Source organism: Sceloporus occidentalis, unplaced genomic scaffold, assembly GCF_023333645.1.
Source record: "Sceloporus occidentalis isolate IW3139 unplaced genomic scaffold, rSceOcc1.0.p SCAF_2, whole genome shotgun sequence".
In the NCBI taxonomy this organism is placed as follows: domain Eukaryota; kingdom Metazoa; phylum Chordata; class Lepidosauria; order Squamata; family Phrynosomatidae; genus Sceloporus; species Sceloporus occidentalis.
The window spans coordinates 25897428-25969516 of NW_028316982.1; the positions used below are offsets into that span (position 1 = coordinate 25897428).

The 72089-nt window shown below is 40.3% G+C and overlaps 1 protein-coding gene and 1 long non-coding RNA gene across 12 annotated transcripts in view; one reads left to right on the plus strand and one right to left on the minus strand.

The window, feature by feature from the left end:
- The first annotated feature begins 5390 nt into the window (after positions 1 to 5390).
- Positions 5391 to 48700, plus strand: LOC149318054 (60S ribosomal export protein NMD3-like). 5 transcript variants are annotated; one of them, XR_016279962.1, is made up of 18 exons: positions 5391 to 5436; positions 7132 to 7222; positions 8887 to 9021; positions 11635 to 11731; positions 12742 to 12822; positions 13614 to 13742; positions 14802 to 14892; positions 15946 to 16024; positions 16967 to 17063; positions 20274 to 20419; positions 20522 to 20669; positions 21795 to 21907; positions 23226 to 23298; positions 26929 to 27035; positions 28199 to 28269; positions 30541 to 30684; positions 46746 to 46886; positions 48296 to 48700. XR_016279962.1 is itself a non-coding variant. In XM_089508916.1 (17 exons), the coding sequence occupies exons 2-16, from the start codon at positions 7179 to 7181 to the stop codon at positions 30672 to 30674; spliced, it is 1545 nt and encodes a 514-aa protein (XP_089365042.1). In that variant the 5' UTR covers positions 5391 to 5436; positions 7132 to 7178; the 3' UTR covers positions 30675 to 30684; positions 48296 to 48700. The 5 variants fall into 5 exon arrangements, 4 of the variants coding, with proteins under 4 accessions (XP_089365042.1, XP_089365043.1, XP_089365041.1 ...); XM_089508916.1 differs by lacking the exon at positions 46746 to 46886; XM_089508917.1 differs by lacking the exons at positions 20522 to 20669; positions 46746 to 46886; positions 48296 to 48700 and adding an exon at positions 18203 to 18320 and having other exon boundaries at positions 30541 to 32412.
- Positions 48701 to 68610: 19910 nt separating this feature from the next.
- The window catches only part of LOC149318055 (uncharacterized), an 8607-nt gene continuing 5128 nt past the window's right edge, over positions 68611 to 72089 (minus strand). For 5 of the 7 annotated variants that reach the window (XR_016279967.1, XR_016279964.1, XR_016279966.1 and 2 more), the window contains exons 2-3: positions 70396 to 70512; positions 68612 to 69438 (exon numbers count right to left, since the gene is read on the minus strand). This is a non-coding gene — a long non-coding RNA (uncharacterized LOC149318055). Of the gene's footprint in view, positions 69439 to 70395; positions 70513 to 72089 lie in introns of all 7 variants that reach the window. The other 2 variants (XR_016279969.1, XR_016279968.1) reach the window with 1 other exon arrangement.

Genomic DNA, 72089 nt, shown 5'->3' on the forward strand with positions numbered 1-72089 from the left:
GAACACAAGCAAAATCTGAGACTTAATCAGTCTGGATGAACTACTTAGCTACACCAATAAGCAGATGTTGAAAGCCTAGGTATATATTTCATCAACTGAAAGAAAGTAGATCACTGAATCATAGAAATGGAGAGACCAACTCCCTGTTTGATGCAAGATATCAAGATCTAGAGAATTTTCAATAAATACCTGCTGGTGCTGGGCATGGCCAGAAAATAGTCTAGAAACACTATTGGATATTTAAACAAACAAACAAACCCCAAGAGTTACATCAACCAATACAACTCCTTGATCTGAAGTCAAAGGCTTTCATGGCCGGCATCCATAGTTTTTTGTGGGTTTTGCGGGCTATGTGGCCATGTTCTAGAAGAGTTTATTCCTGACGTTTCGCCAGCATCTGTGGCTGGCATCTTCAGAGAATGGTGACCTAGAAGAGAGTAGGTGTATGTGTGTATATATATATACATACATACACACACACACACAGTGGCGCGTTACAGACGGGCCCATAGAGGCGCCGTCGTTACGCGCCTTGCCCCTCACACATAACGAGTACATCAAAATGGCGGCGCCACATACAGATGGGCGCCGCCATTTTGACGTCGCAGACGTACAGCGTCCGGACAATGTGCACCGGAAGTGGCACCACGAGTGCGCGTCTCGCGCCTTGTGGCGCCACTTCCGGGGCGCAGGAAGAAGCGCCATTTTGGCGCTTCTTTCTTGCTGCGCCCGGGAACCGCGTGGTTTGGCTGCTGCGGTTCCTGGACGCAGCAACCGGCAGCGGCGCGAGACCGCCCGTTTTGGGCAGTCTGTAACGCGCCTGTGTGACCCTGGGTAAGGAGGAGTCATTCCCATGTTAATCTGTGTATTGTTCTGTTGTTGATGGCAGGGGCTCAGGGTGGGAGGATATGCATTTGCCTTGTTTGGAGATACTCTGAGACAGATCCTGAGTTATTTCCACAAATGTCATTTATTTGGCTATCTTGACGTTATGTTCTTCATTTACTCCTCTGCCTACACAGCCTAACAATTTCAAACCTCTGGCTAGCCTCATGAGTCCAGAGGAGAGTTTAAAGAAATTACTTTGTTGGACTATCTGCCAGAATCTCCAAGGTAGTCCAAAAAGAAACATTTCTAACTTCTTGTCTAAAAGATAAGGACGGCATAAGGATGAGATAATGACAGAATAAGCGCAATGTTGTCTGATAATCTTTGCGTGATCGTGCAATAAAGACGGAAGCAATGTGCTTTGCTCCCATCCTTTTCCCTGCATCATGATCTCCAAAGTATTCATTACAGAAAAATGTTGTTGTTAAAGAAGCTGGAGGAGAAGGAAACAGAAGAAAAAGTCGAGGGAACAAGAGACACCAGCTAGCATTCCACTACATGCCAAGTGCATGGCTCACAAATGAACTGAAATAAACCACCTTTATGAAATGCACTAGGTGATCTGCATTCAGAAAATACAGGGTTTTTCTTTTTTTAAAAAGAAACGCAGTTTTCAGCAGAAACAAAAAAACCTGTCTTGCACAGTTTCCATAAAAATGTAGGAAATATGGCAAAAAGCAGAACTTTTGTAATCTAGGGGATGAGGGGGGTGATTAAGTACAAATGAGAAAACTATTCAATTTTTTGTGTCCATATAAACCTGCATGTTATTCAAAGGAAAGAAAAGTACATCTATGATATTGTCTGAAGTTCACTTCCTAGCACTTTCTTGCAACAGTCCAAACCAGGCACACAAAGCTTGCATCGACCTGTATAATTAGAACAAGAAGTCACTTTGTCATTTTATCAAGGTCATTATACCTTACCATTTGTAGTTTATATAGAATTCATCCTCTACAAATTGTTGTTTAAATCTAATGCTTTAAAGCCTAATGATTTTACACTGCATTGACTTTTAATACAGCATTAATACAGCATTCCATGAAATTTCTCTTGGTTTTTCCCCCCCTTTTCTTCTACCCGTCAGTTTTTGATTATTTTAAAAGCAATAAAGCTAGTAGAGAAATCTGGGACCAAAATACTCCATAGAGAACAACCGTTTCAAGTGCAAGGGGAATGACTCCACATTGTGCAATGGGTTTGTTTCATGTTTCATAAATTCTCACGTAAATTTTATGTCCTGGGTCACATGCCTGTCCATCTTGCTTGAAGGAACTATGTCACCTTATTTTAAAACTGAATAAAATACTTTTATTTGGTTACAAATTCAGCTCTAGAAAGCCTCTGTGGGGCACTCCCTGAAGGTGACATCCAAAGACAATAGTTAAGAAAGTGAATTACAGATTCCTCTGGAACTTCAGGGGACAAAAGGGACGTGACATTGGTCATGTAGTTTGACTATGCTGTTTCTGGTTTTCAAAATAATAATAATAATAAATTGCTGTTGAGCACAGATGAACTCAAAGAAAACTCAGATTATGACCTCAGCAGGAGGAAGGAAGACCCGAATTCTTTGCCCTTGCAGTTGTCTTGACTGGAGTTGAAGGACAGTGTTCAGACTTACCATTGGTGCCAGTAAGATCTTTCCTTCCATTGCTGACAGCAGGAGTGGATGAAAGTTCTGATTTGGACTTAAAAGGGGGGCAATGGATTAAAGCAGTCTCAAGAAACCAGGATGGATGACTAAGGAACTTTCAACCGAGCTAAGTTTGAAACGGAACATGTATAAGAAATGGGGAAATCACCAAAGAGGAATTCAAACAAATAGCTAGCATGTGTAGAGATAAGGTCAGAAAAGCTAAAGCACAGACTGAACTCAGGCTTGCTAGAGAGGTTAAGAACAACAAAAAGGGCTTTTTTGGATATGTCCGCAGCAAAAGGAAGAAGGAGGAAACGGTAGGGCCACTGCGTGGCGAAGATGGCAAAATGCTAACAGAAGACAGAGAAAAGGCAGAATTGCTCAACACTTTCTTTGCCTCAGTCTTCTCAGAAAAGGCAAAGGGAACTCAACCTGAGGATAATGGAGCAGAGGACAGAACAGGGGAACTTCAGCACAGAATAAGTAAAGGGATAGTACAGGAATACCTGGTTAATCTAAATGAATATAAGTCTCCAGGACCAGATGAACTACATCCAAGGGTATTACAAAAACTGGCAAATGTAATATTGGAGCCATTGGCAATAATCTGTGAGAACTCCTGGAGAGCAGGAGAAATCCCAGCAGACTGGAGGAGGGCAAACGTTGTCCCCATCTTCAAAAAGGGGAAAAAAGAGGATCCCAACAATTATTGTCCAGTTAGTCTGACAACAATACCAGGAAAGATTCTGGAGCAGATCATTAAAAAGAGAGTCTGTGAACATCTAGAAAGCAATGCCATAATCACAAAAAGTCAACATGGGTTTCAGAGAAACAAATCATGCCAGACAAACCTGATCTCTTTCTTTGATAAAATTACCAACTTGTTAGATGAAGAGAATGCTGTGGATATAGTATATCTTGATTTCAGTAAGACCTTTGACAAAGTTCCCCATGACATTCTTGCAAACAAGCTTGTAAAATGTGGGCTTGACAAAGTAACTGTTACATGGATTTGTAATTGATTGATTGGCCAAACCCAAAAGGTGCTCAACAATGGCCCTTTTTCATCCTGGAGAGAAGTGACCAGTGGGGTCGCACAGGGTTCTGTCCTGGGCCCAGTGCTATTCAACATCTTTATCAATGACTTGGAGGACAAAATTGGGGGCATACTTATCAAATTTGCAGATGATACCAAATTAGGAGGATTAGCTAATACTCCAGAGGACAGGATCAAGAGTCAAAATGACCTGAACAGACTAGAAAACTGGGCCATAGCTAACAAAATGAAATTCAACATGGAGAAATGTAAGGTACTGCACTTAGGGCGGAAAAAGGAAAAGCACAGATATAGGATGGAGGACACCTGGCTTAAGGAGACAACATGTGAAAGGGATCTAGGAGTCCAAGTAGACCACAAGTTGAACATGAGTCAACAGTGTGATGCGGCAGCTAACAAGGCCAATGCGATTTTAGGCTGCATCAATAGAAGTATAGTGTCTAGATCAAGAGAAGTAATAGTGCCACTCTATTCTGCTCTGGTCAGCCCCCACCTAGAATATTGTGTCCAGTTCTAGGCGCCACAATTCAAAAAGGACATTGAGAAACTGGAGCGTGTCCAAAGGAGGGTGACTAAAATGGTGAAGGGCCTGGAAACCATGTCCTATGAGGAATGTCTTAGGGAGCTGGGGATATTTAGCCTGGAGAAGAGAAGGTTAAGAGGTGATATGATAGCCCTGTTCAAATATTTGAAGGGATGTCATATTGAGGAGGGAGCTAACTTGTTCTCTGCTGCTCCAGAGACTAGGATCCAGAGCAATGGATGCAAGCTCCAGGAAAAGAGATTCCAGCTCAACATTAGGAGGAAGGTCCTGACAGTAAGGGCTGTTCGACAGTGGAATAAACTCCTTCCTCGGAGTGTAGTGGAGTCTCCCTCCTTAGAGGTCTTCAAATGGAGGCTGGATGGCCATCTGTCAGAGATGCTTTGATTGAGATTTCCTGCATGGCAGAATGGGGCTGGACTGGATGGCCCTTGTGGTCTCTTCCAACTCTACAATTCTATGATCTAACTTCAGTGTCACTGTCGTTAGTGTTGCAAAACTATATGCATTATGCATTTAATACAGATTACTGACTGTTTTGTGGATTTACTATAAACTGATCTTTTATTCACTAGAGAGAGAGAGAGAGAGAGCACTGACATATACACAATTTCATGGATGAAAAGCACTACAAACTAGGTATAATTCTGCTTTACATCTTGCACTAATGTTATGTATGTTAACTTTTCTCAGCCAAAAACATCACCTTTTGGAACATTGCTCAGCTAATTTTGCACTTGTTTAGCTTGACATTTCTAAGGCATTTTTAAGGTCTCAGCATTTTTCTTTTTCTTCCTTACTTAGGCCTTAGGATCACAGAATCCTGTTCTTCCGCATTCTCAACCTTTCTCCTCCTTCTTTCTTATGACCTCCATCCAAATCCTTCTCCCATGTGACTCCCATTCTCACTCTTCTCACCTGATCTTTTCCCAGCAGAGAAAACATATCGATAGATAGATAGATAGATGCGCATGCATATATTCACACAAACATATACACACAGGCTCTTAGCCCGCCTGGCCTATTGTAGGGGTGCCTACAATCACAAAATAAACTTCTCTGTCGGAGCAATACCAGCCAGAAACGTCGAAGTGGAGCCTTTAAATAAATTCTGTCTAACTCTCGCGAGATCTCTGGCTCCCGCGAGACCTGAAAACTCGTCCGAACTCCCAACCAAAATACAATACAGTAAAATAAATACTCGCACGCTAGTCTCGCGAGGACAGGCTCCCTCTCGCGAGATCAGGCGTTCCCCAGCTAGCCAGGTCAGAGGCGAGGCGAGGCGGACGCGTGGTGGCCGCGAGGCGGGCGGTGAGTGAGTGAGTGCTGGCGTCTTGGTCTGCTCTGGTCGCGGCTGCTGCGCCTCAGAGAGCCCCAAATGGTGGCTGCCCCTTCCTTCCTTCCTTCCTTCCTTCCTTCCTTCCTTCCTTCCTTCCTTCCGTCTCCCCTGGGGACGCCCTGCAGGAGTACACCCCCAGGAAAATAATGTCCCTCCCCAAAATGAACACCATTCGCCCTTCATAATAATTATTACAATATATATATATATATTATATATGTGTATATATATATATATATATATATACACACACACACAATATTACAAATAAGATTTCAATATATATATTGCAATAATTAATAACAGTATGATAGTTATTAATTACTAATATTAATATATAGTAGTATATAAATATATTACTACAATATATTAATAATTATTAACAATATAGTATTGTTAATATTATATATATATATATATATATTACAATATATATAAAATGCAATAATATATATGGTAATTATTAACAATATAATGTTAATAATTATTAATATTTATATGTATTACATTATATATGTATTACATACATGTGATCATTATTAAGCATTTAATATTATGCTGTTACTGACAGCCTTTAGGGCTGAAGTGGGGAACAGTGTAAGTACTCTAATAAATGTTGTTGTTATTATTATTATTATTATTATTATTATGTTGATGTTTTTCTTGCTGTTGTGTGCCTCCCAAGTCATTTCCGACTTATGGCGACACTAAGGCGACCCTATCGCTGGGGTTCCTTGACAAGATTTGTTCAGAGGAGGTTTGCCATTGCCCTTCCCCTGAGGCTGAGAGAGTGTGACTTGACCAAGGTGACCCAGTTTTCTTCCATGGCCAAGCTGGGATTTGAACCCTGCTCTCCAGAGTCATAGTCCAACACTCATGGAATCAGAGCTGGAAGAGACCTCAAGGGCCATCCAATCCAACCCCATTCTGCCATGCAGGAACTCACAATCAAAGCACCTTCAACAGATGACCGTCCTCCCTCACAGTTTGGTGGAGTCTCCTTCTTTGGAGGTCTTTAAACAGAGGCTGGATGGGGATTTGTTGGGGATGCTTTGATTGAGAGTTCCTGCATGGCAGAATGAGGTTGGACCAGATAGCCCTTAAGGTCTCTTCAAATTCTATAACTCTATTACTCATCCTGCTATATCCATATGCTAACAATGCTTTCTCCAGCAATGATATCTTCTTTTCATCAGCCAAACCAATACCTACTTTAGGGCACTAATTTTTGCTTTTAAAAAACCCTTCACATTAATTTGTAATCGTGTAATTGAAATCAGCCGCGTGTGCATTGGTTTTCCCTCACTTTTCCTTGGCACCATTTATTTAGGGGCTCAACAGGCTGCCCCTTTCCTCACCGGATCAGGGCTGTGGCAACCGCACACCGCAGCCCCGATCGGCATTTCCGCGATGCAAAAAGAAGCCGTAAAAAATGGCTCCTTTTCATGCCGCTGAAAGGGCACCTTAGCTGCAGCATCGGCTTTTCAGCACACCTTTGGCACGCTGCACCAACGGAGCACCTTGATGGCTAATAGGTCCCACCTTGTACCCATGTTGTGCTGATCCATGCTTCCATATGTCTTAAGCCCTTTGATTTGTAAGTAATGTCATCTTTATCTTTCTCAATGGCCGTAGCATCCTAATCTTTCATATTCTTTTCCTCCAAGGTGGCAGTGTATGTATTATCTAATTGGAAGTTGCATGTGGAGCAGCGATGGAATACATGAAGGAGCCTGCAACTGTCAGCCAGGGGCATATGTGAGTAACAGCTTCTTTGAGAGCCAAACCAAACATATGGATGGAGTACCTATTTAAAAGCAGCTGTTGATAAGTATTCCTACGTGTGGAAAGCTTACATTCATACAGAAAGCAAAGCTAGACATTTCCACCATTATAGATTAGTTTTCCACTATAGAGCTAACGTGTATGATATTCAGGTACATTTTCCATTTAATCATTGTTTCTATTCAACTTTTCATATGATTCTGAGCAGCATGGCATATACTCTTCTACAGAACTGGATTGGTTTCCAGTTAATTCTCCCTTCTTTGTAGCCTCACATATATTTGCAGATAGAGGGGTACTATCAAATCATCAGAATTTAGCAATGCCAGAAACAACAAACAACCCAATGGCTTAAGCATTTGCAGGCCAGAAACTGTTTTTGTAGATGAATCTACAAAGTACTTTGAAATAAAGTTTTTGAATGATAGAATAGAGCTAGCTTTCAGAGTAATAGTATCTATGCACTCAGATGTGCTAAATTCATAGCCCTCTTAGCCTTAGAAGAAAAAATAAGCATTTCCATAACAAGAGGCAGTGTCAAAAGCAGCAGCCCTTCCATCACCAGTGTCAGTAGTGGAAGAGACCACATTTTCACTGCCTAAGAAAAAAGCTGGGGAGGGGAATAAGGAGAAAGCAATGGAGACCAGTGGTGACAGCAGCAGCAGATGCTGTTGGTAGCTCATATAGGGAGGGAGACAAATAGCACTGAACATCCAATTCTCTCAGAGTAGTCACATCTCCTTTGTAGTAGTGGATGATCCACTCCACCAGTGGGGCTTTCTGCTCTGTTAGTGTTGAACAGAATCTCAGCTTAGGACATCAATATGTGTTGCTTTTGGGCAACGTGTGTTTACACACACAATGCCATCATTAACAATTCTGATTGTTTTCTAGATAGTTCTAGATAGCAGTGGTTCCCAAAATTTGGTCCTCCAGATAATAATAATAATAATAATAATAATAATACGTTTTATTTATAGACCGCTATTCCGCAATGATCATAGCGGTGTACAGTAAAAATTGCAATACAATACAATACAAAATACAAGGTGACAGTTAAAGGAGGGAGAAGTCTCATCCTTCAGGCTGTCCCTGATGTTGCTGGGTCTGCCTGATCGCTCCCTCTGAGGCCAAGATGACAGTTAAAAGAGGGAGGAGCCTCTTCCTTCAGGTTGTCCCTGATGTTGCTGGGTCTGCCTGATCGCTCCCTCTGAGATGTTTTGAACTTCAGCTCCCAGAATTCCTGAGAGTTGGCAAACAGTCAGGAATTCTGGGAGCTAAAGCCCCAAACACCTGGAGGACCAAAGTTTGGGAATCACTGTTCTAGAGCTTAACTGTGAGAGATCTTCAGATCTCTGCTTAGTCAATTCAGTAGATGATCTTCATCAAATTAATAGTTCTCAGGCTGAATGATGACAGTTACCTATCATGAACTTTGTCATTCTCCTGCAGATATTTCAGTGCTCAAGCACCAAGAAATCACAATCTGCTCACCCTACAATCCGTTGTACAAGTGGCTTGACCTGTCCTTAGTGTTGTTCCTTAGGTGCAAATCACCTCTGTTTTCTGTTTTATTTTCTCTTGAGAAAACCAGGCATTACAGTTTAAGTGTGATTTTTTTATTTCCTTTATTCTAGCCTGTGCTGCCAGTGTGGAATTGCAATCCCACCAAACCCAGCCAACATGTGTGTAGCATGTCTACGGACGCAGGTGGATATCACTGAAGGAATCCCTAAACAAGTCACTGTTCATTTCTGCAAACAGTGTGAAAGGTATAAACCATGCTCAAGATCTTAAAACATAAGAGTAATGGCACTGAGTTTAATGTTTTTTGTATGAACATCCAGATTTTCAAAAATCTACATCAGCTTTCTGCAGGTTTTCTCCTTCCAAATTGTTGCTTGTTGAAAATGTCAGAAAATTCAGCTGCCCAGACTAGCTGCATGTTTTGATTTGCTTCATCACAGATTATACTTCTAATGAAAAGAAAGGTATTAAATAAATTATGTTACATCCAGTTTCTTTGAGGATTATATAGCTGGAACAGATAGTAAACCATTTTTATGGGGGATTTGACACTTGCAAGTAAGGAAAGAAACATTGTGAATCTTGTTACATATAAAATGCTTTATTATTGTGTTATATGGTGTAGCCTCATTGATTTAGTATAGTCAGTAGACACTTGTTAGAGTCCACCAATCATTTTTGCATAAACCAAATTTCAATGAATTCAAGTTCCACAAAGTCCCCAAGCATTGTCCCCATACTGAGAGATTCAATCATTACATAATTTGCATAGTACCTGTCTGATTTAGGGATGTGCAATACAGTCAGCCTCCTTATCCATGGATTTTTTATCCACAGATTCAAGCATCCATGGCTTGAATATACTTTAAAAATATACAAATTCCTATAGGCAAACCCTGATTTTGCCTTTTTATATACGGGGCACCATTCAGCAATGGGCCCTTTCCATCTATGGAGGTTTGATTCCAGGACCAGCTGCAGATGTGAAAAAACACGGACACACAAGCCCAATATTATTCAGTGAGTGGTGAGGTCCAGGAGCACAAGCCACCATTGAATAATACAGGGCATGTGATCTTCAGGCAGTTGAATCTGTGGATTTTACTATGCATTATATTTAGTTGGACTTGAGCATCCACAGATTTTGGTATCCATGGGGGATCCTGGAACCAAACCCCAACAGATACCAAGGGCCCACTGTATACAGTGGGAACTCCATATCCATATATTTTGCATCCACAGTTTCAGCCATCGATGGCTTGAAAATATCCACACACACCCCAAAAAAATATAGAATCCAAACCTTGATTTGCCATTTTATATAAGGGGCACCACCGAATAATATGGGGCATGTGATCTGCAGGCAGTTGAATCTGTGTATCACTAGCCCACAAGTACGGTAGGCCCACTGTACTATGCCACTGAATATAATAGGACTAAAGCGTTCACTGATGTCGGTAACCACAGGAGGTCCTGGAACCAAACTCTAATGGATACCCACTGTAATTAATGTACAGTAATTTTGAAAATCTATATATTAAGCTAACTAATGAATAGAGACAGGTTTCAAGAGCTCGTATACACTTGTAGAATGTTTTGTTCAGAGTAGTTGCTGTGTTTAGATACTAAAATTAATTATTTGAAAAATACTTGTTGCCTCTGATTAGATGCCAACTTAATGTTTAGGAGTAAAGATGGTTATAGCAATTGATTATGTTCCAGTACTGGATGACCAATAAATAAAATGTGCCCAAGTGGAAAACGTTATTGAGATTCTTACTGTGAATTCCAAATTTTAAAATGGTTCACTGCTTACTTCAGTTGTGTATTTAGACAGTTGAGCTAGTCGTGACATAAATATGCATCAGATTATGACCTGTACTTTTTTTATATGCTGTATATAGTCATGTATAAGTCTAGAAATTCTGGTCAAAATATTGACCCTAAAAATCTGAGTCAACTTATCCATGGGTCAGTGTACGCAATGTACTTTAACTCTTATTTTAAAAAGGAATCATCACCTGGAGAAAGGCAAACGCATAATCTCTCCTGGAATCATTGACACACCCCCCCCCCCCCCCATTCTCTCATCCACCCAGCCTTTCTGTGAGCACAAACTTGTCTGCTGGAATTTTGTGGGTTTTTTTTGGGGGGGGCATTGTTTTGCTTTGCTTCATCCTTTAGATCCTTTGGTACATGCCTCTAAGTTATATCCTCAACTTATCCATGGGTCATGTCAGAAATCCTTAATTTTGGCCCCACAACCTGCCTTTGACTTATACATGAAGTCAAGTTATAGTCAAGTATATACAGTAAATGTTTTAATTATTTCTCACTGTAGAGCATAGAGAAGAAAACACTACATTGTGGTGTTGAATGATAAAAATTCTGGTTTCTGGGTCCAAAATATCATTAAGTGGTCTATAAAATAAACTGCAAACTTGTACTTAATTTCCTGGGAATAAGCCCTTTCAGTGCAATGGGATTTGCTATTGAGAAGAAACATGTAGGAATGTGCTGCAACGTCATACTGTTATTTTAGGAGAGCACAGTTGTGACCATCTACATATTGGATTGCCATAACCAGCATAGTTTAATAACAGGAGCAGTTGCAGTCTAACAGTGTCTGGAACACCACAATTGTCCATCCTTCCATTAAAATCAAATTATTCTAACAGCTTAAGTCCCATGATTTTGGTGGGACTAAAGTGTGTCCAATTATGTCAGGATCTATAATGGTGATGTCACATTTAATGTGTGTGTTTACAACTGTCTTTGAAAAGGCATTTGACCGTAATTCACTATTGTTTATTTGTTTGTTTGTTTGTTTGTTTTAATTTCTCCTTTTTGAATTTCAGGTATCTTCAGCCCCCAGGAACATGGGTGCAGTGTGCCTTGGAATCAAGAGAACTATTAACATTATGCCTTAAAAAGATTAAAGCTTCACTCAGTAAGGTTAGTGTTGTTCCTCTTCATTGTTATGTACCGGTTATGTAATTATACAAACTTTATACTGCCCATGAAACCTGTGACTAAATGAATAGGGATTTCTTAGTAATAGTGATTTCAACTGAGACTTTTCAGTTTGATCTTTTAATAGTGAAATCTGTAAGCCTGAAGGCAGGGAACCATCTAATTAAAAATAATAATTGTAAGATGCTCTGATAGCCTTTAAGGCTGAAGGGCGGGGTATAAATACCATAAATAAATAAACAAAATCTGTCTTACACACACACAAACTGCCATGGAGAGAAATATCTTGAAAATAAAGGGCAGTTGTTACACTTCAAGAACAGACCCATTTGCTGTGTGGCCCTGTGTTTTAGCAGTAGTAGCATGACTTCTGCTGTTTGAGACTCATGCCTTCCTTTTATGTTTCTTTCAAACTTCACAAATGCTGGGTCATGAACTGGCTGTTTGGTTTTTACTGTCTTCAAACCTTTTATCTGTTAAAGGCAAAGTACAATTTTTTTTCTAAGGACTCTTATCTGATGCCATGGGGGAGCGGGTGTCCTGGACCCAAACCCCAACAGATACCAAGATCCCACTGTATGTATTGTTTATGTGGGGAGCCATAGGAAATACATTAATTTGGAATTTATTTTTGTTTTTGACTGAGTGAGGAGTATTGCAACAACAGTCCCTAGTGGTCCATGAGATTGTTCCACAGGGTGCCTTTTTTGTAATTTTGCTGTTCATTGAAAAGCAATTTTCAGTCATGAGAAACAATTTGTAGTTCATCTAAAGAAGCTGTTCTGATTAATGTCATTCAATCTATTAATTAAATTGACTGTCACACATGATTCCTAAAAGCTTTAAAATTTTATTGAGTACAAGTTATATTTATTTCCACACTTTGTGATGATCCTGACTATAAGTTACAGAATTTAGATGCCACCCAATGTATTGTTAGCCTTAATTTCTTGACGATATACACAATAATCATGTGTGCTCTGTTTCGACAGGTACGGTTGATCGATGCAGGGTTTGTGTGGACTGAACCACACTCCAAAAGACTTAAAGTAAAATTGACTGTACAAAAAGAGGCAAGTAAATTTCAATGAATTTTTGAAATACATCCTTAGAAATGAAACATTGTAATATAATAAGCCTATAATTTGCTAAGAGAGCCAGCGTGGTGTAGTGGCTTGAATATTGGACTACAACTCTGGGGATCAGGGTTCAAATCCTGCTTGGCCATAGAACCCACTGGATAACCTTGGATAATTCACATTTTCTCAGACTTCAGAGGAAGGCAAAGGCAAACTTCCTCGGAACAAATCTTGCCTAGAAAACCACATTATATGTTTGCCTTAGGGTCACCATTGAAGACACATAGCAACAACATTTTGTGAGCTTTTGTTTCCAAATATTTAAAAACATAGTATTGATTTTGTTTACAAATATTTGAGGTATTGGTGTTTGAATTCTGTCTATGTTTTCTTAGGAGTAAGTCCCATTAAAATAAGTGATACTTACTTCCAAGACACACAAGTGCAGAGTTCAGCACATAACTTGACTAAAGATTCCAGTCCAATAAAGTGTTTACCTCTTTCCTTAATGCTAATGGTTGGATTTCATCTGTTCATTCCATTTCATTAATTCTACTTCAAAGCATAGTTGTGATGATAAAGTAAACTTTTTACTAGCTAACTAGAAAAGTTTTGAAGTATTTCTTTTAAACTAATCATTAGCTTTTTATGCTTATTCTGTTTTATGGAAATCTTTTCTAGAAGAAAAGAAACTCAAGAATATCGACCATGAGCAGTTACCGCATTGCCCATAATCAGTTTGGTAATAATAGTGGAAAACCATAATCTCACATTTACATTTCTAGGTAATGAATGGTGCAATTCTTCAGCAAGTCTTCATAGTAGAGTATATTGTTCAGTCTCAGATGTGTGATGACTGCCATCGAGTTGAAGCTAAGGACTTTTGGAAAGCAGTGGTTCAAGTTAGACAAAAGGTAAATGAGAGTGAGGTGTGGCTTGATGAAGATGATGAAAGAGAGCAAACAATGTGCACCACACAAAAGTTTATAATTAAAAAGGCAATTAACATTAGGCCAGCATTGGGCAACTGGGAATATGGAGCAGTTCCATGCAGCCACACTGATTTGTCAGTGTGCCCCAGAAGTGATGTAACATCAGTTCCAGGCATAATTTTCAGTTGGTTCCCAGCCAAAAAAATGGAGAAGCAAAACCACCAGATTTGAAAGTAGTTTCTTTGCCTTTGGGGCCATTCTCAATCAAAAAAGTCACCTGGAAACTGGCATGGAAATAAGTGTGGAAACTACCATCTGGCATTGGGAGCTACAGGCTGCATATAGCCTACCTCTGCATTAAATGTGTGGATGAACCATACTTAGGAGTACCAGCTGTGAGGTTGTCTTAGGTTTTGCTTCAGGAAGTATTAATATTGTAGATAGTCAGACAATAGTTTATTTTAAAGGCAAAAGCTATAATTTTAACTATCCAATCCTCATTTATGCATTTATTTTAAAACTGTATGATGGACTTAAGAGAGCTAGTATTGTGTAGTAGTTGAATGTTGGACTATGACTTTGGAACCTAGGGTTCAGATCCCTGCTCAGCCATTATAACCTGAGGGATGACTTTGGGCAAGTCACACTCTCTCAGTCTTGGAGGAAGGCAAAGGCAAATTGTGCTAAGAAAACCCAGTAATAGAGTTGCCATAAGTTGGAAACAAAAACAATAATTTTACATAACTTGTGCAATGCTTGTGCAGACTACAAATTATATCATTACTTTCCTGTTAATTTCATTAAGTTAAGTCTAAGCGCTGGGGTTATCATGAATGTACTGCAGTGAAACTTCTTTTGGGGTATATGTGGAAACACTCTTAGTTTTATGTGAATATCTGCTTCAGTAAATTGCAGGGTCCATGGGTTGTTTGATCTTTGAGTGAAATGGCAACCCTCCTGATCAGCTACATGTATTTTATAGGACTTTCCAGGATTATATGATCATGTTTGCATACAAATCTTTTTATTCTTACATTTTAGACTCTGCATAAAAAGACTTTCTTTTACTTGGAACAATTGATTTTGAAACATAGACTTCACCAGAACACTCTTCGTATCAAAGAGATTCACGGTGAGTAATTTTTTCCATGATCCTAGAGAAAATGATTGGTGTTATGTAAATTAGCACCATTCCTTCTAGAAGGAACCATTAACACATTGATTAGTTGTAGGACCTCCATGGGAGGAGCACCCCCTAGAGACCCCAGTCTTCCTGCCTACGCTTCTGGTAGGACGTGCTATCTCTTCAGCGAACTGCCTTTCATTCTTTACCAATCGGATCTTTATCGTCTCCCTGGACTTGTCTGACTTACTCCTCCTCTCCTTTCTTTCCGATGCCTATATGGAAAAAAGGACATTTTTGTATGTAGGTGTTTTGGTTTTGTTTCGATTTTTGATAATTGCATTCGCTGGGATCTTATAGGCTCTGCAAGTGGTGCAAATATGCTGGTGAAGGCAGCAGTAGTAGCAAGGAAAAGAAGAAGAATGCTGGATACATAGTGGTAGGAGAAGCAGCCTGCCAGATCCATATGTCTAGTTATGAATGCCTAGATCCCTTGAGTTCCATGAAGCCAGGAGAGCCTGGGAAGACTGGTTTGGATAGTCTCCTGTACCACAGAACGAGTGATTGTCCTAGCCAACCTTCTCATACTGCTGTGGCTCCATGGACCAGTGGAAGGCCAGACCTTTGGGAAACAGACACCAAGGAGTTTCTCCCCTCCTGTCACTGCCTCTGTAGGCAGGTGCAAATAAAGTAACACTACTAGTTTAACAGAGGATAATGCTAGTGTAGTGCTGCAGTAGGATCCCAGCTGTTGCGTTATGCACTATTACGTGAAACTGGAAGTGACTTTATTTTATTTATTGGATTTATACCCGCCCTTTTCAGTGGACTGATTGCTTACACCTACTTATGGGCATAATGCACCATTGGTTTATGATAAATTTTACATGGTAGAAATAATTTTTTCCAAGCACATGTATACAAAAAGGAAAAGGTTGTCATTAAAAATAGTCTGTTAAAGAAAGTATGGTATCTAGGCTTCCATAAAAGTCCAGAATGAAAGAAAGATCTCATGATGCTCCAGCATCATAAATTTTCCTAACTTCAATTCCATGCTTTCAGATGGTCTGGATTTCTACTATTCTTCAAAGCAACATGCTCAAAAGATGGTGGACTTTCTGCAGTGTACAGTACCTTGTAGGTAAGATCTCATTATTTAAAATGTAACATCCACCATATAGCTGCATAGCTATTGGAGCCACTTTAATCCTGTTGAAGCTAATAGAAGAGAGAAGTTTTCAAACCTCAGATTCCCAGTCCTCATTCATCCTTATTCTGAGGCCTCTTGTCTTTTCCACAGTTGATTGCACAAATATCATATGTAGCCTTGCAGAATCTATAATTCTATAGTGTAAGCATGGCCTATCGGCCATATATGACCTCCAGGGATGTGCCCTCTGCCATGCCTATTTCGGGCCAGGGGGAGAACAGAGGGAGATCAAAGAAGCATCTGGCTGCATTCTCATACCCAGATTCAAAATGATTACATCATCGGTTGAGGCCCACTGAGATTCTCCAGAGGTCTTAAGAGATGATGTGATAATTGTACATCTAGCTGTGGGTCCATAGCCAAATGCTTTTCCAATCTCCCTCCACTCTCCACCAGGCATAGAATGGCTGGGAAGGAGATTGCATTGACAAATGGAGTAACAAAAGCAGACATACACTCGCATAAGGTTGATATATTTCTGCATATGCCATTACCAGGATACCAGCCTTTGTGTTCTGCTGCCAGGGTCATATTCTTGTTTTTATACTGTTTGAACTATTATCAATAGTCAAGTGATCTTTAAACAGTCCTGTCTGGAAAAGAATGGGGATGGGGGAGTCCTGTAGCACCCATGTGTCTATTTTATTGTGAGCTATCACAGAATCCAGTCCACTTCTTCTGATGTATTGATGGTCAGTCAGTGTAGCTGAAGAAATGGAATGAAATCCATGAAAGCTAATGATAAAATAGGTGGGCTTATTTTAAAGGCATCAGTAGATTTTACTCCTCATCTCCTTTTTTATAATGAAACTATTATCTATTTGAAAATTACACATTTTCTTGATTGATCTGATTTGAATTTGCTTTTTTCAGATCTAAATCATCCCAGCGTTTGATTTCTCATGACATACATAGCAATACATACAATTACAAAAGCACTTTCTCTGTGGAGATAGTTCCAATATGCAAGGTATTTTGACTTTATGGGTTAAAATTTGAAGGGAAAAAATGTGACTTTCTACTATATAAAAACATTATGTCTGATCTGGGGAACCTCTCACTTACCAGGTGTTGTAGGACTCCACTTTCCATTAGAAGTATTTTGAGAAATCACTTAACATGTTTAGGGATTGATAACCAGTTAATGATTACATGTCTATGAAATCACAAAATATATTTTGAAGAATTATTTTTTAGAAATTACATAGTATTATCTTTGGGGAGAAATGTTTTGGTTTTACCTAAAGGCTTGCAAAGTTTTAAGAATTTTTTCAGATGAAGTTATAAGGATTCTTCTTGTAGTCTAGAATCTGTGGGTTAGCATTCACAAATTCAGCTGAAGAAATAAAGGCAAGCCAGACTTCTAACAAAATGTTGGAACGTTCTCCTGTTCAAAGTTTTAACTAGCTAGCTTTTTCTTTTTTCAGAATATTACAAGGTGTTGGTTCTCAAGCTCTGTTCTTCCAGATGTTTTGGACTTAAGAGGCCAGAATTCCTCACATTGGCCCAGTTGGCTGGAGCCTCTGTGAGCCGAAGTCCAAAATACCGGGAGGAGTACAAGTTGAGAACCTCTCCTATTAGGAGTAAATGATGTGAGCATGCCACTTTATTTTCTTTCACTACTAAGCACTACTATCCTTTGTGAAGTGATGTTCCTTTCAAGTCACCCATGTATGCCAAAATCACTGCTTCATTTTGGGATGTCCAGTTCCATAGAAAAAGGCACTCCATGAGTTCAATATTAGGGGGAATGTAGGATACAAATCTATTTAACTCTCTTGCAATTCCTGTAATGAGCAATCATTTTCAGAATTTTTGAGATGTGATGCTGAATTTGACCTTTTGATCACTAAAAAAGACAAGTTTATCTCTGTTCCTTCAGAACTACATTGAACATAAAGATAGCTATTCTTTCCACATGTTTGTGAATTTTTGTAAGTCTTTCATTGGATTTAAAAGTTATTGCAAAGTTTCAAAAAACCAAATAGATAGTTGCCTGGTGTTTCCTAAGCCTTGAACAAAATTTCAGTAATTTTGCTAATGAAAGATTTAGGATGGGTGTAGCAGAAACTAATAGTTATTTTTCTGGCATTTGTACTCATTGTGCAGGACAATGTTGTGTGTTTGTCTCCAAAATTGGCTCAGAGCCTTGGGAATATGAGCCAGATTTGTGTTTGCATCCGGGTAACTAGTGCTATTCATATAATTGATCCAAATACATTGCAAAGTAAGTTTTTGATTTCTTTCCCCCTTGTAAGTGTTATTAACTAGTATTGATATCAGGATATATAACATAATTGATGAATTGTATCATAGGCCCCATTCCCACTCGGCAAAAAAGTGGCTTATTTTGCTGCGATTCTGACTCGGATTCTGACTCGAATCTGACCCATTGTTCCCATTAAAAATGTGTGCAAAAAGACCCGGGTTTTTTTACCCCTGTTTTCGTTCCCATTGGTATTTTCCCTGTGGTAATTTGAAGCGGGTTATTTTGCTCCCCACTGCCATTGCCCTTCCAGGACCTCTTTTTTTAAAAAATCTGTCAATCAAGCGCTTAAGTGTTTGGCATCACAGCCAATCAGTCACTGAGGCGCTTTTCCCCTCCAGGAAAGGGAAAAGGGAGTCTCTATTCACCCCAAATCCCTTTGGGTCCCAGGCTCATCTGTGTCTTCCCATAGTTCCTCTGGGAAAGAGAGAAGAGGAGCCTCTCTTTGCCCCTAATCCCTTGGCGTCCAGCCTCTTCTGTGTCTCCCCAGACTCCCCCTTGGAAAGAGAGAAGGAGCCTCTATTGGTCCTAAACCCCTTGCATCCAAGGCTCTTCTGTGTCTCCCCAGACTCCCTTTGGGAAAGAGAGAAGAGGAGCCTCTATTCTCCTCAAATCCCTTCTTGGCGTCCAGGTTCTTCTGTGTCTTCCCATAGTTCCTCTGGGAAAGAGAGAAGAGGAGCCTCTAATCACCCCAAATCCCTTTGCCTCCCCCATTGCTCCCAGGGCTGTCTGGGGGGCGATCAAGCAGGCATGTACTGCAAAGCCCATCTGCTGCTCAGGCATTCAGGCAGAGGCAAAAAAAGGAAAAAAGAAAAAATAATAGTTAAAAATGGTGTTCAATGGGTCTCCTCATACATCGGTCTATGAATGTGGAGCAGAGGGGAGGTTGGAGGGGGAGTAATGTGTTTACTGCGTTTGGAGCTCAATGTAGTGCGATTCCCAATCCACTGGGGGAAAGGCTATGCGAACGGAAGAAAATGGTGCCGGCGATGCAGAAAGAGAACAAAGAGGGTGACACCCCCAGGCCAGCCCCTTGAGCACTGCTCGTCCCATCTCCAGGTTCCCGAATCAGACACCCTTTCGTTCCCATTCATTTGCCCCGAATCAGACTCCGGAGGCACAGGAAAATTCGCTAAGAAGCCACTATTTTTTTAAACCAGTTTATCGACCTAAAATTCAGATTTTTCAGGATAATTCTATTCAGATTCGAATTCCAATGGGAATGCTATCGGAGCAATGTGGGTTGAATGCACGCTCAAGTGGAAACGATGCACCCATGATTTGCATCCTGATCCGCTTTATAGGCCAGTGGGAATAGGGCCCAAATGTAAAATATTTGAGCTAATCCAGTTGCTAGTCCTAACTAGCGTAAAACCATTGAATCACTTACTGAATGGCAGGTCAATACTTATGAAAATTACATTGATATAGTAGGGCCACTCTAGTTGGGCCTTGCAGCTGTGTTCAGGCCTCTGAAATAAACTGTAACCTCTTTAGTAAAAACACTGTCTAATGATTTTACCAAGTTTGCATATGTACTGTACACGGTTTTAAACAGCATTAATTTATTTTTGTTGTTATATTGTTTGATATATTTTAGACTGTTTAAATTATCTTTAAAAAATTTAAATAGTTTTAAATCGTTTAAATTGATTTTATTATACTCTGTATGCCACTTTTGATATTGAGCTATATAGAAATCTTTTAATTAAATTAATTAATTAATTTAACTGTACTATGTTGTTAGACTACTTGTAGCAGTTCCCTTATCCTTAATGTAAAAATGCTGCTTCTGTGATTAGGTGAGATACATTGGAGAGTAAATTGGGTCTATGTAATTTTCCCCCATTAAAAAAACAAAAACTGCAGAGTAACAACTACATTGGTTCCATTTTTTTTCTCTTTCTTTTTTAGTTGCAGAAATTGATGGAAACACTTACTGGCGTCATCCTTTTAACAGTTTATTCCAGCCAAAGCAGCTGGAGGAATTTATTGTCATGGATATCAGCAGAATCCGTGAAAGAAAACAAAGTGCTGGCGCAGGCATGCTATCCACCAGAGTAAGGATTATTCTTTTGTTAGTTGCACTCTTCTAGACATTTGAGTAAATATTGTTCCCTTTCTTGAAATTAATTAATCCTTACATTTCATGTGAACAAAAGAAAGTTGCCACTGAAAGTCACTCTTTCCAGACCCTGCTACCTCAGATTGAGTGGAGAGGTCAGGGGTGAACCTGGAATATTCCATCTGCAAAGACGGTGTTCCCCCAATGAGCCATACTTGTACCCCTGCCCACATGTCAGGATACCAGTAAGTCCTTTCTTTCCTTGGAATAACTTCTGCACTTGGAGTACTCATTTCAAGAGGGTTATACCCACCTACATATACAGTCGACCCTGAACATTCATGGCCTACACACTCACAATTTTGATTATTCGAGATGGTCAGGGCTGCTAGCGTGGGCATTCCTCCTCCCTCCCAGGCTATTCCCCTTGGGAGAAAAAGTCCAAGAGCCAACTCTATTGTTTTCCCAGCAAGCCAGGCAGCGATCCGGCCAGGAACAGGGCAGGGAGTCAGTTAAAGGGATGGGAGGGTGGCAAAAAAAGGAGCGCATGCTCCTGTTCCTCTTCCCTTGCCCACCTCTCCATTTAACTGGCTTCTGGGGAGGGGGGAGTTATTTGTGGTTTTTCCACATTCACAGGAGTCCTGTTCCCCTAACCTCTGTGAATGTGGAGGGCCGACTGTATTCCATGTTTCTGATGATCTCTCATATCTTTGTTAGATTTTTGCTTTATTTAATGCTTTGTAGAAATTGTGTGTGGCGGGGTTAACTACTTATGGTTGTAGTTGGAATATTGCTTCGGTAAAGAAAGAATATTTTCACCTCTGCTGTCAGTAAAAAAACAGTTATTGTAAGAGAACATACAGTATTTATAATCCACTTTTTGTGTACAGGATAAAATAATGAAAATTATCATCTGCTATAAGCAGAGATAATAACATGTGATATATGTTGTTCTTGTGCACCTTCAAGTCATTTCCAATTTACGGCAACCCTCAGACGAACCTATCGCAGGGCTTTTTTACTGGAGTGTTTTTTTATGTGCAAGCAAGGCTGTATTAAAGGTCAAAATTCTGCATTAAAATGGTCTATATACTGTGCTGTGCATAGTCAGTTTTAATTTTCCATCATTAATTTGCTTTGGCTAATGGCACCATGGCTTTCTGCATTATCAAATCAATCCTTGAGTCAGTTCAGCAAACAGTAGCATGCAAAATGTCATTCCCATGTTATTTTTCTTAATAGAGAAACTGCACAATTGGATCATCCCACTCATAATGTTCCTGCACATAGCATTGAAATATTTGAGTCATTTCGATTCATGTCTTAATTTAATCACCTTCTATTTTAAACCAGTTTTCTTTTGTTTTAAGCATACACTTGCTGAAGCCTGGGTTCAGAAGACATCAGAGCTGAATACAGACCATCAGTATTTCTGTCGCACTCACTTGGGACATCTTCTGAATCCTGGAGATCTAGTACTGGGGTTAGCTATGTTTTTCTTTCAGCTGATGTTCAGTTTAGTGTTTACAAGACTGGCAGAGGCAGAACCCTTCAGATCTTTGATCTCTGATGGAGATTGGATTTTCTCCCTAGTAAATGTGTGTCTCGAATCTTGAAAGAACTGTGGGAGGCTAGGAAAGTAGGACGGCTGCAGGACAGGCAAAGCAGGAATACACTGAAATTTTGTGCAATATTGTGGTTATGCACACAGTCAATGATCTAAATATCAAAAGGAGGAGGAAAACTTTAAGAGAAGCTTCTGTTTGCATTTCTTTAGAAAGCAAGACGTGTCAGTATGTTGCAATGAAAACAGCAGTGTAATTTGTTAGCCTTTAAGGCATCACCAGGTTCTTTGATGATTCTCCTTGTATAATAAGTGTAAATTATATGAAGTCCAGTGGTGAGTACAGTGGGCCCTTCCCTTACATGGGGGATCCATTCTGGATCCCCCTGCGTAAGGGAAATTTCATGTATGCTCGCACCCCATTGAAAACAATGTGGGGTATGCTCACAGCCGCATACGGTGGGCGGGCCATGGGTGCAGGCGCCATACACTTTATTGTCGCGCAGCTCCAGAGTAAGCTTGAAGCCACGTATAGTACGCCTGCATATGGCGCGGGTGCACTGTACTTTTATATGCCAACAGTGGAATTTGCTGCCTTGGAGTATGATGGTGTCTCCTATTTTGGGCTTTTTTAAACAGGCTGGGTGGCCATTTGTTCGGAGTGCTTTGACTATTGTTTCTGCTTGGCAGAGGGTTCGACTCATTGGCCCCTGTGGTCTCTTCCAACTCTGTGATTCTGTGCCTCACCACCATTGGTGGAAGATGGAAGGATTCATAGTCCTGTATTTTGAAAGAGAAGTACTTACAAGTGAAGTACTCATTTAAATTAACTATTTGGTATAGAGATCTTATTTCTGATCTATTCTGCATATTAGTAATGAGTGTCTCTTCACTTTTAACAAGTGACTGTCTCCTGAGTTCTCTAAGAAATACAACTTCCATCAACTCAGGACTGCTTCTAGTGTTATAGTCATTTAGCTTTCTAAACTTTATAAGGTTAGACTGGTGGCGCAGTGGTTAAATGCCTGTACTGCAGCCACTCACTCAAAACCGTAAGGTTGCGAGTTCAATACTAGCAAAAGGGCTCAAGCTTGACTTAGGCTTGCATCCTTCCAAGGTTGCTAAAATGAGTGCCCAGATTGTTGGGGGCAATTAGCTTACAGTTGTAAATTGCTTAGACACTGCTAGTTCAGTATGAAGCAGTATATAAATAAAGCTGTTTGTTTGTTTGTTTTAGATTTGACTTGGTCAATTGCAATTTGAATGATGAATTTGCAAATAAAATGAATCCCCAAAACATTCCTGATGTGGTAAGTTTCTAAGACTTCCTCTTTAAGCAGTCCTTTGGCACTTTCCAAGTTATTTTATAAACCAATAATGTTAATCTCATTGCTAGCATATGTATGATATGAAGATTGCCTCTTATAAATCACTTCTATCTTCTGAACTCTTGCCACACTAAGCTACTGCTTTCCCAAAACACCCATGTTTTCCTTACAGCTGTGTATTGCATACACTTACATCCCACCTTTGATCAAACTCAGGGTAGCATTTCATACAGTTCCAGGCATTGTCCCATCTATATGCTTCCTATACACAAAAGATACTTAATCTTAGCAAGATTGCTGGACCTGGACCTTCAGAACATGTCCTAGAAGATTGTGTCTTGTTACATAGTGTAAATTGCCACTGTATTGCCTGGCAGACTAGGCACCATATGTTCTGTGTTCTCTACTGGACTTAGCATATTAAATAATAGTGAAATTACTATGGATTCTGTTTAGGGCAGCAAAATTCATTCTACTCAATTTCTTCCAGTATCTCCACAGAAATTCCAGAAGCAGGGAACTCTTGGTGGTCCAGATATAATCCATAGGCCTTATATTAATTTAATTTTTTGTGGGCATAGTTAAATTTAAATGCTAAGAGATGCTTCTCAATATTTAGTTCTGTAATATTTTTCTGTTACTTTTTCCCCTTGAAGTTAGAAGACAGGTGACTGTTTTTTAGGTATTTTTGGCATTTGTTCCTCCACCTATTTTAGACTTAAATTCCCATTAACCCCACTCAGCATGACCAGTGTTTAAAGGGTGGTAGAAGTTCAGAATATCCTTTGGGCTGTTCACTCATTACTTAGTTGGTTATAAAGATGATCAGTTGATTAGAAATATGAAAGATGAGTTCAGTCCCTGGTTCAAATCTCAGCTCAGTAATGAATTTAACTGTGTGTGCCTTAGAGAATCTACTGTCTTAGCCTCCCCTCGCTCATCTATTAATTTGTGAGGGTAGTTACAGTAGCCTAAGAAATATTTTTTTAAAAAAAAACCTTAACTATAGTAAATTTAAAGGCCAAAACGGACAGCCTGGTATAGCCAGCTTCTAGCCAGCATGGGGCATGGCGTTTAGACATGCCATGTCCCCAAGTCTCCCAGAAGCCGCACCAGCAATTACACACCAGCCGGCTTCCAGGCAACTTGGAGCCATGGTGTTCACATGCCACTCACCCCAGAGCCAGCAAAAAGATGGCTCTAGACTTTTTCCACTTCTGTTTGGGACAGAAGGTGACCAGATTGGGGCCGCAGCATGTGGTTACCACAGCCCCAATCAGGGTCTCCCAGGAGCAATGTCATGCCGCCCCTTTGGACCCGTCTTTTTTTCCCTTTTGTCAGGCTTACTTATATCTGAATTGCCAAAGATCAATTTCAGTTCTTCTCCACTTTATGTTTAGGTTGAATAGTGTATAGTTTCACAGTTGCTTTAATGATGGTATTCACAAATACTGGTTTTACAATTTATCAGGATTGATTTGAAAGAAGAAAAAACAGTTTTGATTAATATTGAGAAAGGCACGTGCCAAGGCTGCCCCCTGTCGCCACTGCTTTTCTTAATGGTAATGGAAGTACTCAATAACAAGATAAGAAATGATGATAAAATACAAGGACTAGAAATTTCAAAATATAAGTACAAAACTTGAGCTTTTGCAGACGGTTTGGTGATCATTCTGGAAAATTCAAAACAATCAATCAAAAGATTAGAAGATGTTCTGGATAATTTTGATAGTTTAGCAGGATTTAGATTGAATAAAAAAAAGTTGTGTGCAAACTAAAAATTGAACTAAAAAGAAGAGGAAGAAATGAAATCTGATACAGAATTTCAGTTGAAAACTAAAATTAAATACTTGGGTATAACTCTGACAAAAAACAACTCAGATTTCTATATGAACAATTATGTAACAGTATGGAAGACTATAAAATCTGATTTAAAATGGTGGGGGAAACAACAGATATCTACTAGGGAAAATTGCAACGATCCAGATGAATGTCCTCCCGCAAATGTTATTTTTGTTTCAGACTTTGCCATTATAATTAATAAGAATTCTTTCAAAATATGGGGAAGAGATATTTCTAATTTCTTGTGGCAAGGAAAGAGACCCAGGATAAAATTTAAAGTGTTGCAAGACAGTAAAGATAGAGGCGGACTGGGTTTACCTAATTTAGAGTTGTATCATAATGTTTGTGCTTTGACTTGGATCAAAGATTGGATCTCTTTAGAAGATGATAAAATAATGTACCTAGAAAATTGTGGTTTAAATCTAGGATGGCATGCATATATTTGTTACAGAAATAAGAAAATTAAACAATTTAAGCAGCATTTTATTAGAAATGCTCTATTAAATATTTGAAACAAATATAAGAAACAATTGTATAGACAGCTGCCTAGATGGACATCCTCGCAGGAGGCATTTCATAAGAGAGAAAAAAACCTAACAAATAACTGGTTAAGATACAATGATATCTTTAAAAACTGAGAGAAACAGAAGAATTAAAAGAAAGAGAAGAAATATTGGAGGTGGACCCCCAGATTAGTTGGTTTAAATATTGGCAAATTAGAGAAGATTGGAAAAGGGACATATCTAAAGATGGTATAGAAAGTAAGGAGACAGAATTTGATAAGATTATCAAGGGAAATAGGACGGAATTAATTTTAAAAATTTATAATTTTTTGTTAAGTATGGAAACGATAGAAGAAACAGTTAAAACAAACATGATAAGATGGTCCCAAAATATAGGGAAAGAAATACCTATGACCAGTAGGGAGAATGTTTGGGAGAAAAAAACTTAGTTTTACCAAATGTAATAATTTAAAAGAGAACTATTATAAACTGTTCTTTATGACCCCAACTAGGCTTGCCAAAATAGGCAAACATGGCAACTCAAATTGTTGGAAATGCAATCAGAAAGGATGGCTCTTTGTACCATCTTTGGAAACTGATACACAAAAACATAACACTTGCACTTAACAAAAATACTCCATTGAATCCTGAATTATTTTTGTTGAATATAACTGATGTAATACCTGATAATTTGGTTCAAGATGAAGCGAGTGTTTTTTTATATATGATTAAAGCTGCCCAATTGATTTATGCGAAATATTGGAAATCTAATATCATCCCAACAATAGAGGAGTGGTGTTTGAAACGGAACGAATTAGGTATATCTGATATGATTTCAATGTCCAAAAATGATAGAACTTCGCAGCAATATGAAGAAAAATGGGAAAGGGTATCAAAATTATGGGAAGACAGGAATAATGGACACTAAAATGGAGACTGAAATATGTCTTTTTATTTGTTTGTTTTTTATTTTGTGTGTGTTATGTATGTATATTATGTAGTTGCTTCAATAAAGTATAAAAAAAATACTGATTTTAATTTAAACACTGGCTTCTAAAAACAATTTGGGGGCAGGTTATATTGAATTAATAATACTATCATTGTTTTATTGATTGTATTTTACATCTGTACTGTGTTAATTTGTTGATGTAATCCCGCCTCAATCCACAGGGAGAGGCGGGGAAATACAAATAAAATTATTATTATTATTATTATTATTATTATTATTATTACTGTCATAGTATTTCCATTTTTCTCCTATCCATAGATTCTGATTAAAAAGAGCTATGACCGCACTAAACGTCAGCGTCGCAGGAACTGGAAACTGAAAGAATTAGAAAGAGACCGAGAGGGCATGGATACAGATGATGAAAGGTTTGGGGGCTTTTTATGTTTTGTGCCTCACCCAATAATTCTATATATTAATATTTGATGATCAAATCAAAATAGCAGAAAAATAACCTATGTTTCTAGATGAGCCACATAGCTACCAAAAGAGAGAGTGTGCCAAATGCCTACTTTCTTGATCCTACAGCAAGCTTTACCATAGATGCTTTGGTCCTTCCGTGTATGCCTGTATCTGAGTGAATGATTTCAGGTGCATTTTTCCCTCTTAGGTTATACTTCAAAGAAACGTTGGGGTCACAGGTTGGTTTCACTGGGTCCAGTTTTGTTTGGAGCAGTTGTATGAAGAGAAGACATTCTAATTCTTTTCTCACACACATTTTTTTCTGATTGAAATACCTGCCTCCCCCAGCTATTTTTTTAACAATACATATACACACTATGTAACTAGATAATATTTATTCTGTCACATTTCAGAACAGTGTACAATAATAAAATCATTATAACAAGACACATGAAATAACTCGCAAAACATTTAAGGCTGCAGAAGAAGAAGAAAAGGCAAGATACCAGTAGGTTTTGCACCACAAATCTAAGAGGAACAAAGGGGGGGGGGAGGCTATTCATTCATTCATTGGCCTGTTACAGACTGCCAAAATAAAGCTGCTTCGGGTCTCTTTGGAGGTATGCTGTTTAAATGATGCATGGGTCCTAAGAGTCCGGAGGTCGCACCAAAGCCACGCTCCAGTCCTAAGGACTAGAGTACAGCTTTGGTGCAGCTTCCGGATTCTTAGGACACATGCATCATTTAAACAGCATACCTCCAAAGAGACCCGAAGCAGCTTTATTTTGGCAGTCTGTAACAGGCCATTCATTCATTCATTCATTCATTCATTCATTTCAGGTGAGCTGATAAAAGAAGTTATGCTGTAAAGAGTGTGTTGTATCTCTTTTGGTTTTCAGTGCATCCTAACCCTTAATTCTTGCAATAGAATTGTTCTCTGTGAGCATTCATCTTTAAGCTGGTATTTGTGTAATAGCTATAGTACCAACAATTCAGCATAAATATTTGGCTTTTGCATGCTATTACATACAATTTAGAAATATATGTACTATATGTATATATGTATAGTGATACAGAACATTTATAATTCCCTGAATTGTTGATCATTTTCAATGTGGTACTTTTCTAGACAATACCAGGATTTCTTAGAAGATCTAGAAGAAGATGAAACAATTAGAAAAAATGTCAATATTTATAAAAGTAAGTTTCTTACCTGAAGTAGTTTCTATATTTATATAGTAATACAGAGAAATATTGGAAATCAGCAACTCTACAGTACTGCATATAGTTTGACATTTAATTTTCTTTTAAATTAAGACTTTTGATAAATAATATGTACTTGTTGAAAAATGACTTCCTTTTCTTTGTTCTGTTCACTGATCTTGTAACTGCATAGGGCTAAATAACTGCTAGGATTGATGGATATATGCTAGCTGCCACTGTGAATGTATTATTCCTCGGTACCATCTGCTTGGGGAAGAGGTAGCATTCATGTGCTACTTATGACTTTTCTGTGATCATGTTGCTGGCAACTATAAAAATAGTTTCCTATACTTTCTAAATATATGTATGCACAGGGATTGTTTATCACCTTTGCGATTTAACAGCAAAAGAAGTTGCAGCATAGGTTTTAGTAGACTCTGTCTACTTGCTCTTTTTCAGTATATTTTAGTTACAAATACATCTTTAAAATATCTGATTTGACATTAATTGCATAATCAATCTCCTTATCAGTCAATATCACAGCAAACTGAGATGTTTCTGCATGCTTGGGGAGTGGGGACTTTCTAGTTGTGCGAAGAAAAGGTATTATGGTCTTATGGAAGTTGTCTGGTTGAGTCTCTCCCATGTTGCTGTACTGCCCTTGACAAGCATAGTTGACAATGGGGAATGCTGGGAGTTTATTATTCCAACAATGTGTAGAGAGTCACATTCTCCCCATCCCTTCTTTTATAGCTTAGATTATGTCAGATTGTCTTCAGTTCCATCATTTTCACAGGACTTTGATGCCTAAGGACTCTGATGCATTTGAATTCAAAAGTGTTGAAGGATTGTGGCTCAGTAGGGAAGAGCTTCTTTAGCCAACCCTTGAAGGATTCTAAACTGTGAAACAGGCAGTAACCCTGGCATTTTAATATATCTTAGGAGGAGAAGCAGTACATTTTGGGAGGTGATGTGTGCATGCTAATCCCAATAGTTCTCCTTCCCCCAGACAAAAATATATACCACAGGGAGGAAAAGGTAAAGTATTAACTGTTCCCAACCCAGTGTTTTCAGGTTCAGGCCCAGAAGAATATATTTTCACCTACTCCCAAACCTCAGCTGTCTCAGCTATTGTACTGTTGGTCAGGGGTGAGTAGATATCCCAGTTAATTTTCTTCGTCATGGACTCCTAGCTTTTTCCATTTAATACATAAAGTTGCTCAGTAACAAAGTAGAGGAAAAGTCTGCATTCTTAGGTATGCCAGGTATGGAGACAAATATTGTAATGTTTGGTTTTATAAAGGGCAATAAGAGAACCAAGCATTAGAAGATTGTGCATGTGCACTTCCCTTATAAAAAAGATAAAAGAATTGTGGTGGATCAAGTCAAAATCCTGTCTAGTGTAGTATTGTATTTACACAGAGTGATAACCAGATGCCTGTGAAAATCCTAGAAGCAGGACATGTGCATGTGGTACTGTCCAGCTTGTGTTTCCCAGCAACTGGTACTGAGAAACCTATTGCCTCTGATGTTGGCAGTAATACAGAGCTATTGTGACTGCTTGCCAATGGACAGCATAAAGATGCAAGACTTCATATACCATATAGCTTGCTTCCTTTAGCCTGGAGTGATCTATTGCAAGCTTTCTTCGGTGTAGGGCTTGAAATCAAACAGGAATATTGAGACTGTGTGCAGTGGTTATCACTCTGTGTAAATCCTTCTGGTTACGTAAAAGAGGGTTAAGAAGAGTTGGAGAAAAAAGCACTTTTCCTAATCCTAATTAATCACAATCCTCCAGATGTTCTTTGTGTCTGAAAGGAAGGGGAGCAGCAGCTAGCAGCTTAAAATATTCTGGATCAGAGTGGTAGTATAAAATAAGTGAAATGCACATGCTATCTCCGCCTTGTATAGAATGCTGTAAGCCCCTTTAAAGCTACAAAAGTCCTGGGTACCAGGAGCTAATTAGACTGAAAAGTCTTGTTTTGACCCCAATTAATCCTGAACAGTTCAATAAGGTCCTACACTGCTTATTGCTTATTAACTGGGAACCTGGACAGTGCAGTTGCTATACTAAGGAATATGAGGAGATAGAAAATGCTTTGCTGTGAGGGGTTCAATTAAAAAGTTGTTTTGGAAAGACATCACATTTTACTGTAATCACCCCACCCCACCCCACCCCCTGTTGTAAGCTCATATTTAATTCTGTCTAGGTAAAGTGATCTGTCTCTGCTTTTGTTTTAATTTTTATCTTGCTCTTTGGTGTTGCAGATTCAGTCATTCCAGTGGAAAGTGACACGGATGATGAAGGTATTCCTCGAATTAGCCTTGCTGAAATGTTGGAGGATCTCCAGATATCTCAAGATGCTACTGGTGGAGAGGGTGCTGATATGCTGACAGAATAATAAGTGATAGGTAGTACAAATGTGAATACTTTTTTCTCTTAAGGAAAAAGTAGTAACTACAAAATCTATTACAGATTTCAATCATACAGTCAACATGCAATATTTTACAAATGTTTGACATTAAATCCTCATGGAAAGTATAATTAATGGCTAATATATAATCATATTTGAAGGGTTTTTTTAGCATAATTGGGTAAGGATGCTGAAAGGCTTAGATGTTCTTCTTGTACTTCATTGCTAGTACTTTCCTGTTCCCAAGGTTCTGGTTGCCAAACAATTTCTTTGTGTGTCATTATCACAGCAGTCCTGATGAAGCAAGTCAGTTTTTCTTGGGTGCAGTTTAAGCTAAGGCAATTGCTTCCTTGATCTGGAGAAACATTTCTAACATGTGTAACCTAAGTATCATGGAGGGAGTTGATCTGTATATAAAAAAGAATATGCTATTGATCAGTTTATTCTGTTGAAATAAATGTCACTTGAAGCAGCTGGAGCTTCTATATTTGGAGAATGTTGCAAGATTGTAAGACACTTTTCAAAATCAGCCCATGAATATAGTTGAAGACAACTATAAGCGGACAACAGTGAGGAAATCGTCATGTACATGCTGTCACATTACCTTTGGCTGTCTGTCATATTGAATAGAGCATCTGCCAAAGAAATGTCTGTTTGCCTCCTAGAAGGGCCTATAACATAGTTGCTGAATAGCTGGAAAGCTATTTAGTACGTTTAATGCAGAAAGTACCATGAAAGAAAAATTATGCTGAGGATGCTGAATATTTTTGGCAGAGCTGTGCATTAGTGATGGCTCTTGACAGTCTGGTGTTAAGTGTATATTTCATATTGTAAGTTACAGTTAGAATAAAGAGCAACTCAATGTGCCTTAAAATTGTTTCAAATCTATGCTGTTAGAAACATTAATTTTAATCATTTTATCCAACATTGTTTTTTAATAAAGCACCTCCTTGCCAGAGCTGTGATACAGTCTTTCATCTTTCCTTGTAATAAGAATGAAATCCCTCTTTCCCACCATTATATAGTTCATCATTTTGATTTAATAATTATATTCTTTACAGCAGGTGTGGTCAGATTCAGCTGCTCCAGAGACCAATGCTGTGGAGCCATGCAAGGGCTGCATGGACTGGCCACAGTGCAAAAGGGGAGGGGATAAAACCAAAAGTGGCCAAAAGTCCACTTCTAGTTTTGACAACCAGTATTTTATTCTATTTAAAAAGACAGGGGTGTGGGAAGTGGCTTTGGCCTCTTTAGATAATGAATCATCTCTCCTGAGGACCTTTGCCAGAAAAAGTAGAGCTTGAGGAGTTGGAAGATATTCAGGGGTTAGAAATAATAGCCCAGGAAGTGCATACCACACTTAACCAACCCTTGCTTTATGGAGACAGTTTGGAGCAGGTGAATTTGTAAGTCTGAAAGTCAAAAGTACTCGTCTGGGAGTGGCCTTAAATCACGATACAAGTTTTTCAGCCCAAAGTTAATACTTAGGACGTGACATCTTTTGTAAGAATTTTAACTTACTCAGCTACTCATATGATGTGATTATAATATGATTGTCTTACCTTTTTGCCCAGAAGCAAACCATTGTAGTATTTCCTCAGTAAAAGTATGCTATACCCAAGTAATTCCAAGTAATGTTTTGTGGTGTAACAAATATGCAAAAGTGCTTCAGCTGCTGCTTTATTTGTTCTTTCCCTCTGTGCTCCAGCTGTTCTTTAAATAAAAGCTTAAGAAGGCCTTTTCCATCTCTTCATGAACTGATTTTAAATGCCGAGGCACAGCTTTTAGTACATTTAGCTAAGATTAAGGAGACCACTAAATTGTGCAATAAAATTTCACAACTGCATGGCTGCAGTCCAATAATGTGGTAGGGATGGTGTAGCATCTTTGTGGGTGACATAATTCAGAAACTATTACTTTTGTGATGTCATATCTGTTCTAGGTTTCTTTCATAATGCTGTCATTTTCATATCTATGTATTGTCAGAGTAGCATTAGATGTGGCAAAGAGGTGTTAGTAATTATATGGCTCATATTTGCAGGTACATGCATGAACATTTCCTCGGGGTAATTGGCTTATGTTGTTCGTGTTGCTTTTCCTACATGTTGCTTCACTGTTTCAGAAATACCCTTCTTTGTCTGGTTATCAGGGCATTTCCTCGCTCTTTAATATTTCCTGATGGCCTGGCTATTTAGCAGGTTAACCATTCCTGTCCACTCCTTCCTCCCCCATCTAGATCACGTCAGAAACATGCAAGTTGCATATGTCCCCTGGTCATTTTTACAGCCACTGGGAATTCTACAGAATTCCCTATGCACCTTGTTTTAAAGGAAAAATATTTTCATATTGAAATTGTGTATGTTTACAACTGCCACAGAAGGTAGGTTGTGATCTGGTGTGTGGTGAGATTTGCCCTGGATACATCAAAATTGTCCACATGTATTCTGTGTTATAAATCTAGGGTACTTACAATCTGTAATTTGCGTTTGCGTGCTTGTGTGTGTCACACATCTTGCATAGCTGCAGTGACGAAGGTCACTCTTACATGTTCTACTTTGTTTAAATTATGCTGAAGGATGTTTTCAGCAATTGAGCTACATGATTTGAGCTACATACTGGTACTCCTAAAAACTCATTCTTGGCCTGAGCTCAAAAGTGGTTTTTCATCAGCCCCAGATTTACCTGTTTTAATATGTGCACCAATTTCAGCAACTGTTAGACACTGAGTAGCCCACCCAAAATTGATAAGTACTCCAGGTTTTTTGCTGATCCATCATATTCAGCATATCACCTGCCATACTGCTTAAATATATTACCTAATATGTCAGCAATGAAAATGTCTGTGTGACATTTGGCAAATCATTATCCGGAAATCAGTATATGAGGCTGAACAGTTCAGTAATAGAGCTCATGATTTGTATCCGTCAAGGTCCCAGTTTCAGATCTCAAATATCCCAGTTAGATTTCGAATAGCTGCTGGCAAGTTCCTGCATGCACACAGATTCCTGCATGCACACAGGCAACTTTATGTGTTCATATACTCTAAAGTCCCTATCAAGACGCCAGGGGAAGACTAGGAAGGGCATCTATGAAAGAACTAGATAAGATCCTAAAGTCCAAAGATATACAATTAAACACTAAAGTGAGGATTGTTCATGCCATCATATCTGTGTGTATGGGTACAAGTGCTGAATGTTGAAGAAAGCTGATAGAAAGGAAATTAACTCATTTGAAATGGGCTGGAGAAGAGTTCTTTGGATACCGTAGATGGCTTAAAAGACAAATGGGTAGAAGAGCAAATTGGATCTGAATTTTGCCTAGAAGCCAAGGTGACTAAATTGATATTGTCATAAATTTGGACATGACTCACAGTTGGCCCTCGGTATCAGACTTGCCATCCGTGGATTCAATCATCTGTGGGCAGCAAGCCTGCAATGCCCCCAGTGGCAGTGAATGCACGTGGCCATGCTGCCATTAGCAATAGCCCCTGTTGTCCCCAGTGGTGGCACGTGCACACAGACGTGAGGGCCATCAGGGATAGCAAGTCCTATTGCCTCTAATGACATGACCATGTGCACGCACCCCCACTGGGGACAATGGGGGCTGTGCCAAATGGTGTCAGGGCCATGTGCACACGCCCCCATTGGGGACAATAGAACTCGAGCATCCGTGGATTTTGATATCTGCAGAGGGTTCAGAATGGATCGCCCATGGATACCAAGGGCCGGCTGTAATGCTTGGAAAGCTAGAGGGCAGTAGAAAGAGGAAGACCACACACTAGATAGACACAAAGAGGACACAACCCTATGTCTGCAGAAATGAGCAGGGTGGTTGAGGATAGGGTGTCTTGGAGATGCCTCACTCACAGGGCCGCCAAAGGTAGACGTCAACTTGAGGTCAGTTAACAGCACTATCTTTTATTGATCATTTATTTGGTTAAGAAAATGCAGCTGTTGAACAGACCATTTTATTAAGAACAGTGTTCAGTATTATTATTATTAACCTTTATTTATAAAGTGCTGTAAATTTACACAGCGCTGTACATACAATCTTTTTAATTGGACGGTTCCCTGCCCTCAGGCTTACAATCTAAAAAGACACGACACAGAAGGAGAAGGGAGTGGTGGTGGGGAAGGGGCCTGTCTAGTAAGATAATACATATAAAATACATAGCAATACAGGAAATGATTGAATAAAACAGACAACAAAAAAACGTCAAATAGCAAGTGAGAATTATGCAATGCCTGGGAAGGCTTCTCTGAACAGGATGGTCTTCAGCTCTGTTTTGAAGCTGGTTAAGGAAGTGATGGCTCTTGCTCGCGGGGGAAGAAGGTTCCAGGAGTGAGGGGCAGCAAGTGAAAAGGGGCGAATCCGAGAGGGGGCAGAGGAAATCCTGGGCTGAGACAGCAGACCTTGATTACCAGAACGGAGGGCCCTGGTGGGAAGGTGAGGGGAAATAAGGTCTGATAAGTAAGGAGGGGCCAGTCCATGGAGGGCTTTAAACATCAACAGCAGGAGCTTGTACTGAATGCGGGAAGGGAGAGGGAGCCAGTGAAGGGATGCCAACACAGGAGAGATGTGGTCAGAGCGGTGGGTGGAAGTGATAATGCGTGCAGCTGAATGCTGGACAGAAATTAAAGGACGGAGGTGAGAGAGAGGAAGCCCAGCCAGGAGGATGTTGCAGTAATCGAGTCGTGAGATCAGTAGGGCATGGACCAGGATCTTGGCAGTAGAGGCAGAGAGATATAGTCAGATTTTGGCAATATTGTATAAAAAGAATCTACATTTGGAAGAGAAATGGGAAGCAAGGAGCTCAGCCTTTTCTTCAAAATATTTTCATGTAAAATTTAACAGTAATTTGCTTCTATATGTGTAGATTGATGCTGAATGTTTAGGAAAACTTGAGCATTGAACACAGGTCGAAACAACTGATAAGAACTGTAATATAATTTATGTTCTTAGGAAACCAAAATTCAGTATGTCAGAATACTGATACAGTCAGCCCTCTATATCCATGGATTCCACCATCCATTGCTTGAAAATATTTTTAATTGCCTAAATTCCAAAAAGTGAACCTTGATTTTGCCATTTTATATAAGGGATACCATTTTACAACACCACTGTATAGAATGAGACATCCATGAATTTTGGAATCCACAGAGCATCCTGGAACCAAACCCCAGTGGGTACCAAGGGTCCAATGTATAGGCTAGTAAAAATAATTTGGCTTGAGTTTGGGGTAGTTTATCCAAGCAGTCATGCATGTTTCTTTCTTTTCCTATGAGATGTAGCCACAAAAGAACTGCTTTTTCTGTAGAATTGTATGCAGGTTGAGAAGATGGATGCAACCTTCCAGGAAGGCAGGTACTAGTTGAAAACTCAGTCATCACTCCACCTACTTGGACCTTTTTTTTCCTGGCAGGGATCCTGCATCTTTCAATTTTAATATTAATAAAGTGCCTATTGTAGATGCTATATAAAAATAAGGTGACAAGGAATTGTCTGGCACATTTAATAGCCTAAGACATAGGAAGAAGACAAAAGGGGAAAGGTTCTATTTGGATAAACAAGAGTATAGATTTTGAAAGGTGCCTGAATATGAAGGAGATATTAGTTGCCACTTGAGAAACAGATATTTAGCAGGTGTGGAAGGGAAGGGCATGGAGCAATACCATGATGTTGGCTGCTGAATTTCTGCCATCCAGAGTAAAGAAGCTATGTCAGAGTTAATGGGTGTGGCAACTTTACCCAAGAAATAGTGCAATTTCTCAGGTGTTGCAATGAAAGCTGAAACATGATTGCATCCTGAGAGAGAATGTAGATGTACAATACCTTTCCATAATAGCAACACAAATGCTACAGTGTCTCATGCCTCAAGTCACTCCCTTCTGACATCTGCAGCACATTTATACAAGGTGCAATGTAGATATTAAAATGTATTGAACACTTAGAATTTTGTGAGAAACTTGAGAGAAATATCTCCTCACTTTTGTCCCTCTAATTCATGCCCTTTGGAGTAGGGAGCCATCATCTACTGTTTTCAGAAGGAAAACACATTGGTAAAGTATAGGAAGAGACTGTACAGTGCATGCAAACCAAATAGTTCTGACTTTCAAACTGGTGCATCCCCTTTTGCTGTTATAAATAAAAGTACATTTGGACCTAGCATTCTGGACATCATAGAATCATAGATTTGGAAGAGACCACAAGGTCTATCCAATCCAACATCCTGCCATGGAGGTACTCTCAAAGCAGCCCCGACAGATGGCCATCCAGCCTCTGTTTAAAAACCTCCAAAGGAGACTCTACCACTTTCTGAGGGAGTGTGTTCCACTGTTGAACAGCTCTGTCAGGATGTTCCTCCTAATGTTGAGCTGGAATCTCTTTTCTTGTAGCTTGCATCCATTGTTCCATGTTCTAGTTTCTAGAGCAGCAGAAAACAAGCTTGCTCCATCCTCAATGTGACACCCCTTCAGATATTTAAACAGGGCTACTGTATCACCTCTTAACTGTCTCTTCTCCAAGCTAACGATACCAGCTCACTAAGCTGCTCCTCACAGGAATGGCTTCCAGATCCTTCACCATTTTGGTCGCCCTCCTTTAGACATGCTCCAGCTTCCCAACATCCTTTTTGAATTGTGGTGCCCAGAACTGGACACAGTATTCCAGGTGATGCCTGACCAAAGCAGAATAGAGTGGCACTATTACTTCCCTTGATTTAGACACTATAATTCTATTGATGCAGCCTAGAATCGCATTGGCTCTCTTAGCTGCCGCACCACACTGTTGACTCATGTTCAACTTGTGGTCTACTAGGATGCCTAGATCCCTTTCATACATAGTCTTGTTAAGCTAGGTGTCCCCCATTCTGTATCTAGGCATTTCATTTTTTCTGCCCAAGTACAGTACCTTACATTTCTCCCTGTTGAAATTCACTTTGTTAGTTTGGGCCCAGCTTCTTTTCTTGGAACTGATATATACGTAGAGGCTTGACCCCTGCTTTTAGTTGCCCAAAGCCCTCACTGCAGCTTCACTTGAGCTAATAAAATTACCCCTATTTAATATTGGTTGTTGGTGCCCTCTTGGACCCTCACATTTTGGGTAGAGGGGCAGCCACCAAGAAGGCCCTCTCTTGTATCCCTGCCAACCATGCTTTTGTCTTTTGTACTAATGTTGCTCATTGTGCTGGTGTCTGACCATAGTAAAGATGTGTAACAGAAATTTCAGGAAACTTAAATTTCTAGGACTGACAGAGCAAGGATTGGCAAGAGGACCTAGTAATTGAAAATCCATAAGTTTATTTCCAATTGTCGACAAAGGAAAACAATGAACTCAGTGGAATTCAAGTTCCAAAAGCTGAGACCCCGAACAAGACAAAATGGCTCTTTTTATATTATTCAAGACAAAGAAGCTTCTTCAATACACCTGGTTGGCTAATTACAATTTAAACATACAGAATTCTTACAATCAGAACAGAAATACATGCATACATTAAAACTGCATCATCACTCCTTACCCCCTCCTGTAGGAATTCAGTGGCTTTCCTCCTAACCTTGCTTCTGAATGTCAACTATGTGTCCTTATCTCAGTAGTTTATGTTATGTCTTTTTACTGGTGCCAGCTTCCATCCAGGTCAAGATGCACTCCTTATTCCTTTGCTCTAGTTTTTCTAAACTCCAAGCCTTTATTTCAAAAACCATCTCTCTGGCTGACAAAGGTGACTCCATCTTTCTATAGCTTTTTATTTCAACAAGGAATATTTCCACCACAATGAACTGAACTGAATGTCACTCATAAATTGTAATTCCCATATATCACTGAATGAAATGGCAATAGTTGTGATGACATAAACAACTAGCAAAATTAAAAGTATACCTTTAAATTATAATATCAGATGCACTGCATAAATGTATTTACATACACATAATTTCATGTGGTTCAAGTCAAAATTTAGAAAGATGTAATGTTTTTAAAGAAAATTTTAAAATAATTTTTAAATTATTATTTTTTATTTTTAAATTTACTTTTTTAAAACCTGGGCCTCTTTTTCCTTCTCCCGCTGAGCACTGCCCCACTCACGCCATCACTTCTGTATTTTAAAGGGACATGGCTGAATATCACAGCTCATTTCTGTCAAAAGGCCAATGTTTGGGAACAGTGGTGTCACCCACCTTAGGGTGTCACCTAGTGTGGTGCACCCCGCTATTGACACCCCTGCAGGCAGCCTGGACCTGAGCCATACAGGGATTTATAGATCATAACCAGCACTTTGAATTGAGCCCAGAAACAAAATGGCAGCCAGCTGTGCTGTTTCAGTAGTGGTGTGTTGTGGTCCCTATAAGTCCTCCAGTTAACAACCTGGCTGCAGCTCTTTGAATCAGATGAAGTTTCCAAGCATTCTTTAAGGGTAGCCCCAAGTAGACTGCATTACAGTAGTCCAAATGGAATGTCACTGTGGTCAGATCTGGCATCTCAAGGAATGGACACAATTGGCATACAAGCTTTAAATGTGCAAAATGTACTGGATATTGCTAATTGCTGTTCTGTGTATATGTGTGCTTTAAAATATGTTTAAACCTGGATTTAATTTTTCCTGATTGTTTCATTCTTTTTCTAACCTTTGCATTTTGTGGGGTTTTGACAATGTTTTTTAGTTGTAACCCACTGTGAGTCCTAATTTGGGAAAAAGGCAGAATATAATAATGGTAATAACTAACAATACTAAGAATAATGGCAGCAGCACTCCTGGCCATCACAGAACCCTGAGCCTATAGAGTCAAAGTTGAGTCCAGGAATACTACCAAACTTGAACTTATGTCTTCAGGGAGACTATAATCCCATCTAACACAGTCTGAATCCCTATTCCCTGATCTGTCTTCCAACTGACCAGGAGCACCACTGTCTTATACCGATTAAATTTCAATATGTTTGCCCTCATCCAGTCCATTGTTGGCTTCCAGTGGGTAACTGGTTAGCTGCTATGTAAGCAGAGTAGATGAGAAATATAACCTTGAAACTGAATGCACAATGCTTAGTGAAATCTCAAAACCAAGGGTAGCATTTGTAGGATTTCCAGAAGTTAAAAAATGGGACCTCTAGGCTCAGAAATGTAACTGTCACTGCCTATTTAAATATAGGAAATGTCCTTAATTTCTATATGTGATAACGAATTCAGCACATGCCTAGACAACATTCTTTCTCTGACATATCCTTGCTCACTAAAAGTGGCTTTATTTCCAGATTCTTTTTTATTCATTATTATGAGTCTTATATTTTTATCCCATTTTCCTTCTATGAAGTTCAGGGCAGCATACACATTAACAATCACTACTCCCCATTTTATCCCCGCACTCATCAGAGGTTGGTTAGGAAAATCATCCAGCAAACTTCTTGCAGTGGTGAGGATTTGAATCTGCTTCTTCTAGGTCCTAGTCCAGCACTCATACCACGGAAACAGGAATGTAAATCATTCAGCCCTCCAAATGTTGTTGGAATACAAACTTTTGCAGTGCTAGTCAGTATGGCCAATGCTAAGGAATGCTGAGAGATTGTGTGCAAGATCATCTGGAGGACCACATGGTTCCCACCCTGGTCTAGACCTTTCTGCACAAGTGAATGGAAAATGGAATGACCTGATCTTCTTACGCCTGTGCACACACGCAGAAAGATGCAAGCAAAGTGGTTTTCACACATATGTGTGTCTTTCCAGAGAGTGAGATATTGACCACCAGATTTGTTGATCAACTTTATTGATATACATATAATGGATATTGATCTCTAATCATTCATACTTGCACAAACACTAGTGGGATGACCAGTCCCAAAATCACATGTAGATGAGGGAGGGATAAGAAGTAAAGCAGAGCCAGTGCCCATGCTATTCCCCATATAGATGAAGGCTTCTGATTGACTGGGGTCTTGTTTGAGGCTACCTCTTATTCATGTTTCTGTCCAGGTCCCTGTGTCTTCTGATGCTCAGATAAATATGACATTTCCTGGACCTATGTGAATTCTGGCATAGAGGTTTTCCAAGTGTTCCAGATTTAGCATGTTCTTTGTCATGGGGAAATGCCCATGAGGAAATTATCTACTGGGTTCCCATTCTGCCACTGAACCCCTAATCCACTTGATAGCTGTGTAGAATTTCACAGGTGAATCTCATCTGAATTATGCCTCAGAATCACATTGTTATTTCTCTTTCCTCCCTGCATTTTCAGTCAGGGTCTACATCCCAATGCTGCAAATATATATATTCATTCTTTATCACATTCACTCCTTTAATTATAATTGTAAAGAAGGCATCAGACATTTACATCCCTTGGCTTAGCAGTACCTAGGATCATTGCAAATGGAAAATTGACATAATTGTGAGGCATAATTGCCAGAATTCACATTGCAATCAATACATGTATTGTGGTAGAATATAGAAATAATTGCATCTGCTACATTTAATGCAATAATATTGGCTCCTTTTATATCCTTCAACATTTCACTGGACACACAAGGCCAAGCAACACCAGAGTGTGATCAAGATGTCAATTATTAATGAGGGAGGACAAAAGTTTAGCCTACTGGGAAGGGCAACACTTTGCCCTTTCCTTTGTTAATTGAGTACACCTTGCTTTTGCACTTTGAACTCAGTCCCTGAAGCATGATTTTCATTAATAGGAGGAGCCCATCAATGATCTCTCAATCACACAAGTCCTCAGGTGAAAAATGTCACTATTGGGGTAGTTGCAATATTGGCAGACTCCTCCTATTTGCCCTTGCTATTCCCCATTTTCCTGTTTCTTAAAAAAAAAAGCTCTTACATCGCAGTAACGGAGTTCTGGAATTGCATGAAAAAGTGTAAAAAATATAATTTGATTTATATTTACTAATATTTTATTTATATCTTTTCACACAATTCCAGAGCAACACTACTGCAATTTAAATAGGTAAATAAAATAAAAAAAACACAAAAGACATACTGTTTAGGGCACAGGCATAGGGCAGGGAGGCAGCGTTAAGGGGGAGTGTGCAAGGTAACACAATAGCAGAAGCAGCAGAGACATGCACTAATGGCTGCTCTGAAACCAATATGTCTCCATTTTATTTTTTAAAAAACTGATTTAATTGTGGCAAGATGTTCTCTGACACACCCCATTTTAGTCTCCATAATTCATAGGTGCAAAGTAATTTGCAGAAACCAGCAAACTCATATAATAATGCAGGGCTGAAATGGGCCCAGCAGGAGAAAGACAAGCACACTGTAGTAAAATTACACAAAAAAGACACACAAGTTTACTCATAGGTACCAGTCAGTGTCCTCTCTGGCTTCTCAGCCCAGAACTGCAAAAAAAAACTGAAAAGTCAGGCGCAGTTGAAGACGAATAGCTATATAAGCTGTGAAGACCAACATGGAAACAACAGTAGCAGTGACAACATGTGTTATCATTTGCTCCCAGGGCTCAAAATCAAAGCAGCAGGTGACCAGCATGTATTGAAAATAAAGCCAGTAAATAGAATCCTTCAGGCGCTTCATGGTTGTCAGTATTATTAGCAGCTGCTTCTGGAAGTCTGACCTATAAGAGCAACAAAGTGTAGATGATATAATTTAAACTCTGACTCAAAGAAAGGATGTGAAAGAAAATTCTCATCTAAATTCTTTGTACAAGATTGTTCTGGATTAATAAATAATTACCTGCATCTGGTAACAATTCCCTGGAAGCCAATCATTCTCAGCAATCCTAGGAAACAATGGGAAAGCATAGGAATCAGTGTAGAATGGCTGAAACTCTTGCAGTAAAGTAACACAATTGTCTAGGTTTATGAACAATGTACTAAAGAATGTAATATGAACTAGAACGTTGGGAGCTGCCATGTAACTATTTTTATCAGAGTACACAAGTGAGATAAAGCAACATCTTCGTTCCGTTGGGGATAACACATGTACAGTTTGGCTACATTCACTGTCAGCAGCAAATAATAAAGTGGCTTTCCCTAGCTTGATCACTATATTTTATTAACAATAGTTCTCTATTTCAAGGCATCTTCATTTTGGAGGGCTGCCCTGTCCGAATTCCATTTAAAGACAGAAGTAAATGCAGGGGTCAAGAAGATGTCCATCTATAGCAGTGCAACCATGCAAAGAGTAGAGGCCCTCCCTGCATGGCTGAATGGATGATGAAGTCTTCATCCAGTCAGAGTAGAGTGGATGACAACGTCATCAGAATAAAGATTTTATATAAAGTGGATGATGAAGTCATCAAAATAAAGATTTTATATTTATATATTGGCTCAGTTATTAATCACAATGAGATTGTAATCAAGATTTCCCAAAGGCCAAAGCTTAGAAAGGCACCTACAAAGCTTAAAAAGCACAGCATATATAGAAGAATTAAAATGATGGCAAGACAAGTGGAAAGTCAGACATCTTCAGTTGTCTCCCCACTTGTCACTGCCAGTCATTGGTCACCTGCTAATCCTCTCAATGTAAGGGTGAGCCTAGATGTATAAAGCTACTCCCAGTAGTAGATTTAATAAATCTTATTTATAATCACAGATTAGACAGAATCACAGATTGTTCATTCTTTCCATCTACCTATTAGCCTCACAGTCCTGGAATGATCAAGGTTAGAAGAGCTTTGGAAAAGGAAGTACTAGAGTTTGACTTAGTTAATAATCATCATCATCATCATCTGCGTTGTCAACAACGCAGAAAGAACCACAACCTGGAAACCACCCAAGGAGACTTTCCGCTGTGCTTTCTGCAACCGGGCCTGTTTATCCCGGATTGGCCTTTTTAGTCACCAACGCGCTTGTACAAAGCACGGGATGAGTCCTTCCTGAATCTTCGTTGGCAAAGCAAAGCCAGAGAGAGAAATAATAATAATAATAATAATAATAATAATACTTTATTTATACCCCACTCTTCAGTCAAGGCTATCAAAGCAGCTTACAATTTGTTAGACATTTCCCTGCCCTCAGGCTTACAATCTAAAAAAGACAAGACACAAAAGGAGAAGGGAATGGCAGTAAGGAAGGGGAAAAGTCCAGCAGATCTGCTCTCCCTCAGAGGCCTGTTGGAACTGGCTTGCCTTTCTCTCCTTCAAGATGGTGGATAGAAGGAGGACTCTTCTTCTTAAATTAAGCTCTGACACAAAGGCAAGCCCAAAAACAAAGTCAAAAGACAGTGCAAAGGTAAAGCAAGCAACATCCTTCCAGAGATCAAGTAAAGCTAGTGACAGTGTTTCAGAACTGAGAAGGAGCATAGGGTTCAAACCAATAAATCCCAGTCAGAAGTCCACCTATTGTAGTGTCAAGCACAGTCATTTCAGAAACCAAGAACCAAAGCTACATAAAATATTTCCCACGATTTCTCTAATCTGGATTTAAGCTTTTGTTGCTGCACTTATTGGGCCTTGCCTTAAATTCAGCTGGAAGTACCTCAGCAAAAGGGCTCACCAGAAGCAGGACCTTCTTCTCAAGGAGACACCTAACATTTGAGCAAACCTCTAGAGTCCAGTGTAGTTAGTTCTCTGTAGATGACTGTCCTCTACAGGGAGTGCTCTGCTGATGCATATCAGCTTCCAAAAGGATAGGACCTCTTTCTTGTCAAAAGGGTAGGGAAAAGGATCTGTTCTCCTTCTAAAGGGAATTTTCTCAGTTTCCCTTTTCAAGTGAGGTCTCTTTTAATCTCTTGACAGGATTCAAAGAAAGAAGGAAGTCCCTCAAGCTAGGTGCCATCAAACACACAGCTTTAAGGTGCTACCTCCAAATAATTTTTGTGTGGAGAGCCTGAACATTAACCACAGGGAGTGGGGAGAGAAGCTGAATCCACAAGTTGCTTTTGCATTCACCCGCCAGTGGGATCCCCTACTATTCCTCCAGTGTCTTGATTGTTTCTGTAGCTATTATTGGATCAGGGTACTCTTCAAGAGGCCTTTCCCATCTGTTCCTGAAACAAAGCTTGGACCAGTCACTAGCTCCACATGAGGTCTCTGCCCTGTTCATTTAGAGCTGCTTCCACCCTGAAGCTCTGCTGCATTTTCTGTCCTCTCTGAGGGCCTTTTCCTTGCTTGAAGGCAGGGAATCACTTGGCATCCCTATGGTCTTCTCTACTTTGGGGTGGGAGGCTGCAAGTATTGAATAGGCCAAGTCAAATGGCCCTGTGACAGAATAAAACCTCTTGACAAGTTTTCTCTATGGCAGAAGAAAATGAGGCAAAGGCTGGGAGACTGAAGTGAAAAATACTTTTCCAGAAAGTGATGCATGAAGGAACAAAAGGAAAGCAATGCTATTAAAAGAAGAGAAAGATTGTTGTCATTGTTTTCTTTCTCACATAGGAAGAAGGAATGAGAGCTTCTCAGAGGAAAACACAAGTCACTTCTTGATTGGAGTCCTGGATTAAACAAATAAGCTGTACCTTAAGGAGGGAGTGCACCTCAATATTTGAAACTCAAGCAGAATAATAATTATTGAGACTAGATTATACTTTCTCTTTTATTTGCTGTACATTTCATTTTGCCCCCAGCAATGCATATGTTTCTCTATTTTAACAGTTTTGCTATTTATTTTAATTAATCCTTGTAGAGAATTTGCTTCTTCTTTTTGAAACTTCCTTTCCCTCTTTACTAAACATTCCTACATACATACAATGCTAGTGGTTCTTAAAGTCGGGGGGAGGGGGATCAAACCAATTATTAGATGGGGCTGAATCTTTTTAAGTTATTAAACGTGAAACAAGCCAAACAGCATTAAAGTAGCTAGTAGTGTCACATCCTTTCCCTGGCAAAGTCACCGTAGGATTGACTTGAGCCAGCTCACGGATGGAGGATCATGTCTGCAGACTGCTGCCAATCAGAAGTGAGCATGCTGCATTTTTAGAAGACATTTCTTCAGAAATAAGATATGTCTTAGTCTTTGCCATTGTCAAGCTAGTACTGTATATTTATACAGTTGGTCTCAAATCTCTTTTTGGACCTAATCACACAAAAGGAATCCCATCAAGAAACAGGATTTAAAGTAGATTTAAAGGAGAAAAAACCTGCAAATGCTGGAGGTTTTTCACACAACATTTCGGCAAAACAGAAATAGCACAAAAATAAAGCGAACATCAGGGGGACAAAAATGACACCTTTTTACTTTAGGGAAGTTCCAGAAAACTACACCTTTTTACTTTCGGGACGTTGCCGAAAAACTACACCTTTTTACTTTTAGGAAGTTCCCGAAAGTAAAAAGGTATTGTTTTTGTCCCCTTTACATTCACTTTATTTTCATGTTACAGTGGAACCTTATTATACGCAAGGGATCCGTTCCGGATCCCTCCGCGTATAAAAAAATCCGCCTATGCTCGAGCCCCATTGTTTCAATTGAATGGGACGTGCGCGCCGGCGGCTTTGAGCGCCTATGCTCAAAGCCGCCTATAAAAAGGCAGCGTATGAGGAGGCTCCACTGTATTTGTTTTGCTGAAACATTATGTGAAAGACATCCCACTTTTGCGAGTTTTTTCTCCTTTAAATCTACTTTAAATCCCATTTCTCAGTGAGATTCCTCTACTGTGATAAGGTATGATTGCATATATGCCCTCAAACAAAACAAAGGCCCCAAACTGGAAACACTGAATATACATTCCAATCACCCCAAAAGAAGATACCGGAAATTGTAGTAGATATGGGACTATTGCACTAACCTGTCATGTAAGCAAAGTAATGCAAAATTTTACAACAAAGATTTTTACCATATATGGAGTGAGAAATGCAAGCTTGGTTCAGGGAAAAAAGGCATTAAGGTTCATATCACAAACATATGTTGGATTATGAAGTGTACCAAAAATTCAGAAGAAATCATGCTGTGCTTTATAGATTATAGCAAAGCCTTTGATTGTATAGATCAAAAGAAATTATAGTGCATTCTATCAGAGATGAGTATGCTACAACATCTGATTGTCCTGATGAGTATTCTATGCTATGTACAAGAGCCAATGTCTAGACGCAATACAGAGCTGCAGAATGTTTTTTTACTGTCAAAGGAATCTAACTGGCATGGCTGCATGTTATCTGTTTAATTTATGCACAGAGGATATAGAAAAGAGGATTAGACTCAGAAGGATACATGAAAATAAGGGAAAGGAATAACAACAGTTTAAGACAGACAGATGACCCTGTTACTAACAAAAAATACCAAAGACTTGCAATGACTATTGATAAAAGATAAAGGGTAAGTGCAAAAGCAGGGGTACAGCTGAATATTAAGAAAACAAAAATAATGAACCCCAGATTTACATAACTTTAAAGGGGATGATGAAGTCATCAAAATAAATATGCTGCAATTTTTAAACTCTGAAATTAAAGCTGATTTCTGGTTCTAGAGTTTGCATATTTCCTAGAGGGTGGTGGGGTCTCCTTCTTTTGACATTTTCAAAAAGAGGCTGGACAGCTATCTGCTGGGGATGCTTTAGATGAAAATCCTGCACTGAACTTGATTGTCTATGATGGCCTTTCCAACTCTATGATTCTGTCATTCAATATTCTCGGGAATAAAACTCATATGACTACAAATAAAACATGTCTTCTATCTAAATTTGATGTTTACCAGTATATATTGCATGAACACATTTGCACAGATTTCTATTTTCTATGGCAATTAATAACAAGTAAAAAAAAAATCCCCAGTAGTGCCATATAATCTATATTTTGTCTTGATCATCATGTGTTCAGAGAATAGTAAATAAAATTACTTTGGTATAGACATCATAAGCGCTGAACAGACCACCCCTGAAAGTGCTGGGTCAGAGACGCAGCAACCATACACCATGCCCCCAAACCAGCAGTTTCATGTCACCAAAAGAAGCCACAAAAAGCAGCTCCTTTTTGCACCATGGAAAGAGTTCACTAGCAGCAGCCAGCATGTGTAAATACTGCACCAAAGATGCAATGGGGCACATGGCGTCATGCTGGCATGGGAGCAGAATCAGGGTGCGCAGCATGTGGTCCCCACAGCCCCATTCTGGCCCCATGCTGGCATTTATAAATGCCGGTCTGTTAAGGTCCTTACTTATTTTGTCCCTGTCATCAGTAAATGTAATAACTTCTCACACTTTACAGTGGGTAGCCAAGTAATCTTATTTTCCATTTCTCTGTTTCCATTTTGGTATATCTCACCTCCTCTGATAGCTATGCTCAAAATATGAAGGGAGGTGGCAAAGTTTAATCTTTGTTGTTGCTGTGTGCCTTCAAATCGTTTCCAACTAATGGGGTTTTCTTGGCAAGTTTCTTCAGCAGGGGTTTGCCATTGCCATCGTCCGAGGGTGAAAGAGTGTGACTTGCCCAGGGTCACCCAGTGGGTTTACATTGCTGAGTCAGGATTGAAACCCTGGTCTCCAGATTCCTATTCCAATGCCCAAAGCACTGCAACAACATGACTAAGTATAGATAAGACAGGACAAAGGTTTTCCCAAGTAGACAGTAGCAGCCTTTATTCCCTTACAAATAATACCTTCAGTAAACTGAGAGGGAAGAAAACCTGACCATCACATAAATTGTATACTTGCTTTATTTTGAGTCTACATAGGAAATGATATACATCTCTCTTTTTCTTTCTCTCCTCTACCTCCTTCCCCTTTCTAGGGCAAATTCTCCCTAGACTTTACAAACAAAAGGGAGGAAAAAAGAGACCATTTCAATAAAAAGGGAAGGGGAATATCTTACCTTTGTATGAATCTGGATAAGGGATTCTTCTTGATGCACTTTGCTGCAAGACTGCTGGAATAATAACTAAAGCATCCGATTCATCAGCTTCTTACCCAACCTTGATGCTGCAACTCTTCCAGATGTCCGCCCACCCAGCCACTCATGTCCTAAATTGTAACCAGTGTTTGGAACTGGAGGCATCTGTATACATGGGTGCAGTTTCACAAACGATATTTCACAAACCACTTTGAAGAAAGCATCAATTGAGGAAATTTGTTGGAAAAAATGTGAACAAAATTAATTAACTTCAGGATTCCAGTTGGCTGTGTGATTCCAAATAAACATCTTGACAAGATGTTCCCCTGAAGTGCATGGAATTATTTTGAAATAAACATTTTAGGCTGAGGGTGTGATTATTTTCAACCTGAAGGATACAGAGCAATAGACTAGTCGCTCCTTAGGGTAATTTTGAATAAACTGCACATTACCTGAGCTGGACTTTTTCCTTGCTGTAGATTTGAGATTCTAATGTTGCCAGCATTTCACAACACTTACACCTGTATCTTCAACAGGAGCCTGGCACTAAACATAAACAGGGAAGCCTGATTTTTAACATATAGATGGGAATTATGAGATGAGCTTCTTTTTGCTTAATTTCTATGGCTGCTATTCAAGACAGATGAGCAGGGACATTTTCCCCCCCAAAAATGGTAACTATTATTCAGAACAAGCTTTTTATAATTGACTGTCTGATTGCAAAGTTTGGACATTTGAGGGAAATGGGTCCATGTGCTCTTACACTTTTAACTCTTCAACAGGATCTGCTCCAGTGGTCTTCAGCTGATCGGTCACAACCTTAATGTGGGTTGCAGCTGTGGCACCAGAATTGTTGGGAAAACAGGCCATTGTCCACTTTCCCTTGAGATAAACTTTCAGTAGAAGCATGCAAGAAATGGTGGAACAGAGCCAAAAATAATGTCATATCTGATCTTTTCCATTCCATTCTGATGTCCCCTTCCCCACATTGTCCCCACTAAGCAGGTGGCAAGGGAAAGAGCACAACACTGGTGGACTGTAGAGAGACACTGGAAATTATTGTGAGTGCATACCAGAAAAGATCAGCATGTGCTTTATAGATTATGAAAAACTATGGGTGGTTCTTAAGGAAATGGGAGTATCACTACACCTGATAGTCCTGATGAGAAATCTGTATTTAGGACAAGAAGCTATGGTTCAAACAGAATATGAAGAAACAGAATGATTTCTAATTGGCAATGGGGTCAGACAACACTGCATTCTGTCACCCTATTGGTTCAATTTGTATGTGGAAAATATCTTCGAAAAAGCAGGCTTAGAAGTCGAAGGCCGGGGGTTGGACTGGATGGCCCTTGTGGTCTCTTCCAACGCTTATGATTCTATGAGTCTATGGAAATACTGTACAGCTATTAGAAGTTTTCCAATGTTTTCCAGTGTCTCACTCTGCAATGCTAGAAATGTGGAGACTGAAGGAAAATTTCATAGGAGAGCCCACAATTTTTACTTTGGAAGACAATTTCATGGATACTCATAGCTACACCTCGAAATCCTGCTATGTTTGAGAGCTCTCCTGCTCATTGTACTGAGTAGGACCCAGGACCTCTTGCCCTACAGTCCTGCCCTAATGGCACCTGTGTTTACCATACCTTAAGAGCAGCACCTACATACATATAAACTGTTGAGGATCTTGTCTCTTGGAAGACACCACTTGCATGGCAGGGGCACCATTTTCTATTATGCATATACATATGTGAGCTCTGTTAAAATGTTCTGCTGAATGCACATAAAAAGGAGAGAAAGACCCATGATTTGTGTTCCATCCAGTTCTCTTTTAGGGAAAAATACTCCACACACACATTCTATATACATCCAGCTGTCAAATGGGCATCAAAGCACAAATCCTCTCTTCTTTTCAGAGAGTTTACTTTCAAGTCAATAGGCAAAGATATATTTTTTTTGCTGTAAAACTGCCTTTTGTTTCAGTTAAAGCATTTATGATTCAACAGTTTTGGCCTTTCTCAATTCCTGTTTGTGTCTTAGGAGTGTAACCAAGATAGAACCAGGGAGTGTACCACCTTGCCTTACAAACCAGTTTATCCCACTTGCCTTTTATTGACAAACAGGCTTTCAAATCTGTCATATCAACACTTCTGTGTACAGAATGAGGCCTAACTACACAGAGAAAAAAAGCTGTTCTTTTAATTCAAAGTAGCTAGAAGGGATGGGTGGAGTCAAATAACAAGAAAATTGGTAGTGGAAGGGGCTTTGATGTTTTCCCTATTGGGTGGGGTGTGGGGTTAGAGAAGCCTGCTCTGGAATAAGAAGGGGCAGGGGGAAGGGGAGAGAGGAGACGAGACTGACACCATATGACTACCCAAAAACACCACATGAGAAAGTTATCACACTTGAGGACAAATGCTACAGCAGCATGTTTGGGAGATTACTGATGGGTGTTTCTTATCAATGAAAAGGGTCTCTCTAACAGCAAAGCAGCAATGAAATGGTCATGATGTTGTGGAATAAGTATTGGCAAAGGCACTATTCTCTACTTTTAATAGCAGATTTAAAGGCTCACATGATCCTTTGTCCCTCTGTATGCTTTGTGGCACTGTGAGTTTTTATAACCACTCTCTTGGAAGCATCTGGACACTTCCACACTTGTCCTCAAACTGGTCATCCTCATTGGGCAATTGTCTCTTGTTATCTCTGTTGCTCCTCTGTGATACTGGCCTCCAATAACTGTAACTTAAAACCAGCACATCAGTAACTCTTTGTTTACCTGTAGGAGAGATTGTTCCATTAGCTGTTTTGCTGAGATAATGAGATGGCCCATTATCACATTCCCCCACACCTTCTTGGACTAAATAAATAAATAAATACTTTATTTATATACCGCCTTTCCGCAGTGATCAAAGCGGTTCACAAGACCATCAAATACATTTGCACAATACATCAAATACAAAATACGTAAAACCGCAAGTACATATATAATTAAAGAAGCATCCTTAAAATGACGAATAAGAACATTAATAATATATGTCAGTCATAAAGAGCATCTTTCAACAAAAAATAATTTCTACAGGGAGTCAGAAGGATATGCTGACCGGAAAAGATGGGTCTAAGGCTTTCTTAAAGGCATCTAAAGAGGAACTAAGCCTTATCTCCTCCGGGAGCTTGTTCTAATATGTGGGAGCTGCAGATGAAAATGCTTTTTGGTGAGTTGATGCCAATCTCATCTTAGGATATTCAAGTAAGCATTTCCCAGTAGTTCTGAGAGTGCAGAGCGGATTGTATGGGGAGAGGCGTTCCCTCAAGTAACACGGGCCCAAGCCATGTAGGGCTTTATAGGTGATAACCAACACTTTGTATTGAGCCCGGAAGCTGATAGGCAACCAGTGGAGAGATCTTAATACAGGTGTTATATGATCTGATCTAGAAGTTCCGGCGACCAATCTGGCTGCAGCATTTTGAACTAACTGAAGCTTCCGAACCTAGTACAAAGGTAGCCCCATGTAGAGCGCATTACAGAAATCTAATCGAGAGGTTACCAGTGCATGTACTACTGTTTCAAGGTCCTTTCGGTCGAGGCAGGGTCGCAGTTGGCGTATCAACCGAAGCTGGTACCAAGCACTTTTGGCCATCTTTCCAGCTTACCAGCAGCACACTGAATATGCAACGCACAAGTGAGTTGGACCATTAAAAACTATCTTTGGCTTTATGAGCATCCACACCTTGAGAGTTCCATGACCAGAGAAGGCCAAACAAGAAGATAGGACAACTGAGTCACTTACCTAGGTCTGAAGCCAAGCCACGATCTCCTTCCGAGCCTTCATCACTGCTTCTAGGGGCTCATTCACACTGGCGGCATTGCTCCGGAAGGAACTGGGCAAATTTGGGGGGGCCCTCCCGAATCTCTCTGGAAGCAAGTGCTGACTGCCAATCAGGGGCATTTTAACACGAATGCCCTCTTGGAGAATTCGGGTTTAAGGTGAAGGTGCCTGGCTGTCAATCAAAGTTAGTTCTGCGATGGTCATAGGTGACGTTTCCAGCACTGATTGGGGCATCAGAAGTGTGCTTTCCACCCCTCCTTTTTTTTAAAGGACCAGGCACCACTTGTCAAATTTAAAAACCTCTGGTGTGTGTGTGTGTATATGTGTGTGTTGTGGGCATTTGGTCAGTGTTGTAGGTTATGATCTGCCCTTGGCCCCATTTTCAACCCCAAAATGCAAGCTAATGCATCCAGTATCCCCCACTCATTGCCACCCCAGAATGCCTCATACACAGGTAATAATAATAATAATAATAATAATAATAATATCAATAATATTAAATCCTCACCTTGAAATGCCAGAAAAGGATGCATTTATTTTTTTGCTCTCCCTAGGCTACCCCTGAATTCCTAGCAAAAGCTGTATCAATTTGCTAATTTACTTAATTGTAAAAAGAAGCATTACATTCGATTGGTAACATTCATTCACAATCCAGCAATCATTTCAAAGGAAAAAATAGGCTGACCTAGCAAAAGCTGTATCAATTTGCCAAGTTGCAACATTACATTCGATTGGTAACATTCATTTGCAATCCAGCAGTCATTCCAAAGGAAAGAATATGCGCATAGACCAGGGGTAGGCAACCTTTTTGAGCCGGGGGCCGGGTTGCTGTCCCTCAGACAACTGGGGGGGCCAAAGCCGGGGGGTGGAGCTTCCACCCTCCGGGGGCGGAGCTTCACACTGGAGGTGGAGCTTCTACCCGCAGGGGCGGAGTCGCACTCTGGGACGGAGCTTCCACCCTCCGGGGGCGGAGCCGCACGCTGGGGCGGAGCTTCCTCCCTCCGGGGCGGAGCCGCATCCTGGGGATGGAGGGATTTTGCAAAGAGAATACCAAGGGATATAAGCATAATAATAACACTGTTTGCAGCATGGAAGCTACCTGAAGGTCACAAAGCAGAGGGAAATGCATGCGCACTGTCTCAACCCAAAAAGGAGCAAGCATCCCATTGAGGAGGGATTTTGCAAAGAGAATACCAAGGGATATAAGCATAATAATAACACTGTTTGCAGCATGGAAGCTACCTGAAGGTCACAAAGCAGAGGGAAATGCATGCACACTGTGTCTCAAACCACAAAGGCACAGGTAGTAGGTGTAGCTTCCAATAATCCCCCTCCCCCAATGAACCAACCTCTTGTGTGGCAGTGGCTCTGGCTCTTTCTTTCTTTCTTTCTTTCTTTCTTTCTTTCTTTCTTTTTCTTTCTCTTTCTTTCTCTTTTTCTTTCTCTTTCTCTCTCTGCCTCCTCCTCCTCCTTCCCCCCCCCCCGCTCTTCCATTTATAGGGGGGAGGCGGAGGGCAGAGCCAGGAGAGCGGAGCCAGGAAGGAGAAGAGCGGCGCCAGGAAGACCAAGGGCAGAGCCAGGAGGGAGAAGGGAGAAGGGCAGAGGGCAGAGCCAGGAGGGAGAAGGGAGAAGGGCGGAGAGCGGAGCCAGGAGGGAGAAGGGCGGAGGGCGGAGCCAGGAGGGTGGCGCCCATTCGGAGGCCCGGTGCGGCCCTGGAACCCTCGAACAGGGCTGCAGCGAGCGCACCAGCCCTCCTAGATGGGCACCGCCATTTTCTTCTTTAAAAAGGCAGCGAAGTCTCGCGCGACTTCGCCGCCATTTTAAAGAACAAAATGGCGCCCAGAGCAGCGGCAATCAGCGGCACAATCGGCGGCAGGAGCGAGCAGGGGCCGGTCCTGGCACCCCCGGGGGCCGGATGTGGCCCGCGGGCCACAGCTTGCCGACCCCTGGCATAGACAGAGAAAAATAATTTTAAAAAAATACTCATAAAAGGGAAAAGGTCCCTAATAGATAGGGGAGGCTTGTCTTGCTCTGCCCCCCCCCCACCTGCCCTGAATTGACCCTTGCTCCTGCTCACCATCTATCTATATATCTATATATATCTCTTGCCAAGAACATACGCATAGACAGCCAAAAATAATTAAAAAGAAAAAACAAAACAAAACATGCGCACATTTTGTCAAAATTAATTTTAAAAATATAAAAAAGGGAGGAAAGTGCCTGATGGGAGTTCCGTTTGTGCCCTGCCTTTGGCCTGAACTGAACTGACCCTTTTCCTCCTGCTTACACTTTGCCATTGCCTTCCACTGAAGCTGAGAGAGAGTGACCTATCAGTTCCAACTAACCCATGGAATCAATTGGGAATAAAAGGGAAATGCAGCACAGGCATTCTGACTGTAGCATCCGCTAATAATAATAATAATAATAATAATAATAATAATAATAATAATAATAATCCAGGAGCAAGATGAAATTAAAGTAGCACAAGCAAGCACCCAAAAAATCATCCGCATAAATTATCAAAAGAGGCTGCTTCTGTTGCATCCATTTCCCTACATCCCCCAGCTTGGCCCCACAGCCCTATTTCCCTAGGCAACCCTCCTCCTCCTCCTCCTCCTTCCTTCCGACCCTCACCTCCCTCTGAGCTGCCCTGGCTCCTTCATCCTCCTCCTCCTGCTCCATTATAGGATGCCCTCCATGGCTCCCTTCTTCCCACGGCTCCTCCTCCTCCTCCTCCTCTTCCTCCATCACTTTCTCCATCCCCCCCCCGCCAGCCCTTTGCAGCCCTCGTTACCCTGATTTCCCCTTTTGCCTCCTGTCACCCTTTGCATCCAGATTCCCCTTTTTCCTTCAGCTCTTTCCTTCTCCCCTCCCCTCCGATGAGGGGAGGGAATGCTCTGCCCTCTACCTGCCCTGTGACCTTAATCCCTCCCTAAATTTGCCCCAATCATGATCAAGGGCAAGTTCATATTTCACGGAACCCGGGTCTTTTCAGAAAAGATGGATTTTAGCCCGATTTTGGATACACCAAGATAGGGGGCATTTCCTTGTGCAAGCCTCGACATGGATTGTGACAGAATCGGGCCCAATATGAACTTCATGTGGAAGAATCGATTTCAGAACTGGTGTAAATGGTAATGTAAATGGCCCCTTGCCAGAGACCATGATGGAGAGTCCTTGATCCTTTGCAAGAGAGAGTTCCAGGTGCATGTCTTCTGCATGATGTCCAAGCAGATTTTGCCTTGCTCACCTTGTCCAAACTGGTTCATGTCCTTGTATTTCCTCTCCTCCAGTGGCACATGGAACACCTAACTCAAGTAACTAAATAGCAGCTGGGGTAACTGAGACTTGGACACCTCCATAGGGGTAAAATGTACATTCCCTCCAGCAATGTTTTCCCTATTCAGGAGTGGTTCAAGCTCTCTTGCTGTTTGATGAAAGAAACAAAACACATCCATGCCCACATTGCACTGCACTCTCACCTGACTACCTCTCTGAAGAGGAGAAGGACATGACACACACATCCCACCTCTCATACAAAGCAGATGTGCCTGCTGAAATGGTAAAAAATGTGATGGAGGCTCCATCTCCTCAAAGAAAAAGGAGTTAGAAGAAGTAGCTGTAAAGACAGCTAACATCTGTAGTCCTTGCACTCCTAGATAGCAGGAGCCCTTTGACATAACACAGTTAGTGAGCTATGATTCAGTTTTAACTGCCAAAGCAACATCCTACAGAAATCTGGGATTTTAGTTTGGTGAGGCAGAAAGTACAAAGGTAAGAGCTGGCCAGTGGAGAAGGCTGGTAGAAAGAAAATAAACCCATTTGAGATGTGGTGCTGGAGAAGAGTGCTTAAGATATCAGAGGCAGACAAGAAAACAAGCAAATGGATTCTAGAACAGATCAAGCCTGAACTCTCCCTGGGAGCCAGGATGACTAAATTGAGACAGCTGTATTTTGGCCACATCATGAGACAGCATGAATCATTAGAAAAGAATGATGCTAGGAAAGGTAAAAAGCAGTAGAAGGAAAGAAAGACCACATGCATATGGTTAGACTCAAACAGGGAGGATAGAGATCTGGGCCTGCAGGACCTGAACAGAGAGGCTGAGGACAGAGAGTCTTGGAGATGTCTCATCTACAGGATTGCCATGAGTTGACATCAACTCAAGGGCAGCTAACAACAAGAGGCACTAGAAGTGTCCAGGTAATAATTTTAAATGCTCCTTCCTAAACTGCAAATCTTAGGATTCCACAGGATGGAATCCTGTGTACATTGTACAATTACAATGTAATCGTACAATCACAGAGGGCAAAGAGAACAAATGTTTTGCATAGATTTTTGGTTGTCCATACATGTGCATGGAGGGGAATATGAGTCCATTCTTCAGGAAAAGGTGGGATATAAATGAAGTGACTGATTGCTGCAAAGTGAAAAATAATTACTGTAATTTAAAGAGAACTACAATAACTCCAGGCTGAATGTACTTAACAGCCACTTTACCCAAGCTGAAAAAATATTTTAATTTTGTTCCAGTCCATAGCTCTTTAAGCCATTCCTATCAAGAATAGGCCAGTTCCAGGAAAAGAAGTGTATCTATTGTGTTCTATGGGGCTCGACATACCGGTTAAAAGTGTTGGTCTGTGTGCGGGGTGAGGTTTGAGCGTCCCCATGCTCTGAGCCCTCACCGCACTGGCTGTGCACCATTTTGGAAGGTGCACATCCACACAGGGTGCCCCATGATGATACACAGGCAGTGCAGCCCCCAAACGGCACAGTACAGAAGGGGCATCATGATAACATGGCGTGGCGCTTATGACGCCTCTTATAGGAAGCTGCTTGGGGTGGCTCCTTTTTGCTCCCTACAGGGAGTGGATTGGTGCTGCAGTGTGCGGCTGCTATGGCACCGATCTGGTCAGTACAGGGGTGGCTGGATGCCGCCCATCTGTATACTGTAGGCCCTTTAACAATACAGCAGTACAGCTGAACTCCAAATGTAATGATCAATAAAACAAAAAAAGTCAGGAAAGTAGCATTACGTATAGAGCAGAGGTTGAATTCATATGGCCCTCCAAAGGTTGTTCAATTGCAGCTCCCATGAGCCCTCACCAAATAGTCAGTGGTGAGGAACACTGGAAAATATTGCCCAGCCATGTTTGGAAGGCAGCATGCTTCCTATCTCTGGTATAAAGTTATTTTATAAAATGCTTCTCAGTAACTTTCCTGGAAGTTAGGGACATTGGGACTGTGATACATGCTCTGGTAACCTCCTGTCTGGAGTTTTGTAATGCCTTCTACATGGGGCTACCATTGTGCTTGACCCAGAAACTAGAACTAGCACAGAATATGTCAGCCAGATTGGTCTCTGGTACATCTAGAAGAGACCACATAACAGCGATCTTAAGATCACTTCACTGGCTGCCCATTAGTTTCTGGGCCCAGTACAAGGTGTTGGTTATCACCTATAAAGCCCTACATGGCTTGGGCCCAACCTATTTTTCAGGACCGCCTCCTCCCATATAATCAGCCCCATGCACTTAGGTCCTCTGGGAGGAATCTGTTACAGCCTTTAAAAATGAGATTATCTACTACCACCCAGAGGACCTTTTCGGCTATCTCTCCCAGATTATTGAACAGACGGATCTCTTTCCTGAGTAATTCCCAGCCACTAAAATAGGGATTCCAGCTTAGATCCAACCTCGCCACAGCCACTGTTCTTCACTATTATAATAATTTTAAGTATGTTTTAACTCTAATATTGTTTAATTGTGTTTTAAGGAGATAGGAATGGATGGTCCTGGGAATGTATCATTTTAATGTTGTAAGCCGCCCTGATTGCATTTTGTAGACGGGTGGGATATAAATAAATTTTATTATTATTATTATTAAAGAATAAAAAGAACTGTACATATTTAGATCTTTGCTTCCCTTGGTGTGATGAAGCCCTCTGTGCCCAGACACTTTTTTTTAGTGTGTTGAAATATGTTTGGTTGATACCAAACACCTATATCTGTAATAAATCACAGAGCTGTTTCAGACTTATGAAATATTTGGCTATCCCTTTTATTAACAATGGCTTACACAAAGTATCTGTGCCTGCAGCAATTTATGAACAGCTGTACACTTACGAAATATCTGTTTGCCTCCTTTTGTAATATAGGAGAGGTAAACTTAAATAAGTATTCTGGAGGAATAAACATGCATGAGTGTGTGTGTGTGTGTGTGTTTACTGTTTGAATTGTTGGGATTTGGTTATGATTTATGCTAATTTATGTACAGTTATTTTTATTATTTATTAACAGATATATATATATATATATATATATATATTGTATTGTATGACATTCCTTTCCTGACTTCCTTTGTTTGTTTGTAGATTGAAGTGTATTGCCAACATCCAGGTTTCACTTTTGTACTTTAATTAATTCTAACTGAACAATTTATATTTATATTAGAAGCCTCCTTTATTCCTAATCCTAGAGTGGGCAGAATTTGGCTATTGACTATCCAGGTTTACACAAATTGTGCTTTAGGTCTGCCAAGTATGGAGCAGTCCAACCCTGAGATTTCATAGCCAAAATCTTAAATCTAGGGATGGCTTCTTGTAATGCCGCATGGGTACAGCCTGGTCATGTCATAAAGCATATTCTTTAAGCATCAACCGCATTTGCCGACGGCATGCAGTTCAAATAAAACAAACCAAGTTTAATAAATGAGACAAAGACGATTATCCCACCACCAATTCCTGCCAGGATAGACATGGGTTGTAACTGTAACGGACGAATCTTACTGGACAGTCCTGTGCACAGTAGGAAGCCTGTATCAAATCTGGGCTTCTCCCACAGTTTTTCCCATTCTTGAAAAGCTACAGGAGAAGCCCAGATCTGATACAGGTTACCTACTGCCCAGCTACAGGGCTGTCCAATAAGACCTGTCTGTTATGGTTACAACCCATGTCTATCCTGGCGGAAATTGGCAGTGCAGGAATTGGCAGTGCATCTCCAGAGATGTGAAGGAAGCAAAGTTTGGGAAACTATTAGCTTCTCCAAAACAGACTAGCTGAAAGGGGCTAGGAGCACACAGAGAGAAAAGTATTTCTTCTTACAGGACTGCTCTTGCCCTGAGATTCCTTCCCTCATCCTGTAGCCCAAAGAAGAGGAACCAGACTTTGAGACCTAGAATTCCTGTTCCTGTACCTTGATGGGGAACATACATATATCCAGATGAGGGACTGCTAATTCCACTCCCATCACCATTGGTGGTACTGGCTAGGGCTGATGTGGGTTTTTGCCCAATATCTTGAGAGACATAGCTTCCTACAACGTGGAAGTTATTTTTTCTGACTACAATTCCCAGAAGACCCTAGATAATGTTACTGCCTCTCTGGTCAGGCAACTATAAAAGACATAAAGCTTATAAAAGGAGCCCTATGGCACAGTGGTTAAATGCCTTTACTGCAGTCACAAGGTCATGAGTCTGATCCCAGGGGCTCCAAGGTTCACTCAGCCTTGCATCCTTCCATAGATTGCTAAAATGAGTATCCAGTTTGTTGGGGGCAATTAGCTTACACATTGTAAACTCCTTAGGAAGTGATTAGTTCACTGATAAGCGATAGAAATGTACTTGCTATTGCTACAGCTTTTCTCAAAAGAGAGAGGGGAAGCTTCTATTAAGTGCCTCCCAATGAGTCAGAATGCTGCACCTGCCAATCCAAATGCCTGCCACACCCCTTTGAGCAACAGACTGATTTCCCTTTTATTGTTTTCTGGATTTCATGCTCTCTTTCTTTCCTGCCTCAACTGGTCTTCGGAAAGATATATATTCTACCAAGTTACTTTTTGTAATGCCCATGCTACTCACCTGTTAGTCAACTTTGTATCTTTTCCCACTGGCATTCAAATTGAAGAAAATTCCCAATATCTTCAGAAAAATTTATCCTGGTGTAAATGATTCTTCTTTTTTATAAACCATGTCTGTCATCCTTTTTCTTGAATGTTTAAACAAGACCAACCCCAGCCCAATAACATCATGTTCCACTTGCAGTAAATTGTTGCAGTACTTTATGGGGAACTTTCGGATGTACTTTAGATTATCTTCAATTTCCAATATGATCTAGGTGGGTCAGGGGAATGAGATTTTAGGTACAGTGTTATGTATATACATGTTGAGTCTCCCTTAGCCAAAATGCATGAGACCAAAAGTGTTCTGGATTTTCGAGTTTTCACATTTTGAAATATTTGCATGCGACATCATGGAGATAGGATCCAAGTCTAAACATAAAATTCATTTGTTTCACATACAACTCCTACAGATAGCCTGAATTTTATACACAATATTTTAAAAGAATTTTTAATAATTCTGTGCATGAAACAAAGTTTGTGTACACTGAACCATCAGAAAGCAAAGATATCACTATCTCAGCCACCTATGTGGACAATTCTGGATTTTGGAATATCTTGAATTTTGGAATTCCAGATAAGGAAGGCTCCACCTGTAATATATATTTCTTGCTGACTACAAAGCCAATAAAACATTATCTAAAATTTTGATCTATGTAATGCTAGTTGCAATGGTTTCTCTGTTGACAAACACCTGGGAATCTGCCATTTATTGTTTTGTGTATTGTGTCATATTTTTTGAGAGCACTGCACATTTACACATCTAATGGTCTCATACAAAACAACCTTATACAATCAGACTAGTATACTGCCTGCTCTGCCATCAGGAAATCTCCAGGTTCTCTTTTCAGATCCTTATAGGCTAAATTGCTAAACTAAAAGCTACCACAAATGCTGGAATGTATCATCCTTGCTTGCTTGATCTTCAATAGATGTTAGGATTATGACATTAACTTTATTTACAGATGGAAACCAGAACAATAAGGACATAATAACTCATGCTACAAGCAACATAGTCTAGCTGTGTCAGTTTATGCAGCCTGCTTATATTTCAGACCCAAGGCATTTGCTGACACCTTTTGCTGCTAATTTACATTTACATTTATATTTCAGATGCAACAGAATCGTAGAATGTGGAACTAGACATCTCACACCTGCTTCTTTCCTCAACCAGAAGGTTCCTTGCTGCCTTACCAGCTTGCACTTCAGTCTGGTGGTCCTCTTACTGAAGGCCAGGTTGGTCCCAAAACATCTTTCTCATCTATGATTTAGTGGAATATACTGTGACTGAAAATTAGGAGGGCTAGTTTCTCCTTTGTATGATCTCCCGGGTATTTGGTGCAGCACCACAGAAACTTGAGGGTTGGGAAGGGTGTTGTGTATTTTGTGATCTGCAGAAGTTCTATCTCCACAAGAAACTCTGTTGTCTACAGGGATTCTGTGTCTTATGTACCTTATTGCTTGTACCTTGTTTTGGATATACAGGAGAGATTCTGCTGGTTTACTGTTAACCATCAGTCTTCCTGACTGAGATGAAAGGGGTGGACCTATACTGGGGGATCTCACCTTCCAAGCTAAGGCTATCAGGACAACCAAGATCTGTCGAAGCATGATATTGACCTAACACATGTAGGATGGTCCTTGATTTGGGATTTTCATTGGAACAGGAAGATGGTGATCTGAAAATCAGGTAAATAGCCTTATCTTTATTGGATCACTTAAAATTAGATGGTAGAATTCAAAGATATAGCCGAGTTAGTCTGGAAAATCAGAATATAAAGGAATCTTGAGGTACTTTTGAAACTAACTGAAAGACAGAAGTTGGTAGCATGAGCTTTCATAGACTTGAACCTACTTCACCAAATGCATCTACACTAGTAAGCTAAAGTCTATGAAAGCTCATGCTACCAACTTCTATCTTTCAGTCCATATCGCAGGTGCTGCAAGATCCCTTTGCATTAAAACTGAGGTTTACTGCCAGTGGCCTTTCCTCTGCACAATGGTTAAGGACCATTCAGAATGGTCCAGCCATGGAAGCTAATGAATGGGAGGAGGAGCTTTCAAGCTCAATTCAAAGAGAAAGAGGATGTTTGAGTGCTTATGTCAACTGCCAGTGGCCTTTACTGCCAGTGGCCTTTCCTCTGCACAATGGTTAAGGACCATTCAGAATGGTCCAGCCATGGAAGCTAATGAATGGGAGGAGGAGCTTTCAAGCTCAATTCAAAGAGAAAGAGGATGTTTGAGTGCTTATGTCAACTGCCAGTGGCCTTTACTGCCAGTGGCCTTTCCTCTGCACAATGGTTAAGGACCATTCAGAATGGTCCAGCCATGGAAGCTAATGAATGGGAGGAGAGCTTTCAAGCTCAATTCAAAGAGAAAGATGATGTTTGAGTGCTTATGTCAACTGCCAGGGCTTTGACAAAGGGGCTTGGCATACCAGCAAGGAAATCCATTGGACCAATGGATTTCCTTGCTGGTATGCCAAGTCCCTTTGTCAAAGTCCTGGCAGTTGACATAAGCACTCAAACATCCTCTTTCTCTTTGAATTGAGCTTGAAAGTTCTCTGGTATAGTTGAGGCAAGGAAGCAAGAGGGAAGACTGATAGAACTCAGATGAAGGAAGATTCAGGCCAAGTTCACCCAAACACAGGGACAGACTTTGTGTAATCAACATGTGCGTGTAAGCATACATATGAGTGAAAGTGTGGAGTTCTTGTATTACCTTTGATATAAATATCATGTACAACATATAGATGGCCAGAGGCCTAATCCTACATAGACCATACCCGCCAACTGTTTCTATTTAGCAAGAACAGTCCTGATTTATCCTCTGTCGTCTCATTTTTTCAGGAGCTTTTAAAATGTCCCAGTTTCTCTCTCCTCCTCCCATTTTACCCATTTGTCCTCAGCTTACTTCCATTGCTACAAACTAAGTTCCAAGTGCAGAATTCGTTTGCACTATTAACTCTGTGAGGTGGGGGAAGAGGAACAGATGAAATCTTCTTTCTCTGTAGGCTCAGACAAACGCAATTTGCTGCAGCTTCTCCTGGCTTCTGTATCCTTCCTTAATGAATTTGGCAATCCTGATCCCACTCTGATGTTGCTTAACCACATGTAGCCAAGTTTTCATCTGTGAATGTTAGAGGGCATGGAATACATTTAGCTATAAAACTGTGGTGAAGATTTCATTGCCTGATCATTCTGCAGTGCTACGGTAAATGTTTTATTGTTCCACCTGTTCTACATAAGGAATCTGAGGTTTTTTCTTCTTGACCATCCTCTCATGTTGTTTAGTCACACAAGTTCTGCTTTTCATCTCTGAAATGCTGGAGGGTATGGAAGGCTAATATTATCTACCTTGGTAGAATTCAAAGATATAGCCGTGTTAGTCTGTAGATTCAATACATAAAGAGATCTTGTAGCATCTTTGAGACTAACTGAAAGAAATTGGCAGCATGAGCTTTTGTAGACTTCAGTCTACTTCCTCTATGAATGCATCTGTGGAAGTAGACTAAAGTCTAGACAAGATCATGCTGCCAATTTCTTTCAGTCTCAAAGGCGCTACAAGATCTCATTATCTACCCTGATGGATGCATAATTTTAGTGTGCCAACAGGGACGTGGCTAGGATTTTAGAAATTGGGGGGGGGGGTCCAGACTAAATGCCACCATTATAATGGGGCTTGGCTGCGGCGGCACAGCAGCACACACCATTCATTTTTCTAATGGAAGGGGGGGGTCCGGACCCCAAGAACCCCCCCCCCCCGGCTACGTCCCTGGTGCCAAAGAGGTGTGAACCAAACATATAGTTATTTCCTAGATATTGTCCTCTCAAAATAATTTGTCTAAGTACACCCAAACACAGCAAAGGAGAAAGAGAACAATAAATAGGCAAGAGATGGGAGTGACAGGAATTGCTTCCAGGCCAGCTGATTATGGAAACAGGCATGGAAAGTATGAGGGGGAAGAGATCCAGATAAACAGGTCCCAAATCCATATAAAACGCAGTTTACGAAATAATATTGTAATTCTTGGATTACACACAGGGTTGGGTTCAGTATCTAGGAATTATTTTTGTTCTGTTTTTGTTTCCAGGGATTTCAATTTGGCAGCCGGAGTAGCAGCACATTTTTTTGAAGTTTACAAAACAATAAAAGATAAGAAACTGTGAGAGAAACATCTATTAGGTATGTCAATGTTGTCCACCATGTACCCAGGTTCAGAAGTTCTGGGGAAGTCTTTCTCCCCTGTCCTTACTCACAGTTAGTCAAGAGAATGGGTTCAATGTATGAGGGCCATGAGCAATTCCTGAAAGAAGCATAGCTTGAAAACACTGCAATAAGTCCCACAGCAGCAATTGTGATGCATTCCTATAAAGCTTCAACCAACGGATGTTAGCAAGAAGGCTTAGATGGAAGATTTGGAAATACTGTATTGTTTCTCAAATGAACAATATCTCTACAGCTTAGATCCAGGCTATCTTACAGAACATATCTGCCCGTATCAGTCTGCCTTGACCCTGAGATCTGCAGGAAAAAACATCCTTTCAGTTGCACATTGCCACAGGTACAGTTGATGAGGACATTAGACAGAACCTTCTCAGCAGGTGCCCTTAGGCTCTGAAACTCCCTTCTTAGGGAGGCTAGAATGGTCCCCACCTTGCAGTCTTTCTTTTGGCAGGCAAAGACTATTTTTTTATTCCAACAGATTTTTGAAACTGAAGGTTTTTAAGGAAAGGGCTTTTAAGAGGGTGCTGTATTGTTTAAAATTGTACTGTTTTAATCTACATGTTTTAAACTGTTTTTAGTATTGTTTAATTCTATATTAATATTGATTTTTGTATATTATAATAATTTTAATTTCTAAGAAGAATTTAGTCTGAGTCTTGGGGAAAAGATGGGATATAAATAAATATGATGATGATGATGATGATGATGATGATGATGATGACGACAACAACAACAATGACAACAACAACTTAGGACCAGGAAAGCATGGGCTGAGGCCATGCTTTCCTGGCCCCAGTGCTGAACATATGGGTGGATGCCTGGAACAGATGGGTGTTCATACACCTGCCCCCATACCAACCCAAGGCTCTTTACCTTCCCAGACCATTGCTCCAGCTGAGAAGCCTCCTAGTTGCCATGTCTGATGCAGAAACATGATGTTTGGCTACACTCACATGGCCAGACACCTCATTCCACATCAGACATAGCACTTGGAGGGCTTCTCAGTTGGAGTGAGGGACAGCAAGGTAAGGAGCATGGGAAGGAGCTGTCTGAATGGTTCAGTTTTGCCGTGGTGTTTTGCCCTGCAGGAGTTTTGACCTGCATCATCTGATCTAGACAATGCAAGGCCAGGGGGAAGCTGAGCTTTTTGGCCTATGCAGACAACCCCTAAGTCCAACAGGAGGCAGCTGTATATGGGGTGCCACATAAGGACTCAAACAGCATGGGATGGAAAGAGCTATTCTGGGACTCCAGTTCCAGCCAGTAGGTACTACACCCTATTTCACTCGAAGAGGACAAACTATGAGTGATTTTCACTCAATAATTACTGATTCAGCAAAGGACTCCTGGCTACAATCTTATTGCTAACAAGAACCATTTAGCTCTTTGGTCTTTTCTTCACCAGAGGAAGATGGGTTCCCAGGCTTCTCTTCTTCTTCTCCTTTCCCTGCTCTCTTCTCTTCTTGTTCTGTTCTGCAGTCCCTATTCTTTCATGGCCAGTTGTGTTTAGGGTAAAAGAATATAGAACAGGCTTCTTCTTACTAAGGGTGACTGACAAGAAAGCACAAGCACCCTAAAGACCTTTTTGGTTCTTTAATATCTCCCAACCTATAGAAAATATAAGGTGCCACACAACCCAATATGCAAATTAGAGTTGAATGCTGCACTTTTTTTCTCTTACAATCTGCACTATCTGCTTCTACCACTAGGTGGAGTCTACACAATTACAATATTTTTTTCTTCTACACAATAACAATATTGAAACTGTATACATTAAAGAATCCTGTTTGGGCCTAAAATCAGGACCAGCAGCTGCAGTGGTGGCTCTACTAGGACTTGAATCCCAGACAAACCTACCTACAAATATGTAGCAAACTTTTCCTGTCCTTGCACAGCTCCTGGATCCTGTGGAAGGTTCATTATCAGCCCATTTGGGAGATTTCCCCAGGCCCTGCATGAACCCAGGAGCTTTCATCCCATCCACTCTAGTGATCTAACTCCTACCTTTTTAGTGTGCCAAAACTGTACTAAGTGCAACATGCATACTTTTAAAACACACGCAAGTGCAATATGCATGCTGAGCCACGTCAAAGTACTACATAGAACCTGTAAAGTATTTTACAACTTGGAGAGCCAGGGTATCTGAAGGACTGTATTCTCCTTTACTAGTTTATCCAGTTTTACAGCTCTTCAAGAGAGGTGCTTCCCTCAAAACAGCTGCCCTGAGGCAAGTTTGAAAGGGAAGTGGGGGGGGGGGATAAGATTTTCCTGATGACTGCTCCTGTGGTCAGGAACTCTCTGCTGAGGGAAGCTAGGTTAGACCCCCTTCCGTTGCCTTTCTGCCAACAGACAAAAGCCTTCTTATTCAAACAGGCTTCTGGCACTTTAGATCTTATTATGTTCCTTCAAATCAACTGACTTACTGGTAACCATATCATTGGTGTTTATGTCAAAATCTATTTAGAAACTTGCCACTACCACTTTCCTCTTCTGCAGAGTGTATCTTGTCCAAGGTCACCCAGTAGGTTCCCATGTCTGAGCAGAGATTTGAACTCATATCTCCCAGAGTCTTAGTCCCACACTCAAGCCACTAGACCACACCAGCTCTCCTTTCCTTTTATTGAAGTATTTTAAACTGCAAACCTGTATGTTTTAATTTGATTTTATATACTAATTGTATTTGTTTTTAATTTGAATATTACCTTTTTCACCACTTTGCATGCCATTTTTGGATAGAAAAGTGAGATATAAATTTAATTAATAATTAATAAATACAAATTAATTAACTTCAAATTTAGTTTAGATATGACAGAGGAGTTAGTTCATGGTTGTTCTGCCTAGTCCTGTGGTTTCAAATTGTTCTGAAGGGAACTGCATTCCCCACAAAGGGTCAGTTTGTGGTCTTTTTACTACCAGGTAAAAACCTTGTTATACTCCTAGACCTTTTGGTCCCTCTATTAAAAAAACAACAACAGTGTTAATGCGTTCTTAACTTTTATTCTTCTGCTGATATTTTTTTGTTGTTGTTGTTGAATGAAAAAGCTTTATTGCTTTTGACCAAAGGTCATTAGTACAACAATTTTTGTGAATTTTTAGAAAATTACATCTCATTTTGATTTATGTTTTTGTCTTTTCTGCTTTTAATATTTGTTTTGTAAACTGTCCTCAATGCTTTATGGTGGTAAAGAAGTGTAATAAACAAACAAATGTAGGTTTTAACAACCTATGTGTGGAGATAGAAGAGCTAAAATAGGAATTGGTGCAGATTAACTACCCCCTAGTATTATGCTACACCACTGGATGGGCCATCTAGAGCCTATGTGAATTTGAATTCAACAATATCTGTAAAGCGAAAGGAACAAGCTTAGCACAGAAAAGTTTAACTATTTCTTCAAATGACATGTAGGCCCGGTACAGACGGGGTAAAAGTGGCATGCCACCGCCGATACTAGGGTTCCGGAGCATGCAGCATCCGCACACTCCAGAATCCTAGCACATGACGGTGGCGGCATCATGGCAGCCTCTCATCCATATGGGGACTGCCATGATGCCACCACCATACAGTGACCAGACGTCGCTGGAAGGAAGCGGCATCATGGCAGTGCCTCTTCCTGCTTCCAGCGTCGCAAAAAGAAGCTGTTCTAGGAGATGCTGCAGCATAGACACGGGGCTTATAGCGGCGGTATGGAGCTTCCCATCTGTACTTCCCCGTAATTAATTTACTGGATTATCTACTGCAAGATAACAATGATAGTCAAAGGAGTCGAAGGCTTTCATGGCCGGTATCTATAGTTTTTTGTAGAGTTTTCGGGCTATTTGGCCATGTTCTAGAAGAGTTTCTTCCTGATGTTTCACCAGCATCTGTGGCTGGTATCTTCAGAGAAATGTAGATGCCAGCCACAGATGATGGTGAAACGTCAAGAAGAAACTCTTCTAGAACATGGCCACATAGCCCGAAAACCCCACAAAAAACTATAGTCAAAAGGCTTGGATAAATTAATCCATCATGGTTCCATTTCTTTTCTTGTGGACAACCTGGAAAACGTTGGGATATCAGATAAATACCAGATAACCTGAACTACACATCTCTGTTTAGGAATGTATATTGTGCCTCTGATTGTCACTGAAGGATTTGACAGATGCATTTCACATAGATGAGCATGTAGCTAAACAAGTAATAATGTACAACAAAGTGTAAATAATTGTGCAGTCCTATACAGATTTATTCAGACCATAAGTCACATTAAATTTTATGATGATTTCTCACAAATAAGCATGTATAGAACAGAGCTTAAATCTGAATTAGGTTTATGGTGTGACACAACATTCTGGAGTTAATTCCCAGAATTTCTACAAGGTAATAAAGGTATGCTACAAAAAAAACATTCTTCATTCTCGTTCTGCTTTCTTCCACTTTTTATTTACTTTTGACAGTCTGACACAGAAAACTTCTACACAATGAACTGGAAAAACATTTCAATAACAACTGTGTTGTGAGACAGAATTTTGATAACAAATGAACATCCCAGGGAACTTATTCCAGAACAAGAACGTGAAGAGAACACTTCATCTGAAAAAGGTAAAATTTTCACATAACATTCCACTCACCTTTTTTTTCCAAACAAGTAGAGACAGTCAGTAAGTGGTGTAAGAAGAAAGTAACCATGGTGGCTTCGTTGAAGCTTTTTTCAAAGAATAAAAATGTTCACATGTTTCTATAGATTCCATAGTCTCCACTGGTTGTACTCACAATGCTTAAAAACATGTAAAACATGTCAGAAGAAAAAAAAAGCCCAGTCAATGTTATTGATGACAAGTTCACATCACAGCTGAAATGGTACTTCCTGGCTGCAAGCCAAATAAATGACGAACATGCCCCAGAACCAGGTGAATCTGAGGGGGAACAACAGCATAAAAAATGTATGCTGACAGCATAAATGTAACAAGGAGAAAACTGTGGAAGACCCACCATTCAAAAGGATCCATGAGATAAGTCATTGTGACCAGCTGAAATTGCCAGTAGAACCAGTAGATGTTGTTGATCACACGCTTAATAACCATCATTTTCTTGAGGCTTTCCAAATGTTATACCTAATAGTAAAAAACAAAGGGGAGGTGGGGAGACATTTAGTGAGGGATCAAGAGATTTTGAGACAACACACACACACAGCTAAATAAGATAATTTCCTAGAATTCTAGGAGTTCTATTTCTTTGAATGGGAAAGAGGGGATTTTTCAGCTCAGAGGCTCAATTCCAGTTTAGAAAGAGCCTCAGGTTCCTGCCATACTGCAGAATTAATGCGGTTTGATATTGTTTTATAGTTTGTAGTATCACCAGAGCTCTCTACATAGCTCACAAAACTAAAAATCCCATAAATCCATAGCATTGACCCATGGCAGTTAAAGTGATGTCAAACTATATTAATTCTGCAGTATAGACGCAGCCACAGGCACTACATTGCAGCACTGGATGGAGCTAAAGGCACTAAGCAGAATTGAACCACAGTGGATAAAGCCCGACATAATTGTTACTTAACATAGTAGGATCAAATCTGCATGCATGTTTCTTCTAGTCTGCAGCAATGATCCTTGTGTAGTTATTATGCAAAGTGACCCTTAAGCAGAGAGGTCCAGAAAGTGCCAAACCAACAACAGTGGACCATCCTATGAGTTGCATGCAAGAACATGTAAGAAAAACAGGATTCAAGGTAAGTGGGACATTTTTGAACAAATTAGTTTTTTCTCCCACTTTTCAATTCTGTACATTTTGATAAATTTTTGATCCAATATAAAGACGTAACTTTTCCCCTACCTCTAATCTGGAGATATCACAGTACCATGTAAGTGACACCTAGTGTTCACTCAATAGAAAGCTGCTTCTCTCTCACTGCATGTTGGCTTACGTTTGTCATGCAATAAGGCAAAACGCTATTCAGTAGTTAATTCGAAATTTTTCAGCTTTAAAGCTGGTATTAGTTTGTGCTGCTTTAAAGCAACAAGACTGCATTTTTAAAAGCCTGAGATTAAAAATAAAATAAAATACTTTACGTGTTTGCAGATGGAAGTTGACGTGTCAATAGACTTTCCTCTATGATCAAGTTTCCGTTGATGTCTTAGAAGATCAGAAGAAAAGTCAAGCCAGCAGAATGAAGAAATGGAGCCAAACTGCGTGGGGGGAGACAAAAGTGAATATGTTTTAGTGTTTTCTGGGTACATGTGCATATCTACCGGCATATTGGTTTTATAGCAATTTAACATCTGCCAAAGATAGGGAATCAAAGTGAGGTATAGTCTGAGTGTTGTACTAGTACTCTAGGAGATCAGAGTTTGAAACCCACTCTGCCATGCAAACCCATTAGGGACCTTGGGCAAGTCACACTCTCTCAAAGGAAGACAATTAGCAAGCCTCCTCTAATTAAATCTCACTAAGGCGCCTTACAGATGGGCCTAAGCGGTGCCGTCGTTGCGCCAGGAATACGCGTGAGGGGCGGCGCTTCCAGACGCGCCTTGCCCCTCGCGCGTATTCCGTACGGCAAGATGGCGGTGCCCTATACAGACGGGTGCCGCCATCTTGACGTAACAGAGGCACAGCGTCTGGACGTCTAAACCCGGAAGAGCCGTCGCGAGTGCGCACTTTCACACTTGCGGCGGCTCTTCCGGGTTGCCGGAAGGAGTGCGATTTCTGCACTCCTTTTTTGCAGCGCGGGGGAGTCGCGCGGTTTGGCTGCAGCGGCTCCCCCGCGCTGCAACCAGCAGCGGCCCAAGACCGCCCCTTTGGGCGGTCTGTAACGGGCCTAAGAAAAGCCTAGGATAGAGTTGCCATAAGTCAGAGTTGATTTGAAGGCACATTACAATAACAAAAATAGCGGACCGCCTCGTGAAAACCGAGTTTCGCTTATATTCAAGCCCCATTGGCTTGTAGGTGTGCGCCCCATTCATTCCCCTTCCATTCGTCCTTTGCACATAAGCGAGGGACGCGAGTCCAAAGACCGCGAGAACAGAGGGATGACTGTACTGTATTTTAACTCATATAATATATATTGTGAAAGGCAAGAGTTTAATCTGCCCTGGAAGCGCTGACTCCCTTCTACTCCTTCATCCATCCAGCCTTTAGTAGGAGCACAAATATTTATGCCTGCTGGAATTTTGTAAGTTCTTTGGCAATGTTTTCCTTTGCTTCATCCACTTTAGATCCTTTGTTACATGCCTCTAGGTTTTACCCTCGACTTATCCTCGCGTCATATCAAAATCCATAATTTTCGCCCCCAAACCTGCCTTTGATTTATATATGAAGTCGACTTATATTTGAGTGTATACGATAAATACAATGGCATAGTAAAATGATGTCCTGTATATAAAATGACAAAATTAAGTTTTGATTTTTGGAATTTATATAATTTTAAACTCATTTTCAAGCTGTAGATGCTTGAATCTGTAGTAAAGGATCTGCGAATATGGAGGGCTTTGTTTCTTTCTTTGCATCCCAATTTCCCCCACAAAATGGTAATCTACGGCTGCGTCCGCACTGCGGAAATAATCCAGTTTGACATTCTTTTAACTACCATGGCTTGATGCTACTGAAATCTGAGAACTATAGCTTTGTGGGACATTCAGCTCGCCCTGTCAAAGACCTCTGGTGCCACAACAAACTACAACTCTCAGGATTTCATAGTATTAAGTTGTGGCAGCTAAAGTGGTGCCACACTGGATGCTTTCTGCAGTGCAGATGCAGCCTAAGTATT

Bases quoted from the DNA above. Each gene is read 5' to 3' on its own strand.
- LOC149318054 (XM_089508916.1), top strand. From the start codon at position 7,179: ATGGAATACATGAAGGAGCCTGCAACTGTCAGCCAGGGGCATAT. The intron at 7,223-8,886 runs GTGAGTAACAGC...CCTTTATTCTAG, and splicing joins ACTGTCAGCCAGGGGCATAT to CCTGTGCTGCCAGTGTGGAA. The intron at 20,670-21,794 runs GTAAGTCCTTTC...TTTTGTTTTAAG, and splicing joins GCCCACATGTCAGGATACCA to CATACACTTGCTGAAGCCTG.